The sequence below is a fragment of the Arachis ipaensis genome, chromosome B10 (assembly GCF_059453495.1).
Source record: "Arachis ipaensis isolate K30076 ecotype BB chromosome B10, ASM5945349v1, whole genome shotgun sequence".
NCBI classification, from domain to species: Eukaryota; Viridiplantae; Streptophyta; class Magnoliopsida; order Fabales; family Fabaceae; genus Arachis; species Arachis ipaensis.
In genome coordinates this window covers 14,744,530-14,816,618 of record NC_142435.1, presented here as the reverse complement: position 1 = coordinate 14,816,618, position 72,089 = coordinate 14,744,530, and the positions used below count along the sequence as shown (strand labels likewise).

Here is a 72,089-nt window from a genome sequence, read left to right as displayed (position 1 = left end):
ACAAAAGTTAAAAAGGCAAAGATAAAAAATAAAAATAGAAAACACTATGCAAGATAAAAGCACATTTCTTTTTCTTAACCAATATGGTAATGTACTTTGAGTGTTGCATGTCATTCTGAATATCACTACCTGTATGCAGACTTAGATTTCACCTCGGTTTGTTGCATTTCTAAATTTGACTGAAAAGAGACAAAGAATGATGGAAAAGAAACAAATATAATAATAATAAATAAGTACCAGAGTCAATTACAATCCACTTTCCTCCTGCTTGACCTTCCACACTAGGTAGCATCATTCGGTCTGCACCTTTTTGCTTCTGCTTAGCCTGCTTATAACAAAAACGAACAAAATGAATAAATAAATAAATAAACAAACTTTTAATTTCTTTCAAAAATAATACAAGGCAAAAAAATGCATCAGCAGTTTTATTCATAAATCATAACATAGCAAGAACTAAGCCTAGAAACTACAAAATAATAGACATGTTTGGTTCTTATTTGGCAGCATTATACCCATGAAAACGGCCAATTCAAGTATCAAAATTTTCAGGTTTCAATACCAAAAACCTTTTACTTTTCAACCTAGTGAAAAGTAAATAGGGATGAGAAAAAAGAACGAGCAGACCTACCTGGTAAATTAGAGCTTGAGCAATGTTCTTGACATGCCACGTGGACCTGCCGGTTGCTAGAACCATGAAATCAGCCCAATCACAGTGCTTGGGAGACGGTATAACCTTAACGTCGTCAGCTTTAACATCCATTAGAACCTTCTCAATCTCGTGAAGATCAAGGGTGCATTTTCCAACGGCATCAACGGCAGAAGAGGAAGATGAAAATGCTAGCTTCCATTGCCGTGAAGAAAGCCACCAGGACGAAACCGATGCTCGAGCTTGTAGGGCTGCCCACATTGTACAGTGCACACTGATAGGGTGTTTGGAATGTCTATATGTGGGCCTGTGATACCATTGAATTGAATTCCATACTTTAGTATGAACCTTTAATGATTTTTTTTTTTTTTGCTTCAACAATTTTACCCCTTATTAAAAATATATTATATTCTAAATTTCTAATTATAGGATTATATGCTCAATTATTCATCAAATTATATGTTATAATGGAAACCAAATCAAAGTGCTCTACAATATAAATCGCACTACAACATTATATTTCCCCAGAAAACACTAGAAATAAATTAAATTACGAAACTCCAATTTCATTTTCATGATAACAGATCTCTAAAAAATCACAGTTTCCTTTTAACTAGTTAAAAGTTTGCATGTCTTTTAGAACTAGACATGCCTTTTAAGTTCCTCTATGGCTCTAACTTCAAACTTCCCTGAAAGCTAACACAGCAAACTTGACTACTTTGACATATCAAAATCTATTATATATAAAATCTATTTCCCAATATTGACACTGCTCTACACACAGGATTTTAAATTATTCAAGTTTTAAAAAGTGCAAATTGATTTGAATTGGAGAAATCAGAGGGAAAAAATAAAAAGGAAGTGCTGGAATGTAATCGAGCTTGTGTATTCCTAATAGAACAAGTAATTGTGGATGGAAAGGGAAGCTTCTTCATCAATCATCATATACAACAAAGCTTTTCACTCAAAATCCATTCACAATAGACAATAATAACTGAACCAAAAGGTTTAGTGTGACTACTTAAGGGGAAAAAAATTATAAGTATGTAAGAAGAGAACAAAAAAAAATTCCCCAACCCAAACTCGTAGTTACTACAACATCATCCAAGTCTGTCACATCCTCAATCTAATTTCAGATACTATATAATGTCTCATATCAAATTTCAGAACCAGCTCACTAATCAAAAACCATTACCAAAAGTAAAATTTTTCATGGTCATTGAAGCGAAGTTTTGGGGATTACTGGGTTAAGCATAGTTGTCAGAACCCACCCATCGAATCGGTCAGGCTGCTGGTTAATGGGTCTCAGGTTCACTGGTTGATCAGGTTGACCCGATCTTATTTAAATAAAAATATAAAATAGTCAAAAACTTAAAATTAAAATTTAAAATTTAAATACATGTCTTGGTGTATTTGATTAAACCATCTTAAAAGCAAAAAAAAAAAAATCATCTAACCATAGTATCACATTAGTACATCACCTAATTGATTGACAGAGCCTATCATCTAACCATAGCATCAGCAGATTCAAATCATCTAAACAGCAAGCATCAATCAGAGAAAAACCAGCAATCACAAAAAAAACAGCAACAGTAAGCATCAATCAACCTATACAGCAAGCATCAACCAACGCTAAACAGCAACAATAACAAAAAACAGCAACAATCAGAAAAAAAACGAGCAACAATTAGAGGGAAAAAAACAGCAAAAAATCAACCACGGGAGCTACATTAAAACAGGATCAGCAGCAACAATCACCCAAAACATTAAACAATAATGATTGAATAACTAAAAAAAAATTTAAAAAACTCACCTTAGCCGCACGCAGAGGGAGAGAACCGAGCCAGAGAAGAGAAGAGGGAGGCAGAGGAGACAAGAGAATAGGGCAGAGGGCGAGTAGAGATGGAGGCAGCAGTGAGCAGTGAGGGCGAGCAACGAGACGGCGCGGTGACGCAGAGGGGCTGGCGAGCGGCGGCGACGAGATGGGCCGGCGAGACGCGCTGATAGAGAAGGTTGAGGAAAGCTCTGCCTCTGTGCTGTGAGTGTGAGAGAGTATGTTGGGGGGCTTCTTCGAAGATTAGGCTTAGGGCCTTTTTTTTTTTTCCTTAAATCCAAAACGACTTCCTTTGGCCGAGGGGTTAAAAAACTAAAAAAGAATAGTGTAATCTTAAACTAAAAAAGCATTCTCCTGTTCTATCATCATATGTGAATTATTTGCTGTTTGGAGGGGATTGATTTTAGTTTGAAATTGTGGTTTGAGGAATATTATATGTGAAATAGATTGCCTTGAGATTCTGCCCATCATGCATAAGCTTATAAGTGGGTATTCATCTGAAGTAACAGATTTGGTTTACAAGATTCAGGAAATTTTATCTCGTTCTTGGCTTGTTCACGTTGAGTGGGTGTCTCGAAAAGCAAATAGATTGGATGGCTAGATATGGTGCCAAGAGTAACTCTAATCATATTATTTGGTCTGAGCCTTGTGCTGATCTCCAGCAAATCATCTGCTCGGATATAGGATAGTGTTTGCTTTATTTCTTTACATGTTTAGACACAAAAAAAAATCTTTATCTTACAGCTTGTTTGAAAACCATTTAACATGAGAAAAAAATTCTATTTCCTTTAAGAAAAGAATTCATTTCTATTTGAAATTCAATTTTATGATTTGGAATAACTATAATATATTAATGGAATAGAATTCAAGTTTAAAGAGTGTGAGAGTTGATTTGGAAATCAGACCCTTTTTGGTCTGATTTACAAATGAAGAAAAAATGGAAATTGGAATTCTCAAAGGAATTCAAATCATTCATTTTTAGTTATTTCAAAGCAAGAATCATAATTCAACTCTTGAGTGAATTCTAATTCCTAGCATTCCAAACAAGCTTATAGTAATACAAATCTTTATCTTTGTCTTTATAGTAATACAAATGGGAAGCTCTTATGCTGATGTGGTGCTCATACATTGAGTGTATTAGTTTATTTGCTTAAGTGTTATCATTAGAAATTTTTAGAATTTTATTTATAAATTATAAATTATAAATTATTATTTGCTTAAGTTGTTACTTTTTAAATGTTAAATTAGGTTGTTTTACTTAGGTTGTTATTTTTTAAATTTTAGGTTGTTTTGCTTGGGTAGTTATTTTTTAAATTTTAAGTTATTTGTTTAGGTTGTTATTTTTAAAATTTTAAATTATTTGCTTAGATTGTTATTTTTATTTATAAATTATAAATTATTTTTTTCTTAAGTTGTTATTTTTTAAATTTAAGTTATTTTACTTATGGGGTTATTTTTTAAAATTAAGTTGTTTTACTTATGTGGATGCAATGTGGGTAACTTCAAGACTACACATCGTGAGTATGTGGTGAATTTAAACCAACGTACTGGTGTGCACAGACTTAAATTTTAAAAAATAACCACCTAAGTAAAACAACTTAAATTTAAAAAATAACAACTTAAAAAAATAATAATTTATAATTTATAAATAAAAGTAACCTAAGTAAATAACTTAAAATTTAAAAAATAACAACCTAAATAAATAACTTCAAATTTAAAAAATAACTACCCAAACAAAACAACCTAAAATTTAAAAAATAACAACCCAAGTCTGAGTCCGTACACATCAACCTCACCGATGCATATATCTCCTTTCAATTACAACCAAAAATTCTACTTCGTTTTAAGCTCTTCACTCTTCAGGTATGAGTTTCTTAACCCCCCCCCCACCCCCAAAAATTTTAGGGCTGGTGCCTGGTCCTAAACCCTCCAAAATAATTCTAGCCCACAGCCCTATAATTACAAAATCATGTTTTTGTAAGCCCTAGCCCTAATTAAGTCCTCTCAACAAAAATTAAAACAGGCTGGCCCTACAAGCCTCAAAGAATTACCTCTACAATTCACATTACAGATCTTAATGTCATTACTCCGTGCTATACTAATTACTTTCCTTCAGTTTTTTTTATTTCTTTTAATATTGCTAAATGATAATATTGGATGAAAACAGATCTTAATGTTAAATGTTTGTGCCTATATATTGGATTCAATGAAAAAATGAATCACCAATTTTTCTTTTGTGCAAACTGCTACAATGATCATTTCTGTGAATAGCAAGCAGCCAAGCAATTATTTCACTGGATTTATGCAAAACGATAAACTCTATGTCTATTAATGAAGATCGACTATTAGAGAAAAGCTACCTAATAATAATATAAAATTTTAGAGTATGGCTTCTTTTCCTTCTTGGCATTTGTTTCTTTTCCAACACGTGGAAATCGACTAATATTAAAAATATAATATAAAATGTGCTCTACATTATTGTTGTACAGTTCCCATTCTTTTAAATCATGGATCTATATCTTTAGAACGAGGATTATAAGTTTGATAAAAGTAATAAAAAAAAGATTTGTCAGCCATTATAGTTTATATTGTACAGTTTTTATTCTTTTAATATGATCAATGCATATTATTAACATTTATTTTTTAATTTTTTTATTTTCTACACATAAAAATGACAAAGAGATAGAACAGATTAAATAATTTTTAATAAATTTTATATGTGTTGTTGAAATAGAGGATGTAAAAAAAAAGAAAAAAGAATTAGATAGCTCATGGGTTAGTCCTAGGACTTTTGGCCCTAAGAACTTTTTAAATATTTGACCCTATTAATTATAGGGCTTTTTATTCTGCTGGCCCTATAAAATAGGGCCAAAACCCTATAAGGCCAACTATATTGACACTTCTATCTGCAACCTTTTTCCACATCTCTTATTAATTTGTGGTTTTATTAGAGTTTATTGTTCTCCCATATTGGATTCTGCTGTGCTTATGTAGTTCCTAATCGCATGCACTTATTTGCAGGCTGAACCCTTTCCTTTCAATTTTAGGGATTATAGTGTATCATCTTTTCTGATTCTATTTTGCTGATTGTTAGTTTCTTGCTCTCTTTTATCTGAGAGAACAAAATTGCCATTACTCTTGTGCTTGTTCATAAGATTTGCTTCCATGGCCTTCGCTTTTAACTCTGGGTTTTTGTATCTGTGAATTTAGTTATATTTGAACATACTGTCATCTAGACCAGATTGTTGTATGGATTCTGGGTATCAATCAATCATTTGGCTAATGCAAGTTTGATCTTGTTGAATTTAGAGTAAAAAATATGTGAGATTGGATTTTTGACTTTTAGGTACTATTATATGTTTAAACCATCTCAGATATGCAAAGGCTTGTTTGTGAAAAGGTGTGAAAATGTCATTCACTTGTTCAATAATAAAGAGAAGTGATATCTTGTATGGCAAATTATGATTGAAACAATGTAATGTCTATTAGGTGAATTAGGTTTGAAATCATATTGCATTTTAGCTATCTCATAAAAAATATGGCCTTTGTTCTCTTCGTTATGTCATTAATTTACATAGCTGCTGCTGCTGCTGTTTTTGTTGTTTTAATATTGCATTAGACTTACCTGATGCTGATCTCAAATCACTAGATTTTCTTTTTCTGTGCTTATGCAACAGGCACTGTGATAGAATAAAACCAAACTTTTGAATATCAGTATAGTTGATTTACACCTTCATCTTATCTATGACAGCTTTGTTAGAAATTAGAATTGGTTTTGATTTAGTATTTTCTTCTAATTTAATATCCATATAGCATTATGGTAATGAGATTTCTTGCTCAAGCCCTTTTTACGTGTAACATGAGGTGAGTTGGAGATGGCAGACTTACCAGGATATTTGCGTTCTTGCTTGAGCACGGAAAAACTTGCCTTTTTGGCAATCTTAGTCTCTGGGAGAATTGTCTTGCAAATTTTGGTCTGTGTTCTTCTCATTGTTAATAAATGCATCACATCTTATTGGTAACAAAGTAATTGTTGCTTATCTAGTTGCATCTGTGTTATGTGATAGGCATGTGCTTTGTATAATAATTGGTGACCGATGCTAAGTGGTGAGATAAAGCATCTCTCTATTTATTTCTTGAAGATTTAAGGGAATGAGATGTTAATGTGACCGAACATTCCTGGTTTGTTATTACATTTGGTGTTTTGTTTTCTTGCAGCTATAACATATGTGCTACTCCCAATGCCTCTGTTGTTCTTCGCGGGGTCTAATGGTTCTTCTGTATTTTCTGAATCTGATAGCAGGTAAATTATTATTATTCAAGCATTAATTGAAAAAAAATTTAAAAAGAAAAAAAGATAAGATTGTATACCGAACCAAGGTTATTAATCATTCAACTTTTTGTTTTGTGGTCTGATGAATGATGGAGCAGCTAGGTGAATTTAGCCAAGTTCTTGACTGGATTCTCAACTATTAGAAGCATTGCCATTCCAAGCATTTTAAAGCATTCTAAAGCATTCTGGTGTTATTGATTTTGCAACGGAGCTTTCATCTTTCTTCGTGTTTGTATTAGCCATATTGTGTTTTATGGGGATGAGTGATGAAGATGACTATTACAGTATGATATGAGATGAAAATCTATTAGGCATAATTTTATGTATAAAAATGGATTTATTCTTTGTGCGCCTATTGGTTCTCTTGCTTTTATAAGCTTTCACCTAGACATTTCCCCCATTTCAAACCATTGAAATTGAATGTCATTACCTGATTACCATGTTGCTGAAAATGATTTCCAAACCTCAGCAACTGTAGGGGAGCTTTCGGCCAAAACATACGGGAACTTGACGTACTTTGTATATGTATGTATGATTTACCGTCAGTTGGGGAATGAGGCAACAGTGTTATTATCATAATTGAGTTACACTTGTTTAGATAGTGGATTGTCACTTCAATACAATCGTGAATTAAACTCTTAGGAAAGGAATTTAATCAATTTATGGTAATTACAGTGCCTCAAGTTTTTTCTTACAAAATTGTTAAGGCTAATGATATTTTTGTTGAATTTGATTGAGAAATTGGATTGATATTCTATTAATTGTTAATGCGGGATGAAGTAAGGATAAAGATTTTTTTTGTTTGGTGTAAGTAAGAATAAAGATTAAGAATGTATTTAGAAAGCATAAAATTAAAATTTTCTTGCGAATTAAATTCTTTTTCTTGCTTTTAAAACATAAAAATTACATGAATTTAAACTCTTTTGAGAATTTTAATTCTCATCTTCAAACCCAAAATAAATCACAAATCCAACCTAATGAAATTTGAATTTAAAGTTAAAATATCTAAACTAACTCTAACATAATTTGATTTTTCAAATATTTTCATTTCTCTTTTATTTTCTCCCTTCCCTCAATATGAGAGTAACATAATAATATTACATATATTTTAACCATTCCTTTTCCATTTAATTCTTTGTATTTCAAATTTAAGAAATGGGGTGAGAATTGAATTGCAAATCAATTCTTTTTAGAATTTAATTCAATTCCATTTCATTAAAGTTTTCAAACACACTCTAAATACAAATTCTGAAACTAAACAGCATTGGCAATAGCCACCAAAGGGTTCAAGAGGGCCGATCATATGAATGTTAGTACAACTAAGGAATTCATTTGCCCATGGCAGCAAATCTCTCTTAAGTCTCTAGACTAAGAAAATCACTAGCAAAAATAGAATTTTTTTACCACAACAATCATCTTGGAAAGACATGAGCATGAGCAAACAACTCAGAACATATGCTTAATCCTGTAGTGCCATTTTCTCACTTTCTTCTCTAGTCCGCATTCTACAAAACATTTTCAAGTAGCATTCAGAAAATGCAGCATGAAAAGAGTAGGACCTCCACAACTCAAACCGCCACAAATTAGAGCCTCTGAATGGATGAACAATTCTAATTATTGACATAAAGATTCACATCAATTGTATTCCCCATTTAAAAAAGCACAATCATTTGTTCTTTGTACACAACCACACCACATAACCATTGCACTGCACATTAACTAGGAAAAGATTAACACATAGCACGCCCAAGTCAAATAAGAATCTAAGATATACTGTAAAAAGTCAAAAAATGTCTCAGAATCAGAATTTACAGTGATAGTGAATAATGCAAAGTATATAGTTCATTCACAGTCACAGTTAAAAAGAACAACAATTAGGAATACTGAAATTCAACATCGAAAGGAGCTAGATTTCGTTTGAAGCAGAACCTCTAACACCAAAAATCACATAAATTCTTAATCTTTTTTCGAGCTTACGGTGTCAGAAGACAATGCGAAACTGCAGTGCGTTGAATTCAACGGTGGAGAGGAACTCTATCCCTACAGTATTTTCACTACAGTATCATCAGCCAAGGCAAAATTCCTGGGTCAACAATCAGCTCAATCTCATCCTACCCAAAAGCTTCCTCTGCAGCATAACCATACATATTTTTAGCACTCCGGTTCCTGCAAAATCATTGCAAATCAAATCCAAGTGAGTGAATGAGCAGAAAAAACTCTAAATGTAGGTCCCTCACTCCCCACAATTTATGCAATCAACAAGACAAGGATAGAACATATCAAAACCAACATGCACATCCATTTTTAGCTAATACGGGTTGCGTTGCGTAGATGAGCAGACGAGAGAGACAACAGAGGGAGAGGAAGAGAAAAGGCATCCATGAATTGAAAAGGCATAATGATTAACTAACCTCCAAACGTTGAGGCAGCGTCTTGCACGGCAGCGGCGGCGGAAGCAGGTTGCGGCGTCGTCTAAGGCATGTTGCGGCAGTGAGGATTGGCGAACGAGAGATACAGCAGAGGAAGAGGACGAGAGAACGGCGGTGATTGAAATTGAATGAAAAACCCTAGCAAACATGCTTCTCTTCTCTGAATCTGAAATTAAAAGAAAAAGAAGAAAAAGTGTTAAAGACAAAAATTAGAGGGGTCAATATTTAATTATTAATTTTTAAAAAAAAAAAGAATATATTTTATAATTATTTTAAGAGGAGTGCTAGGGAGCCAGCAACTTTCATGTTTTGTAACCATCAATTGGCCATCAATAGTATTTTTAATGGTGGGAGATTACATCCAATGGTAAGAGATTACTCACTTTTCTTTTGATGGTTAAGTGCTGGCCACAAAATACAAAAGTTACTGCTCTCTAAATTTTTTTTTATTTTAATAATGGTTAATTATATTCCTACATAAAAGTAGGAGTAAGGAATACATGACCTATAACTTTATACACTGTATTCAATTCATTGACTACTTTATTACTATTCATTCTCTCGCTCTCAAATTAATTTCTCCAACTTGTATATTTACATTTAGGGAAATTATAAGGTACAGATGCAAGTGTTTAAAGATTTACAGATATTCCCATTAGAAGAAGACAGTGACAACACGTGTCCATGAGCCATGAGAGTGAGAGCAGCGTGGAATTGTGCAGAAAAAAGTTTGTACAGAACCTACCAGAGAGTCGAGCTTCCTATGCTAGAACGGTATATGGCTCCGTTTGGTTTTAATTTTTTTTGGACAATGCCCAAATGGATATTTGGACCACTGAATGCCTTTGCCTTTGCAATGAATGGGCCCGAGAATAAAAAAGTAATCAAATGAAGGCCTTGGGTGATGTATCCGGTTTTATGGGCAGGAAAAAAGATGCTCTATGAAGGATATATAGTTGAAGAGCTTATGACCAAATGGACCAAAATATGTATATATATGAGGCAAAAAAAATATTATTAATTTAATATGATAAATGTGATTTAACAAATATTTAATATGTGATTAGACACGGTTGTATTAATAATAGAGGTATGACCAGTCTATATTGTCAAAAAATTGCAATGAAAAACTCTTTTAAAGATAATATATTTTAGAGTTTAGAATTTAGAGTTTGAATTTTAAGATTTAAGGTCTAGAGAACAGAGGTTAAGGTTGGGGTTCAGGGTTTAGAAACATAAATTATTTTAATATTTTTATATACTACTTTTTGTTCCGCAATCTAAATTTTTTTATGCAAACCTCACTGATTGTCGCTATAATTACTGAATGCAAAATCCTTAGTCCAATATGTTGTGTTTCTGTTGGGAATAAGGAGTATGACCACAATCCAATCAATCATGTGTCAAATAATTTGTTATTATTATTATATTAAAATGTTAATATAATAAGGTCCTTGATTAAATTTAGAGATTTATCATTGTGATAGTGATCATAATATTGAGAGATAAATCTTTTATAATTTAATTTAAATTATTCTTGGTCATAAGATTATTAAAAAGGACATTAATAATTCGGAAAGATCAATATATATATAATAGTCTTCATTGGATGAAGATTAATAGATCTCATTTATTAAATTATATATATAGATGGTGCATATAGAGATATAACCATTGAACTGACTCACTTTGAGAATTCCTAATGGTTATAATTACCGTATATTTGTCAATAGGATATTCTCAAGATGAACATAGTAATAGAGTTTCCTTTGACCTGCGACTGTCATAGTAATTAACAATGTATTTATTATACTTTGATTCCGGACACCTAATACCCTAGGGTGCTAGTTGAATGGATATTGGGTATAATTTAAGTACTTGTAGAATTAATGATTAGTCAATAAGGAATCTGTCAACTCTCGATAAAGAGTTTGAGCTCTATGATTATAATGACTGAGATGAATAAAACCTTGGCCAAGGGGATTGAATGAATAAAGGAATGAGTTTCTTAAGTCATTCACAGTTCATTATAATAATGGTAACAAGTTAGAGTTTCACAATTAAACCATACTCTAAGGGTTAACCAAGAGCTGGAAAGATGGAAGAAATTATACTTTGTTCTTCTAAGGTTCTTAGTAAAAATATATTACTTCATACTATCGGGTTGTTGAGGAGTGTTGCTAGACGCCAACCTTGATTAGTAAATTTAGTATGACTAATTTACTACCCGCTTAGTATTGAACCTATGGGGTCACACACTAACGAGTGTTTTAATCTTTGCTGTAGAATTATTTAATTATTATTTTGATTTGATCAAACAAATAATTATATTAATTTAAATGGAATATTATTATATTCTTTGCTAGCACCAAAAATATAATAATAGTATGATAATTGAGAATATTATATGAGATTTGAGAATAATTAGTTATTCTATTTCTAAACTTGAATTCTAAATTTGGATGAGATCCTAACTAATTCTGTTTTAAATTGAATTATGATATGATTCATAAATTTGAAAGATTCAAGTTTAAAATAACAAGATATGATTTAAATTTGAATTGAGAATCAAATTTAAAATCAGTAACAAATCTCATACTATATATATGTATGCCAAGAGTAGAGGAAGGGAACAGAGAAGAGAATAAAAAACAAGGGTTTTTATTCATTTACCTCTACACACATAAACGTATGTGAGTCTGATTCTTGGAGAAGAATTTTATGGCGTGCAAAGAGTTGCAAGAGGTTTCTCAATTTAGATCAGATGTCCATTAATCAAGGAGTTGACAACAAAGGTTGGTCTCGGTGTGGATACGCATAGCGCCTTTGTACCATCGAAGGAGAAAGTGATTTTTACTAAAGTGTCTAAAGGTATTTAGATCTGATCTATATATTAAATTATTGGAATAAAATTTAAGCACAAAATAGATCTTTAGGATTACTTTCTTTTCTTCCGCTGTGTGTTATGAACACATGGTAATCCTTCAGTTTCGGTGTCTTATTTTTTTTCTAAATTTTACTGTTAATTAAAAGAAGGTAAAAGAAAAAGTTAACTTGGTTAGAGTGGATGTGGATATGCCTCAGATGTGAAAATAGAATTGTTGATGCGTAGAGTAAAATAAGAAAACAGTTGGTCTTCAGTGTATTCTGAGTGAAAGTTATGAAACAGTGGAAGAAATAAGGACGAGACAAAATGAAGATGAGATTTATGAATAATGCAAATGAGTTGTTAATTCGTTGTGTTGAAATTAAATCGTCACACTAAACCATAACATTATAACCGTAAACACGAAAGCGTAAACGCTGAACCCTGAACTTGAGCCAAGAAACATGAACCATGAGTCCTGAACCCCAAATCTGAAAGACCCAAGGAACGAACATCATAACCTTAATCCACAAAACACAATTCGTATACTGTGAGAGATTAAACGATATAGACAAATTTCTATAAGACAAATCCTGAATCGTAAAAAGTCAGTTGATTTGGTTATTCCTTTTTGGGATAGTACATGACAAGATTAATTCTGGAACCTGAACCCTGCAAGCCGAACCCGAAAACTCGCAACCGTAAAAATGATGAACCATGGTCCAGGAGCCGGAGAACCAAATTCCGTAAACACTATACCTGGAATTGTTAATCGCAGACTTCGCAGTTGATGTGTTTATCTCTTTTGGTGGAAGGACATCGTAACAATGTACGCTGAACTGTGAACCTTGAACCATGGAGGATGAGATGTGAATGTTGAATCCGAATTTGTAAATCGGAATTCGTATTCCAAATTTTCAGGGGCTATTTTGATTATAAATAATTTTTTTACATATCAACTGACACGTGGCATGCTAGGTGTCACTGACTTGACACGTCAACCAATCATCTTATGACACGTGGCATTAATCTACCACGTCATCATCTAACTAACGGAATGAGCAATTTGACTTACGTTTTATCTTTTAATGACTAATATGACTAAAAAAATCATTTGAAGACTAATTTAAAGAAGGTGGGTACTCCAATGAAGATTTTATAATTGTCTTCATGTGAAATTTTTTTTTTGACCCTTGAATGATGAATTGTAGGGTTAGATTTTGATATGATATAAAAGTGTTGCTTTTATTTAAAGTGTGGCCAAATAAATAAATTACATTTTTATACAAAGCATCTCCATAAAAAGATATTTTTAGTATCTTCATTTGAGTAGTTTCTTTAAAGAATGAGTGGTCTTTTAAAGACGAATTTGACTATTAATCTATTCTTTTTTCCTTCCAAATAAAAATATTCTTTTTTCATATAATAATAACATTTATTGTTATTTATCAATTCTTTTATTTTAATTTCTCACATTTATTAAAAATTCCTTTTTAATATTTTAGGTATTAATTATTGTTATTTAATTAACTTATTTTAGGTATTTAATTATTAAAATTTGAAGTATTAATTATATCCTGATTACAGTATTAAGACTTTGAACATGATCTCAATTCAAATTTTAGGTATTTAATTATTAAAATATTAAATATTAATTATATTTTGTTTACAGTGTTAAGACTTTAGACATAATTTTAATTTAATTTTGGACAATATTAAGAACAAATATATAATATGATATTAAATTAGGAGAGCATATTTTAATTTTACATAAAATAATATAATAGATATAGTGATATTAAGTTATTAAGGTTAATAATCAAAAGAAATACTAATGCAAAGACATAATTTATCCACAACATCTGAGGTTGCTGCATTAATAGTTAGAGATATTTGACGAGAACATATTTAATAGGGATATAATAATTGAGACAAAGTCAAGAATGTTACAGACAATATATTAAAAATATTAGACAAAAAACAAAAGGGTCACTTTAGGGTACAGATTGCAAATATACATATATGTATGGTTTACCGACACGTGTTGTGGATGTGTGGTGTCAGGGAGCAAGTTGACAGCAATATTACATCTGCAAAACTTGATAGAGGCTCGGCTTAGGCGGCTTTTCTTTCTGTGTAACAGAATTTTTTTGGGTCGTTTCTATCCAGCTATTTGTTGGGCTCTTTGAGCTTGCTTATAAGATTGTATGGTAAGGGTTAATTTGTGTTGGAGCAAGAGGAAGTGCTTGAAATAGCTGCTGTTAGAACATTGTTCATGCAGCCGAGGCTTGGTGCTAGTGGTAGGATCTGCTGCCTCGCAAGTAGCTGCACCCGGGTTCAAGTCCTATGAGAGAAAAAATGAACCCTTAAATGAACTCATGTAGTGTGTGTGAGTGTGGAATACATGAGTAATGCCTAGAATTAGAGGCTGTCTAATCCATCTGACCAAAAAAAAAAGAACATTATGCACACTAAGTTATTTTTTCATTTCAACTAGGCATTTTTCAAATGTAATCTTTTTCCAACTTATTTTTAAATAAATTAAAAAATAATTGCAACAAAACATACATAATTTAATGGTTCATGCATTATCTTTTCGATATTTATATTCAAAAAATCTAAAATCTTGTTTGTCTAAAACTAAATTCAATATTTAGAGTAACAACCCAAACAAATTTCGAATTACAAAAACATCATAATCAAATCTTAAATAAACTAAACTCTAAATTCAAACAAATACCAAATTACAAACACAACATTAAAATTGACCTTAAATAAACCTAAATTCTATATTTTAAACTTTAAATCATAAATTCTAAACCTTAAATTTAATAAACTCAAAATTCTAAACCTTAAATACTAAACATTAAATACTAAATCCTAAGTCATGTACTATAAATGCTAAATCTTAAAATCCTAAATAGAAACAACTTACTATAAAGTGTGATACAATTTATTCTCTAAAATAAATCTAAATAACTTGTGAGAGTAGATGTGCCATTTTTAATAGGTGTTTGCTACGGTACGATGATAAATTCATATGTACCGATACGTTTAAAATATGGACAAATAACAATAAAACAAGTGGAATTTATTTTTTACGTCATCATTTAATTTTTCTTTTTTAAATATATAATATATCACCACTTTTACTAAAATACTCTTTTAATTAAATAAAAATAAAAAATAAATTTTATTTAATTTTAATAAAAAGACTTAAACATCATTCCTTTATTTGATTAAATAAAAATATCCTTTTAAATTAATTAAATTTTAAAATTTAATTAATCTTAATTTTATAATTTTAAATAATTGAAACAACAAAATAAAAACATATTAAAAAAATAAAAAATTAAAATTATTCTTTATGTAGGTTAGAAACCTTCATCGTTCACGCCTCTAAAAGTTTCGATCTTCTTCATCTTTTTCTCTCCTCTTCCTATCCTCTCTCTCTGCTCCTGGATCTCTCTTATCTGTCTCTGCGTCACGCCATTGTTTTGCTGGGATGCCCTAGTCAATTACCCAACCCAGCAACCTTAGCTCCACACACCGGCTAAACGCGAACCAATCCCTCCCATCACCCTCGAGCTCCTTCTTCCTCTCTCCGTCATCGATCTCACTCTCTCACCTCCGTCCATCTTCCGCCGCCGTCGCCGAAACGAGCTTCGAAGCCACCGTTGGTATCGCGCAGCTCTGTTCCACCATCGTGCAGCTACTGTTTCAGCTTTGAAAGCACCGTCGCGCAGCTCGGTTCCATTCACCGTCTCCTGCACTCCCACCGGCACCGAACAACAACAGCTCGACTTCCAAGATCCCCCTCCTTCTTCCGCCGTAGATTGCGTCGGCACCGGCCAAGACATCGAGTGCGTTGCACCCTTTGCCAATGAAGAACAGGGACAAAACGGCGCCGTATCGTTATCTTCGGAGAACAATAAGGAACAAGGTATCAGTCTGTAATCAAAATGAACTAGTAACAATTTCCCTAACTAACTAATAACTAACTGTAAGTCTGTAACTGTCAGTAACGGACCACACTACTAACTAATAACTGTCAACAACAAAAGAAATCTGTTTAACTAAAGTTATCTTGTGTGTGGATTGAAGAAGGTGAATCATTGAAGTGCCTTGCGGAAGGGCTTTGGGAATTGATAGTGCTGGTATCACCGTTCTTCTTCTGGGGAACTGCAATGGTGGCTATGAAGGAGGTGATTCCAAGGACAGGCCCGTTCTTTGTGTCAGCCTTCCGGCTAATACCTGCCGGGTTCCTCCTCATCGGGTTCGCTGCTTCAAGGGGAAGACAGTTCCCTTCGGGACTCAATGCCTGGCTCTCAATCTCTCTCTTTGCATTAGTTGATGCAGCTTGCTTTCAGGTCTGTTCATATCTTATGCTCTCAAAAGTTATGAAATTTTCCATGGCAGTATATTTGTTACTTCGTTAGTTTGTTTGTTTAGAATGAAGGGGAATTGAAAGCAATGCTAATTGATTGGAATGCTTTAAGAATTGGCATATTGCATGCTTTGATTCCAAACTCATTCAGTATTGAAATTCAACTCATGATCATCCTTTTGTCTCTGTTCTAAGTCTTCTTCTCACCTTTGTGCCTATCTATATAAATACTGAAAACCTCATTAACTCATTCCAACTTGCCCAAAGCATTTAAAGCAATACACATTTTCTTCTTCTCTTTTTTGTTTCCTTTCATCCCACCCAATTTTGTTTCCTCATTCTTGGGTTCATAGTTAACCATGAAGTTCATAGGGTCAGTGTTAGCGATGACTTTTGCTCTGGTTTTAGCCTCAACCTCAGCATCAGATCCTGATGCTCTTCAAGACCTCTGTGTTGCAGACACTGCATCTGGTATATCTTATATTTCACTATCTATCTCTTCTCCTTTGATGTTTCTATTCTCTTGTGATATGTGTGTCTGGAACAACAACAACATAATAATCATTATATTTGATCCTTTGGTTTTCTTTCAATTAACTCCAACTAACTCACTATTAGGCCTACCAACTACTTTAATATTGCTTCCTTTTTCATAATATGGTGCACCCACTTGCATATGACTACTAATTAAGGTTTCTTTGTTAACACAACATAAAAAGTTCATTTTTTTTAAGTAGATTAAACATATCCCAGATCTCAAAAATCATTGGCTGGTTGACATGGGTAGTGTGTGATTGAAAAAACAGGTGTTAAGGTGAATGGATTCACGTGTAAAGACGCTGCAAAAGTGAATGCATCTGATTTCTCATCAAACATATTAGCAAAACCAGGTGTGGCAGCAAACACAACCTTCGGTTCCATTGTAACAGGAGCCAACGTTGAAAAGATCCCAGGATTGAACACACTTGGTGTGTCTCTGTCACGCATTGACTATGCCCCAGGTGGACTCAACCCACCCCACACACACCCACGTGCCACTGAGATTGTGTTTGTTCTTGAAGGTCAACTTGATGTTGGGTTCATAACAACATCCAATGTTCTCATATCAAAGACCATCTACAAGGGTGAGATCTTTGTCTTCCCAAAAGGGTTGGTTCATTTCCAGAAGAACAATGCCAATGAACCTGCTGCAGTTATTTCAGCCTTCAACAGCCAATTGCCTGGAACACAGTCTATTCCTCTGACTTTGTTTGCTGCCACCCCACCGGTCCCGGATAACGTGTTGACCAAGGCATTCCAGGTTGGTACCAAGGAGATTGAGAAAATCAAGTCTAGGCTTGCTCCCAAGAAGTAATTGTTATAGTAGGAATGATATATACTTGATTGGTATATGTATGCTTTAATAATGTCTCTGTTGTTTTTGTGTATTTGTCTCTCTCATTCAATCTCTCTTTGTTGCCTCACAATTCATCATGTATGTTTGGAAAACTCATAAAAGCAAATAATGGGACATATTCATTTCTTTTATAATTGGAATTTGAAAGGTGCTATCAGCATGCTTTGTTCTTTTTGTTAATCACAATGTGTGTGTGTGTGTGGTGTATTATTCAGTGTTGACTTACTAGTTCTCAACAGTGCTACTCCTTGTTGCTTATCTATCAGTGCCTTATAATAACAAGAATATTAAAGTTATTGCCTCCTATGCCTCATCTTACTCTCTTTCCCTTTCTTCTATAACCTTCCAATTAATCTCATTGAATTTGAACCATGGTGGTATTAAAATAATGTATAATAATATTAATAATTACACTTCCTATCATATTGGTGTGGATAGATGGAAACAAATAACCCAACCCCATCTTCCGTGTCTTATCTCCCAATATTTAGCAGCACAAAGAAATGTAGCTAGTATGGTCAAAATAGTAGAAAAAACCTGCCTTGATTATTAGAAATTATCATCGTGGCACCATGTAACCCGCTAAGGTCATAGATACTACAATACAAATAACTATTTTTTATTTATTCACACTAATCAAAACTAGTTATACAGATTGATTAATTATCATATCCTAATATATAATATAGTTTTATAAAGTTGCTGCAAATAAAAAGCCATACAGCCAAAGCGGAAGGTGGAATTTCTTTGTCAGTGTCCTAAAGATTGATTCGTAATAGCTTTGTTCCTCCAATTATATTTAAAAGCAAGGGAGTTGGTAACTAAAGTATGGGCCAATGTTAATTATATGCTACTCAATAGAGGCATAAACTGGCCGTACACATATTCTTCCGGCTATATGAAATGGTGAATTCACAAAATAAACTAACTAATGGTTAGTGATGTTGGGCCACTAACCCAAATTCATCTGTGTATATTCCCCTGGGGCAAAACATCTTAATTTGAGTAGATTTTCGTCTAAGCTAAGCATGTGAAGACGGGATAAGTGGATAACAGCAATTTCAGAGACTTGTTTAATGTTTGATTACTAAAAATGCTTCTTAAATAATCTAAAATTGCAGGAAGAGTAAGTAATATAAATATATAATAGTTTATGTGAATAGCTGAATAACGTGAAGATTCATACATATATACACCGTACCGTACAAGGAGTTACAGAAGCGTTAAGACTTGAGACTATGTTACTCTTACTCTTAAGCTATGATGTACGGACACTGACACGGATATGGGACACGACACGACACGGGACACGCCGACACGCAAATTTTAAAATCTTACATGACACGGGGACACGTATACATATAAAATATACAGTATTTTTTAGATAAACCGTAATGATATATTAATATTTTATTGATATTAAAATATAAATTAATTTTTTAAATTATTTTTAATGTCTTATTTTAATTATATCAAGTATTTAAAATATTTTTTGTTTTAATAAATAACAATATATATTATATCTAAATTTATTTTAAAAATATATATTAAGAATAAGATCGGACACGCTGACACGTGATGGTATTTAGGTGTGTCCAAGTGTGTCCGGAGAAAATTTTTTTATTTTTTATTGAGACACGGTTTGGACACAGCAGACACGCGTGTCGGACGAGTGTCCGTGAGTGTCGTGTCCGAAATGTGTCCGACACGCAGACACGGCAACTCAGCAAAGTGTCCGTGCTTCATAGCTCTTAAGGTATGTTGTACAAGAAAAGTGATTTCTTGCACACTTGCTTTTCTGATGCACAAAAACTGATAGTATTTCTTTATTTCCTATAACTTTAAGCAATCAATTTTTGGGAAGCAGCCAGTTCAACTGTTAAGATGAAAGATGATTAGCCAGCTTCTCTCAGATACCGCACGTCTCCATTCATGAGCTTCAGCAACTTTCTGCTGATGAGCAGACTAATACCCTCCTCGGATTCTTGTCCGTCTCGTCCGAACATTTGGTTCAGCAATGTTTCCGGAACACCAACACCATCATGTGTTATGCTGCAAAGATAGCAAAAACAATCAGTGAACCACTTAAGTAGTAGTTAGATGATCACATGTGGGAATGTCACAAGTTTCTTGTTCCCATAAAGTTGAGGTACAACAAAGGAATATATAGTATGCATGGAACAATTACCTTATCTCCAAGTAAGCCAAATGAACTGATTTGCCTAATTGATCTTTCGTTAAAGAGGCTGCAACAACAACTTGACCTCTGGTTGGCGTAAAATTGATGCAAATCAATAAGTCAGCCAAGACTTGCTGCAGCCTACGACTATCACCATATCAGCTAGTTTGGAGTTTAATATATGTAAATCTGTGTTGAATGTAATATACACAATTGTAACAATTCAAGCATATGTCCTCCTTAATCATCACCTAGTCCTATTCTGAGTACTATGTATGCTAACTTGTAATAAGGTTCAATGGTGTTCTGCAAAATTTGCTAGAAATCCAAAAGCTTCAAAATTATGTTAGTATAAGTAATCATAGTTGCCATCTTTACACGAAGATTATAAGTGAAAATCGATAGATTGATTTGATATATTTGACTAAATTGTTACGAAAAATAGTCACCCAAAATTTAATCACACAAGAAAGTAGTGAATTGCAAGTTGTACACGCAAAAAGTACTAACATTATAGAACCAAGAGAGATTCAGAAGAATTGAGAGGCAACACATTTCCAAAACTCATTGGCAAGCCACTTCATTGTAGAATTAACTAACAAGTAACAAGAATTATTCAACAATTATAGTTTAAAAAAATTAATACCTAGAACTAAATGCCAGAACAGAGCAGAGCAGATCAGTAGCAAGAAAGGAACAGGGCACGACCGAAGGGCTGACGCGCTGGAACAGAACTGGCACCGTCGAGACAGTGGCTGCGCGACAGAGGCAGAAGGCGAGGCCGGCGACGGTGGCTGGACGTTGAGGAACGGCTACGAGAGATGGATGCTTCGGTGCTTCCTCCAAGCTGCGTTTGAGTTCTCTTCTGTCTTCTCTGCGTTCTTCAGTGTGTTCATTCAGAGAACAGAAAAAGCAATAATCAGAAAAGCATATAGTTCCCTTATGTTCGCGAGAGAACAGAAAAGCAATAATCAGAACTACGTTGGTCTAACATTTCAATTATCACATTATGCCAAGTTAGAACCAAAGTAGATGGCATTGGAAAACATGCTAATAAGAAAGAATAGAAGAACTTTATATATAATAGCAAATCGTGTTCTTTACTTGCAATAGGCTATCGAGTGGTCCTGGGTGAGTGGGTGGTCCTGGCCTGCTGGGTGCGATTTGCGAGTTGCGAGGGACTGAGGGTGGTGGTGGGTGCGACTTGCAAGCGTGGTGCCGACCTGCTGGGCGCTGGGCGCTGTCTGTGTGCTGCAGTGCTGGGCTGCTCTGTCCGCGAGGAGGTCCTGGGTGGGAGCAGTGGAAGGGCTGCGCTGGGAGGAAGGTGGCGGTGGCTGCGAGGTGGTGGGAGGAGGTCTCTCACCGGCGATGGGAGTTGCAGAGAGCGAGGCTGTGAGACCTAGGGAGTAGGGAGAGAGGGGCTAGGGTTCGTTTGGGAGTGGGGCTTGGGGGAATGGCCGAATGGGGGTTACTCGGTTAGGTTTAGGTTTCGTTCATTTTGGGGGAGGGGGGGTTTGTTTTTTTTTTTGTTTTTTACCTGACCGGTTCGGTTCGGTTCGATTGGGGTTTTTATTATCAGAACCGGTTTTTGATTTTCGGTTTTTTCGGTTCAGTTGATCGATTTAGTTCGGTCCGAGTCGGTTTTGTACACTCCTACTGGTTAGGGTTCCTCTAACCAACGGCACCGTTTTGAGCAAATTTTAGAAAATCGGTAGGGTCTCGGTTCGGTTCGACCGACCGATTCTCGACCGGTTCGACAGTCCAATAACGGTTTCTGAATCTTTCGGTTTTGATATATGACCGATTCGTTTTTGTACCGGTTCACGGTTCGACCGACCGGTTTGAACGGGTTTTCAGAATCTTGGTCTGAACTGCTTTTCCCCTCATTCACGAATTGACCGGTTTGACCAGTCAATTCGAACCGTTTTCAGAACTTTGCGTTTTCCCTTATTCCAAAAATCTGGCCAGGTGACGGTTCGGTTTGACCGACCAGTTCTTGGCCGGTTCAACGGTTCAATTGTGGTTTTGGAAATTGGGGGTTTTTAACATTTGTCCGAGTTATTTTTTGTAGCGGTTCATGGTTCAACCGGCCGGTCCGAACCGATTTTCAAAAGATAGATTATAACCATTCTCTCATGTTGTTTTTATTTAAAATGCTTAATATATTTTAGTATCAAATTTTCAATTAAGCTTACAACACAGAAGTGGTTCAAGGAATCAAAATGCTAGAGTAAAAATTAAGCTTCACGTAAATTCAACTAAAATCGAACGAAAGACAGAAACATTAATTTTCAACAAGAGTCCATAAAAAATATAGTGCATAATAATTTTTTAAGTAAAAGAGATCAAACTAACAAGTCTTAGTAGTTAATATAATCTTAACATGACTACATGACAACAATAAATATAAACAAAAGGCCTATTCAAACATCAGCAAAAAGCAAAATTGCCGAAATGGGAAATCTAAATTCAAACTTTTGACTATAGCATAACCGAATATTTATATAAAGACAAAATAAATTATACAATAAAGGCATATAATTATATAAATACTATTTTTTTTATTCCAATAAATTACTATTGTCTAACATCTAACTCAATTTAAAACAAATGAAATTCATATATTAGAATAAAAATCACATAAAAATATCTAAATATACAAGAAATTAGGTGTCTAAATATTAGGTTTTTTAAAAAGTAAATAGAAAAGGTAACAACCCACTTTAAAAAAATAAATATACTATATAATAAATCCTTAAAAAGAGAACCAATTATATGCTAACGTGATTCTTGCATTCATGGTCATGATCATGATCACATTTTCATTTTTGTTAATCTAATGTGGTTAATAAGGGCATGAGGTAAGATAGAACCTGTTCTTGCTGAGATTGGCCGGTGTATAATTGGTCCGCCGGTGAATACTTGTAAGCTCGTCACTCCCCGACGCTCAAGTCAGTAAGTGTTTAAGAGGTATAAGAATAATTCTATGAATATAGAATGTAAGACATGATATGCAACTTATAGAATTTATCATGTTGCTCCCATGAGATTAGATATAGAAGGTTCTTTTTATAGGCATAGAATTGATGAATGATATTCATGTTATGACGGTTTGGTCATTAAGATTGAAATGATGGTCATTAAGTCGGCAATGAAGGTGTCGGTTACAAGCAAAGAATAAATGATAATTAACGCCGAGTTATAACTCGTAATGCACAATAAAGACCAAGTTATAAGGTGACGGATCACAGCCCCCAAGCTTTGTCTGCCGATCATATAATCCAGGCTAAGCTTAGAAAATAAAATGAGTTATAACGCCCAAACCTAGGAGACCAATTTAGTATTTTACCCTTAAATATATTAGGATATTCGTTACTAATGGTATGTGTTTTAAGAATGGCATAAAGATTTAATTCTCATTGGAATAAATAGTGGCTCACGATCCATTATTAGCCAAGTCAGGAAATTAAAAACTCAACCAATGAATGTCACAATTAAAGCTGATAAATGGGTCATTTCAGTTTTACTTCCAAGGATAAATTTGTGTTTAAGTTCTTCACTACAAGACAAATACATAATGAAAACCGGATAGTACAAAGAAACATGGTATTCTATGCTAGTACAATGGAACATGTGATAATTTTCCTATACTATAATCGGTATAATGATAATGGCTGTCCAGTTTGAGTAACTAACTTAATTAAGTTCCTTTTGATAAAATAACTTAAACAATAAATGACTCTGTTAAAAGTAACTTATTTTACTCTGTTAAAAGTAACTTATAAATAAGTTATTTTGTGTTTGGATTTTTAACTCTAAAAGTGCTTATTTTATAGAAATGTGATGAAAAGTAGAAGTATTATAAGAGAAGTAATTTTTTTTAACTTCTCTATAAGCTCCTAAATAGCTTCTTAGAAAGTTGCAATTTGGTTTTGAAAATTGCACCCGACATTAATACTACTTCTTTTTATAAGTCAAAAGTAAAAAAAAAGTTAATTTTAAAGTTTTCCAAACGGAAAGTAATAGCAGGACAGCTTTCATTTTCAGTCTGATCTTTTCTTTTTTCCGTGTCCTTTACTCCAAGCACTGCTCGTACTATGTATACTAAAGAGTTTTGCAATTTTTCTCCCTTTTTTTTGGGTTGAGGTTTTGTATTATTGACTATTGTTTCGGTGTAAAGGTTGCACTTTTGTCGTTTCCATTCTTTGTTTCGTTTAAGTTTTCTTCCATGTTTTAATTTTGTTTCTACCACTTTTAAATTTTATATAAGTCATGGTAAAAAAAAAAAGTAAAAAAGAAAGAAAATCTGTTAATAGATAGGATCAAGCTCACATGTGTTAGCATATTTGAATATATAGTATCTTTTAGAGATAATCTATGCATGCAAAAGTTGGAAATAAAAAACTTTCTTACACCTCTTTTTCTGGTCTATATCAACAATGTTCTTTTGCAAAACACTACATATCACACCTAATTTTACAGCAAACAACCATGATTAACCTTACACACTAATTGTATATTTAGCTTCCTCAAGAGCTATCTACACACCATTAGTATTTATTTAGTATTTTCTAGTTGATTGATGCTTACATGCATCCATATCATTATTTATGAGTAATGTTATATCATCAATAAATATTATTATTTTTTGTCAGTATTTAACTAGTAATAATTTAGATTCATATTTATAAAGGTTTTGCAAATAAAAAAATATATAATTTATATTTATATTTATCAAAATTTATATATATGAATTAATAAAATTTGTATTCATATTTTTTTAAATTTGTACACATAAATAAAATTTATTTTTGAAAACAATTTAATATTTGTATTGGTAAAATAATAACCAAAAATACTAAAAATTGTTGTCCCAAATTTTTTGTATACTACAAAAAAAATTTAGAACATGACAATTTTGTAAAAATATATAAACATATAATAGTTTATTGGATAGAATGACTTATTATCACGATCCATCTATTTATTCAACAATAATAATTAATAATGCATATGTTAATTAAAATTCAAGATATCTTGAAGCTTCAAACTAACCTGGTGGAAGAATAAAATTTCTCCGTATTCTAGAGTAATAATACTAATTCAAAGTTATTTTGTAATACATAAAGAAATGAAGAAGATGAATGAAATCGGCTATATACTTGTGTGCTATACATACTACACACATATCATATATTTAATATGGTTAATTGACTAAGATGGAAGGAATAGGATAAAAAGAAAGAGAAAAAAAAAAGAGTAGAAAGTGTAAAATTAAATTAAATGTGTGTAAGCATCAACAATTGTTCATTGTTTGTAGATGTCTAATTAAATTTTATATATAGTATATTTATTTTTTTAAAGTGGGTTGTTACCTTTTCTATTTTAGTATTTTTTAAAAAACCTAATATTTAGACACCTAATTTCTTGTATATTTAGATATTTTTATGTAATTTTTATTCTAATATATGAATTTTTTTTTTAATTGAGTTAGATGTTAGATAATAGTAATTTATTGGAATAAAAAAATAGTATTTATATAATTATATGCCTTTATTGTATAATTTATTTTGTCTTTATATAAATATTCGGTTATGCTATAGTCAAAAGTTTGAATTTAGATTTTCCATTTCGACAATTTTGCTTTTTGCTGATATTTGAGTAGGCCTATGTGACTTATTATTAGAGAAGTAGAAAATGACATTTACTTGAATTCCAGCTATAGGTTTTCTTTTCTTAGCTAACATGCAAGGACGCTAACATGCAAGGACAGTGAGATTTCTGAAAGCCTCAGGAAATGGAAATGTAGTAAGTAGTGCTTGCTTTATAGTTGTTCAAATTACCAAGAAGTCTGTTTCATTTATGAATTGGTAGCATAGTATTAATAGCTTTTCTATATATCTTGCTTGTGGTGTCCTCCACCCTTCACCCTATTAAACTCATAAGTCATAACAACAACCACACCATCGTCACCACCAAAATCACTCTCACTTCTCTTACTCACCACACTCTCTCCGCCGGTCGTCACTCGTCACTCTATCTCCTCGCCTCTGCTTCCTCCGTGCATGTGCCTCCTCCGTCTGTGTCGTCCCGGCCGCCTTGGCTCCGAGCCGCCGTGCCTCGCCTGAAAACTAAAGAAATCTAACATTAACCGCCTTTCTACAACAAACATTCAATAGCAACACGAATCACTCATAAATCTCTCACAAAACCTTAAATCGAAGCCCTTGTTGTTATGGAGATGACAAGAAAAGACAAGGCTGCAATGAGAACGGAAACCACACAGTCTTCGTGTTCGTCTTCCTCATCCCATCATCTTCCTCGTCAAAAGAGAACCAAACTCCACCATTACGGATCGCATCAACAGGTGATTGTATTCCATCCTCTCTTGCATGCAGCTCTATTTTTTATTAAATGCGTCTTTGGACTTTGGATACCACATACCTGTAACAGTCCAGACCACCCGCTAGCACGATATTGTCCGCTTTGGCACACAAGGCCTCACAGTTTTACTTTTGACGATAGGGATGCTAGCGGGTGGTCTGGGCTGTTACAGATGGTATCAGAGACAGAACCCGGATGATGTACCAGCGAGGGCGCTGGGCTCCCTTAGCGGGATGGATTGTAAGGCCCACATCAGTTGGGGAGGGGAACGAAGCATGCCTTATAAGGGTGTGGATACCTCTCCCTAGCATGACGCGTTTTGACGAGTGAGTGTGGGGAGCTTCGGCTAGCATCCCTATCGTCAAAAGTAAAACCGTGAGGCCTTGTGTGCCAAAGCGGACAATATCGTGCTAGCGGGTGGTCTGGACTGTTACAGATGGTATCAGAGCCAGAACCCGGATCGATGTGCCAGCGAAGGCGCTGGGCTCCCTTAGGGGGATGGATTGTAAAGCCCACATCGGTTGGGGAGGGGAACGAAGCATGCCTTATAAGGGTGTGGATACCTCTCCCTAGCATGACGCGTTTTGACGAGTGAGTGTGGGGGCTTCAGCTAGCATCCTATTGTCAAAGGCAAAACCCTGAGGCCTTGTGTGCCAAAGCGGACAATATCGTGCTAGCGGGTGGTCTGGGCTGTTACAGATGGTATCAGAGCCAGAACCCGGATCGATGTGCCAGCGAGGGCGCTGGGCTCCCTTAGGATCGTGATTTTTATAAGAATCGTGATTTTTAGAAGAAAATAAGAGTTGAAATAGTAAGAGTAATAAAAATCACGATTCTTATAATTTTGTGTGACCATCTATATACAGTAGACCAGACAACTATAATTATCTAACAAAATTAATTTGTATTTATTGCACTCAACTTGAATAAGTAAGAAATTATCTTAGTTTAATTTAGTCTTTAATTCACATGATTTGAATTTAGTTTAATTTATATGATTTGATTTGATTTAATTATTAGTTAAAAATATCTTAGTTACCTATTTTATTCATAGATTTATTATTTTAATGAGTAATAAATTAATCAAATTAATTAATTAGTACACACAATAAATTTGGTTTAATAAGCTAAAAAAAATAGATTAAAAAATACTCACAGAATATTAAAATAAATAAATTAGAAAATACTACCAAATTAAATTGATATAAATTATAATAAATTATATGATATTTAAATATATCAATTAGTTGATACAGTTAGTTTATCGTAATAACTTGTATTTAATGAGTTAAAAGAAATAAATCGAAAAATACCCTCAGAAGCATGTCACCTCAGCTCCATCATTAAATGCAGAAACTCGATTTTTATATAATAGAATAGATAGATTATTATGTACTTACCATCCTGATTAATCTAGAATTTATTATCATTATTATTATCATATTTAATTTATAAAAAAGTAAATTAATAAACACGTTAATGGGCTTGTTTGGGTGAGCTTCTAAAAAAAATCTTTTTTTGAGTTATCTTTTTTTAAAAGATTTTATGGAAAAGTAAAAGTAATTTTATGTTTGGATATCTCATGCAAAAAGATCTTTTTATTTATCAATTATGTTTGAGTATAACAATATAAAAGTAATTTTTTGTTTATTTATTACATGAAAAACATCTTTTTTTTAAGGAAAAAAGATCTTTTAAGAAAAGATGTAAATTTCAGCTTCTCAAAAAATATGTTTTTTTTTTTTTATTTTTTTAGTACTTTTATTTTTATTACTCAAAATTTGCCAAACACACTAAAAAATAAAAAAATATCTCTTTTCACTAAAAAAAATTTTAATAAAATAATAACGTCCAAACAAACACAATGTCTATTAATACATGAGTATATCATAATATATTAGGGTTTAATAATTTAGGGTCTTTATACTGTACAGATGAAAATTTGTACAGATTTACAGAGATTCTATTTTAACTATGGTTTTTTTGACATGTGTCCATCTTTTGTCTTGTAAATGAAAAGTTGGCTCATGGCTTGGCTTTGAAGCCTGGAAATAAAACAAGCCTATTTATTTTAAAATTTGTGTACAGTTCACCTACAATATAGTTCACCTACAAATACATTGATTTTTATACAAGTGTCTCAATAATTGATAGCATTGTTTATTTTATTTTGTTAATCTAAATAACCCAATAATTTTTTTCTTAGTATTTTATAATAATTTTGATCTCACATTTAAATATATATTTGACATTTTTTTTACAGACATATTAGTAAATTCAAAATTTATAATGTTAGAATAAATAAAATTATAATATAACATAATATTTATTATTATAAATACTGATTTGATAAAAATTATTTTAAATTATAATTTATATTATACAAAGTATTAGAATAACTTGAACTATAGATTTTATATTTATAAATCTAAACGAATATAATAAAAAAATTAAAAAATATTAGATGAATAAATTATTTTTATAATCAAATTCAAAAAGTTTTTTTTTTTTTTTATGTGCCTCCTCCTTATTGTTAATATTGTTATTATTATTATCACTCACAAGACTGCCCTTTTCTTATTCACTTTATTTCTTCCTGTTTATGACTTAACAGTCAAACTTTGACCAAACACCACAGGTTATGATTAAAGAAGCCATGCATGATCTGATCGTACCAACAAAAAATGAGATTATGGATAGACCATCCAACGGTTCATTTTTATTTATTATTAAAACATTATTTTCAGCCTAAAATGTAGCAATTAAGTTGAAAAATGATTTTCAACCACCAGGACGAAGATGAAAATGAAACTCCTCAAAGACCACACTAATCTCTCTCATTAAGTTTATTTTCTTTCATTTTTTTAAGTTTTTTTTTAAGTAATATCATATCAGATTATGGAATATTTTAGGGATATTAATGGTTTGATTAATTTAAAAATTAAACCAATTTTTTAGTTAACCAAAAATATAATTTTAGTTAAACAAAAATATAATTTTGGTTAATTAACCAAATTAATTTTACATGATAAAATCAATTATTAATCGATTTGTAAAATTTAAAACCAATTTTTATATAAAAAAAGGTTTTAAATTAAAAAAAAAACAGTTTTTATATTAAAAATCTGATTTTTACATTAAAAAAATCGATTTTTACACTAAAAAACTGATTTTATTTTAAAAATTGGTTTTTATACCCAAAAATCGGGTTTTACATAAAAATTAATTTTTTTACGTATAAAATCCAAATTTTTACCCTTTTTTTATTTTTATCGATTCAATTTAAAAAAAAATCCATAATTTTTAATTACCCTACATTTATTTCATCATACGTTCGTTGTTGAATTAATTAGTTTATATGAATAGTTAATATGGTTAAAATTCATTTTTCCAAAGCTTTATATATATAATTTATTTCCCGTACCACGTATAAATTGTACTAAGTGATAAAGGTTGGTTTTTAATTTTCTGGTCAACATATTCTCACAACCAAACCAACTGACCTAAGTACAAGTTCCTTGGCTTTTAATTAATGTGTACCGAAAGGCTGTTGCGTTTAGTTGGTTGCAGTAGTTGCAACAGCAGGTTTTACTAAACAGCAGGTTTTTGAACGATTAAATTTTTTTTTAAGATATATTTTGAATTTGAATTTGAATAAAATTTTCACAGCCAAAATCTTCCCCCTCTCCAACTCCCCAAGACACATGACATCTTCTGCATCTTTTTTTGTTTGGCATTTAGCAACGAGGTAGCAATTATTACCACCAACCCACATCTCACCTACTCCTCTTCTCTATCTTGGGTCCCGATACAAATTTACATCTGTGGGGTGAAAACTGAGAAGAAACTCAGACTTGAACTAATCAAAAATTTAGAGAGAAAGGTGAACTATCCTTTTTATCATTTTTTCTTTTCCTTTCTTAAAAAATTTTAAGAAACGTTGTGTTTTTCTTTATTTGTTTTATTTTATTTTTTCTAATTTAACATCAGTGTGTTCTAAACTTCTGATGTAAAGGACAATGTTTTGAGAAAAAATTTTCAATTTTATGATGCATGAGTTCTCATTAACGAAACCATAGACAACTCTTATACATTAATTGCTAAGGAGAGGACTTGACTAATTCCTCACAATATATGGAAATACATTCACTTCTGTTTCTTTATTTTTTATGATTTATTTTGACCTGATAAGCTAATAAGTAATGTTTCTGAGTTCTACATGGAACATTACTTATTAGCTTATCAGGTCAAAATAAATCATAAAAAATAAAGAAACGGAAGTGAATGCATTTCCATATATTGTGAGGAATTAGTCAAGTCCTCTCCTTAGCAATTAATGTATAAGAGTTGTCTATGGTTTCGTTAATGAGAACTCATGCATCATGAAATTGAAAATTTTTTCTCAAAACATTGTCCTTTACATCAGAAGTTTAGAACACACTGATGTTAAATTAGAAAAAATAAAATAAAACAAATAAAGAAAAACACAACGTTTCTTAAAATTTTTTAAGAAAGGAAAAGAAAAAATGATAAAAAGGATAGTTCACCTTTCTCTCTAAATTTTTGATTAGTTCAAGTCTGAGTTTCTTCTCAGTTTTCACCCCACAGATGTAAATTTGTATCGGGACCCAAGATAGAGAAGAGGAGTAGGTGAGATGTGGGTTGGTGGTAATAATTGCTACCTCATTGCTAAATGCCAAACAAAAAAAGATGCAGAAGATGTCATGTGTCTTGGGGAGTTGGAGAGGGGGAAGATTTTGGCTGTGAAAATTTTATTCAAATTCAAATTCAAAATATATCTTAAAAAAAAATTTAATCGTTCAAAAACCTGCTGTTTAGTAAAACCTGCTGTTGCAACTACTGCAACCAACTAAACGCAACAGCCTTTCGGTACACATTAATTAAAAGCCAAGGAACTTGTACTTAGGTCAGTTGGTTTGGTTGTGAGAATATGTTGACCAGAAAATTAAAAACCAACCTTTATCACTTAGTGCAATTTATACGTGGTACGGGAAATAAATTATATATATAAAGCTTTGGAAAAATGAATTTTAACCATATTAACTATTCATATAAACTAAGAGTTAATAGTCAATTTCGTCCCTGAAAGTGTCCTCGATCTCCATTTTCGTCCCCGAAAGTCAAAATTAATCAAAAACGTCCTCGAAAGATACCCGTGTTGATCACGTTCGTCCTTCCGTCTTCTGGGTTGATGAGATGGCAAACGGCCGCTTACGTGGCACGTTAACTGCCAAGCTGGCCAACGCCAGGGTGTAGGATGTTGTTGCTGACAAGATAAGTTATGGTTAAGCCATCAAATTAGTCCTTCGAGTTTATAAACCCTAATCCCAAAACGAACGATAAATACTTCGAGGTGATCACTTTCGGTGGCAGTAGAGGTAACTAGGAGACGTAATCCCTGGCTGGCTGCGTCGATGGAGAGAGGAGATGGTGGTTGTGGTGGCGGTTTGTCACATGCATCGCACGACAGTCATGGATCGAGTGTTTCGATGCGAAGGAGGAGGGTGAATGCTCATGATGGATCATGTTTCTGTGGGCTGAAGACTGTGATTAAGAAATCTGGGACAGCGGAGAACCCGAATAGATTGTTCCATGCAAGTCCAAGGTACCGGGTGAGTGATGGTAAAGGAAGTTAAAGCTTTTTCATGTTCTTATCCTCTGTTGGGTGTTCTCTGATTTTTTGGTTTACTCCCATATGAAATTGCAGAAGGGCAGTCACTGCAATTATTTTAAGTGGGTTGATGATGATGAATTTGAAGTAGTGGGTGTGTGTGGTACAAAGAAAGATGCAGGAGCTGATATGGAGGTTGAAGGTGAGTATGATGAATGGCGGGTGAAGGTGGCATGGAAGTTGGGCACTGTGGAAGCTGAAGTTAGAGCTTTGAAACTGCTAATGATTTTGCTGTTTGTAGTAGTTGTGATAATTTGTTGTTTCTTATGTAATTCTAAATGAATAGATTATGCTGTATGAACATGTAATGATGTATTGAAATTGTTGATTTGAATGAGAGTAGTTATTTGAAGTTGGAAGCAATTTCCTGTCAACTGTGGATAATTTTATAAACTGTGGAACTAATTCTGTGTTTACATGAATTATGTTGAGGCATAAACAAAATGAAGATAATAAGTAAGCTTAATAGTAACTTGTCATTGATGGCTAATTGTCACATTGTCTTAATACATAAATAGCATAACAAAGTCATAAGATTGTTAGCTGACAAAATACATTGTCTATAGACTAAATTACCACACACAAAACAAAAGCAACAAACAGAATGTTATTTCATACACAAAATGAGTTAACAAGTAGACATTCCTAACAACTCAAACTTTATCATCATTCTTCCTTGGAGCCTTGAAGACTGGAGTAGGCACAAAGGTCATGAATTTTTCCAGCCGCTTAGCAGTTCCGGAGCTTGTCCCTTTAATGGTCTCAACAGAAACAGCCACAGATCTAGTTGCAATATGCTTTGGGGAGGAAATTGACCTTGCTTTTCTTTTGATCACTTGCAACTTAGGTGGCCTACCAATCAATTGATCCTGTATGATTTAGTAGCAACTGAGATTCTTACATGATTAGGCTACATCCAAATTTTTTTAGGAGTGATGATATATGATACTACCTTAAGGGGCTCCTGGGTTGGTGGGATGCACTCCGAGTCACTGCTGTCACTCTCTGAGTCAGCCTGAGTGGGTGATGGAAGTGAAGGCATAGGTGCCTCAGCTTGTGTACCAATGTCAGTATCAGTAGGAGAAGGGTTTACTTGGGGTTCAGAACCTTGTGGAGCAGGGGTAACAACTGCCAATTGTAGCTGCATCTGCTTTGCATGTTCCTCAGCATCCACAGCCTTTTTCTTTGCGCACCCTCTCTTGTTGTGTCCAACCTCACCGCAGTACATGCACCGGATTGGGTTGTATTTTCTTTTCATTTTTGTCTTTGACCCACTAGGTTGTTCTTCTTTGTCCCTTCTTCGCTTCTTTGTTGGCCTCCCAGGTTTAGGCTTCACTGGGGGTGGGACTGGGGATGGATGTGGCGTTTTCTCCCATAGATCCTGCCCCTTAACCGAATTGACATTAAAACAGTAGGTACGCTTATATGCTTCCATCTTTAACCACTCATGGCAATATTCCTCAGGTCTCTTGTCATTCTTATCTTGTATTGCCGATATTGCATGCATACACGGCATTCCTATGAAGCCAAACAAATTCATACAGTAACTATAATATCATGAATGAAGACATTGTTAATTAAGTAAGGGAAGAAAGTTGTTACCTGTAAGCTGCCAAAACCTGCAGGTGCATGTGTGCTTGCCCAAGTCAACCACCATATTCGTCGGCCAGCCATGTACCTCATACAACTCCTCTTTTTCATCACCAGACCACTGAGGAGCCCAATGACGGGACAGCACCGTCATAGCTTCCAACCTACTTTGCTGAACAGGAGGGAGAATTCCTTGGTAGTTCTGCAACTTCTTTCTGTTATCAACCATACTCTTCATGATGACTCTCCTTACTTCCTCAGCCAGGGTCAGGATAGGCTTACTCCTTTCGTGTTTGATCTTTGCATTGAATGACTCACAGGAATTGTTGCATATGTTATCCACTTTTGGAACCTCACTGAAATGCGCCTTCGTCCATGCCTCTTTTGGCCATTTATCAAGATACTGCCAAGCTTTCTCGTTGATCAATTTAACTCTCTTCATGTTTCTATCAAATTCAGTTGTTGTCCTTGACCTTGCACATTCCCACACAAGGTCTTTCAACTCAGAACTACCCCACTGCTTTGAGAAATTCCGCCACAAATGCCAGACGCAGAAGCGGTGGTGAACTCGTGGGAAAACTTCCTGAACAGCAGGGATTAAACCCTGCACCAAAAGACCAAACACGAAAAGATATTAAATCATCTCAGTCCTCAACTTTGAATTCATTAAATCAAACTAGTCCTTCAAAGAATAATAAGTAAATCAAATTAGTCCTTACAGAAATTATTACCTTCTGCATATCTGAGATGAAGCACCATTTGTGCTCTCTATAGTCACCTAGATCACTGTGAAGCAGTTCAAGAAACCATTGCCAATTATCCTTATTTTCCACACTGACAATTGCATATGCAATCACAAAGATGTGATTGTTAGCATCTTGTCCGCAAGCTGTCAGAATTTGTCCTCCGTGTAGTGTCTTCAGAAAGGCGCCATCTAATCCAATTAGAGGTCTACAACCTGCCTTAAACCCCCTTTTGCAAGCATCAAGACACACATAGAACCGATCAAATAGTGGAGGACTCTCAGGCATTGGGATCACACCAACTTGCACTCTGGATCCTGGATTGCTAGTAAGTAACTCGTTTGCATAATCCCACACCAAACCATACTGGGCTATCTCATCACCCTCTACAATTTTCCTAGCAGCTTTTAGTGCCCTGGTGATGCATGTGCTATTGAGGTACACGTTACACTTTCGGACAAACCAATCATACACCTCTCGATGCTTCATAGTTGGGTGCTTTCTAAGCTTGGGTACTAGCTTGCTAAGTGTCCAGGTTTGGGTTGCAGCCCTATTTTTCCTCTTTCTAGGACAGGTGTGATTATCAACAAGCGTTTTAATTTGCCAAGACAAATCTTTACTGTTACAAGCACAATAAACCACCCAGGGACAATCATCTAACTTACAAACAGCTCTAACCCTAACTCTATCATTCTTGGTAAATAATATATTTCTGCCCCACTGGATAGTGTAATCCCTAGTGGCTTGTATAAATTCAGCTTTTGATTTGAAAGTCATACTAACCTCAAACTTCAGGTTTCCAAATTTGGTTTTTGCATTGTACTGGGGATAAACAGGAGGGGTCTCCTCATCAGAGTCTAACTCCTTCCCTGAATCCTCTGAATGCCATGAGTCAGGATCTGAGAAACTTCCAAGATCATCATCATCTTCGTCTGCATCTACCAAATCATAACATAAAAGACATTAAAATTTGGCCAAATGAAATATTAAAACAATAGCAATCCAGATTAAGAGCTTACCAGATTCAGAGCTTTCTTCATCTTCGAAACCCTCATAACTTGAGTCATCAGTGTCAATTTCTTTATCTGCTAGTCTAGACTTAGGAGGCCTATGCTTCTCCTTTGCTTCAGCTTGCTTTTGCTTTCTTTGTGAGCCTTTTCCACTATCACTATCACTTTCACTGCTGTATAAACTGTCTCCTACAACCTTTGGAGGCTTGTACAACTCATCTTCAGTACTCTCATACGAGTCATGAGAGTCAGAATCTTCATCCTGGATGGGACCTTCTCTTACAGTTCTTCCGGATCTTGTTACTCTGCATGCACTGGTATTTCCTTTCTTCTTATTACTTTCTGGCGTTTTGGCTGGTTGAGAGGATGTTTTGGAATGATGTGGGACTTTCTTCCTCTGACTGTTGCTTTTGGTTTGTTGAGGGTGGAGTTTTGTTGACTGCAAGGGAGTCTTTATGGGCTGACAGGTGGTCTTTGAGGCTTGATGTGTTGGTTTGGTGGGCTGAGAAAAAGGCTGATTGGGCTTACTGGGCTGTGAGGATGGCTTCCTGGGCTGAGGATTGGGCTTACTGGGCTGAGCTTTGGGCCTACTGGGCTGTGAGGCTGCCTTAGTGGGCTCATAGCTTGGTTTCTTTGGCTGAGGGTGGTTCATTGTGGGAGTTTTCACAAGTTGGGAGTGCTGCATCTTGGCCTGGGAACTGAACTTCTTCTTCTTACTAGTTCCTGCTTCCAGGAGAGGTAGACCTTCCCCTCTGTTGTCCACTACACAGGGCTGTGAGATGCAGTCCTCAAAGTATAGGTTGATCAAGTGGTGGTTCCTCCTACAATCCTTGCACATTGCAATCAAGTCAGCATCTGTCTCCAACTTCTTTAACCCAGATGGAATTGGAACTCCAGGAACTTTCCACCAACAATTGCCAGCCTCAATGTATCCCAACTCCTTATAGTAACCCCTCACGAAAAACACATCAAGTGTGTCTCCCTCAACACCCATCAATACCTCTGTGTTATCAGGTTCGTAAACCATGTCACCATCCTCACCCGTCCGAAACAACCCACCATGGTGAAAAACAAACGTCATGGGAGGACCCTCCATCTACAATAACAAACAAACACGAAAACAACATAAACAAATATGACCAGCAACAATTGCTCTGTATCAATCACCACCTACTACACTCAGTTGGTACCAATCAACCTTTCACCCAAAAAAAATAACATGCAACAGAACCATCACTAAATTCAAACATCACTGACTACTGTCACAGAGCCATACAAAGTAACACAATCTCATATACGAAAATGCTAAAACAACACTAATAAACCCTAAACCAGACGAACAGTAACACCACCATATTAACAAGACACCACATCACAGAATAAGTAAGAAATGATATTATGAGTACAATCCTTACCTCTCAATGTCTCAATGCCTTCTTTTACTAGCAATGCTGCTCCAGTATAACACCCACTCCGCATTCAACGGCCAAAGCCTTTCCACTGTATTCGTCTAGCAGCACTAACGATCCTTGTCAGGGTGGTACAGAGATTCGGTTCCACACTTAGGGCATGCCTTGTGGGAGACGACAAGTTTTGGAGCGAAAGACAGAGCGATGGTTGATATGAGACAGGGGTAAGCCATCGCAACGTTTCAAAACCTGTTCAAAACACAATACGGCGACGTTTCAATGCCACTGCCTCCATCAACCAAAACGACGTCGTCCTGCTACACTGCCAGCTTGGCAGTTAACGTGCCACGTAAGCGGCCGTTTGCCATCTCATCAACCCAGAAGACGGAAGGACGAACGTGATCAACACGGGTATCTTTCGAGGATGTTTTTGATTAATTTTGACATTCGGGGACGAAAATGGAGATCGAGGACACTTTCAGGGACGAAATTGACTATTAACCCTATAAACTAATTAATTCAACAACGAACGTATGATGAAATAAACGTAGGGTAATTAAAAATTATGGATTTTTTTTTAAATTGAATCGATAAAAATAAAAAAAGGGTAAAAATTTGGATTTTATACGTAAAAAAAATTAATTTTTATGTAAAACCCGATTTTTGGGTATAAAAACCAATTTTTAAAATAAAATCAGTTTTTTAGTGTAAAAATCGATTTTTTTAATGTAAAAATCAGATTTTTAATATAAAAACTGTTTTTTTTAATTTAAAACCTTTTTTTATATAAAAATTGGTTTTAAATTTTACAAATCGATTAATAATTGATTTTATCATGTAAAATTAATTTGGTTAATTAACCAAAATTATATTTTTGTTTAACTAAAATTATATTTTTGGTTAACTAAAAAATTGGTTTAATTTTTAAATTAATCAAACCATCAATATCCCTAAAATATTCCATAATCTGATATGATATTACTTAAAAAAAAAACTTAAAAAAATGAAAGAAAATAAACTTAATGAGAGAGATTAGTGTGGTCTTTGAGGAGTTTCATTTTCATCTTCGCCCTGGTGGTTGAAAATCATTTTTCAACTTAATTGCTACATTTTAGGCTGAAAATAATGTTTTAATAATAAATAAAAATAAACCGTTGGATGGTCTATCCATAATCTCATTTTTTGTTGGTACGATCAGATCATGCATGGCTTCTTTAATCATAACCTGTGGTGTTTGGTCAAAGTTTGACTGTTGAGTCATAAACAGGAAGAAATAAAGTGAATAAGAAAAGGGCAGTCTTGTGAGTGATAATAATAATAACAATATTAACAATAAGGAGGAGGCACATAAGAAAAAAAAAAAAAACTTTTTGAATTTGATTATAAAAATAATTTATTCATCTAATATTTTTTAATTTTTTTATTATATTCGTTTAGATTTATAAATATAAAATCTATAGTTCAAGTTATTCCAATACTTTGTATAATATAAATTATAATTTAAAATAATTTTTATCAAATCAGTATTTATAATAATAAATATTATGTTATATTATAATTTTATTTATTCTAACATTATAAATTTTGAATTTACTAATATGTCTGTAAAAAAAATGTCAAATATATATTTAAATGTGAGATCAAAATTATTATAAAATACTAAGAAAAAAATTATTGGGTTATTTAGATTAACAAAATAAAATAAACAATGCTATCAATTATTGAGACACTTGTATAAAAATCAATGTATTTGTAGGTGAACTATATTGTAGGTGAACTGTACACAAATTTTGAAATAAATAGGCTTGTTTTATTTCCAGGCTTCAAAGCCAAGCCATGAGCCAACTTTTCATTTACAAGACAAAAGATGGACACATGTCAAAAAAACCATAGTTAAAATAGAATCTCTGTAAATCTGTACAAATTTTCATCTGTACAGTATAAAGACCCTAAATTATTAAACCCTAATATATTATGATATACTCATGTATTAATAGACATTGTGTTTGTTTGGACGTTATTATTTTATTAAAATTTTTTTTAGTGAAAAGAGATATTTTTTTATTTTTTAGTGTGTTTGGCAAATTTTGAGTAATAAAAATAAAAGTACTAAAAAAATAAAAAAAAAAAAACATATTTTTTGAGAAGCTGAAATTTACATCTTTTCTTAAAAAGATCTTTTTTCCTTAAAAAAAAGATGTTTTTCATGTAATAAATAAACAAAAAATTACTTTTATATTGTTATACTCAAACATAATTGATAAATAAAAAGATCTTTTTGCATGAGATATCCAAACATAAAATTACTTTTACTTTTCCATAAAATCTTTTAAAAAAAGATAACTCAAAAAAAGATTTTTTTTAGAAGCTCACCCAAACAAGCCCATTAACGTGTTTATTAATTTACTTTTTTATAAATTAAATATGATAATAATAATGATAATAAATTCTAGATTAATCAGGATGGTAAGTACATAATAATCTATCTATTCTATTATATAAAAATCGAGTTTCTGCATTTAATGATGGAGCTGAGGTGACATGCTTCTGAGGGTATTTTTCGATTTATTTCTTTTAACTCATTAAATACAAGTTATTACGATAAACTAACTGTATCAACTAATTGATATATTTAAATATCATATAATTTATTATAATTTATATCAATTTAATTTGGTAGTATTTTCTAATTTATTTATTTTAATATTCTGTGAGTATTTTTTAATCTATTTTTTTTAGCTTATTAAACCAAATTTATTGTGTGTACTAATTAATTAATTTGATTAATTTATTACTCATTAAAATAATAAATCTATGAATAAAATAGGTAACTAAGATATTTTTAACTAATAATTAAATCAAATCAAATCATATAAATTAAACTAAATTCAAATCATGTGAATTAAAGACTAAATTAAACTAAGATAATTTCTTACTTATTCAAGTTGAGTGCAATAAATACAAATTAATTTTGTTAGATAATTATAGTTGTCTGGTCTACTGTATATAGATGGTCACACAAAATTATAAGAATCGTGATTTTTATTACTCTTACTATTTCAACTCTTATTTTCTTCTAAAAATCACGATTCTTATAAAAATCACGATCCTAAGGGAGCCCAGCGCCCTCGCTGGCACATCGATCCGGGTTCTGGCTCTGATACCATCTGTAACAGCCCAGACCACCCGCTAGCACGATATTGTCCGCTTTGGCACACAAGGCCTCAGGGTTTTGCCTTTGACAATAGGATGCTAGCTGAAGCCCCCACACTCACTCGTCAAAACGCGTCATGCTAGGGAGAGGTATCCACACCCTTATAAGGCATGCTTCGTTCCCCTCCCCAACCGATGTGGGCTTTACAATCCATCCCCCTAAGGGAGCCCAGCGCCTTCGCTGGCACATCGATCCGGGTTCTGGCTCTGATACCATCTGTAACAGTCCAGACCACCCGCTAGCACGATATTGTCCGCTTTGGCACACAAGGCCTCACGGTTTTACTTTTGACGATAGGGATGCTAGCCGAAGCTCCCCACACTCACTCGTCAAAACGCGTCATGCTAGGGAGAGGTATCCACACCCTTATAAGGCATGCTTCGTTCCCCTCCCCAACTGATGTGGGCCTTACAATCCATCCCGCTAAGGGAGCCCAGCGCCCTCGCTGGTACATCATCCGGGTTCTGTCTCTGATACCATCTGTAACAGCCCAGACCACCCGCTAGCATCCCTATCGTCAAAAATAAAACCGTGAGGCCTTGTGTGCCAAAGCGGACAATATCGTGCTAGCGGGTGGTCTGGGCTGTTACAGGTATATGGTATCCAAAGTCCAAAGACGCATTTAATAAAAAATAGAGCTGCATGCAAGAGAGGATGGAATACAATCACCTGTTGATGCGATCCGTAATGGTGGAGTTTGGTTCTCTTTTGACGAGGAAGATGATGGGATGAGGAAGACGAACACGAAGACTGTGTGGTTTCCGTTCTCATTGCAGCCTTGTCTTTTCTTGTCATCTCCATAACAACAATGGCTTCGATTTAAGGTTTTGTGAGAGATTTATGAGTGATTCGTGTTGCTATTGAATGTTTGTTGTAGAAAGGCGGTTAATGTTAGATTTCTTTAGTTTTCAGGCGAGGCACGGCGGCTCGGAGCCAAGGCGGCCGGGACGACACAGACGGAGGAGGCACATGCACGGAGGAAGCAGAGGCGAGGAGATAGAGTGACGAGTGACGACCGGCGGAGAGAGTGTGGTGACTAGTGAGTAAGAGAAGTGAGAGTGATTTTGGTGGTGACGATGGTGTGGTTGTTGTTATGACTTATGAGTTTAATAGGGTGAAGGGTGGAGGACACCACAAGCAAGATATATAGAAAAGCTACTAATACTATGCTACCAATTCATAAATGAAACAGACTTCTTGGTAATTTGAACAACTATAAGGCAAGCACTACTTACTACATTTCCATTTCCTGAGGCTTTCAGAAATCTCACCGTCCTTGCATGTTAGCGTCCTTGCATGTTAGCTAAAAAAAGAAAACCTATAGCTGGAATTCAAGTAAATGTCATTTTTTACTTCTCTAATAATAAGTCACATAGGCCTACTCAAATATCAGCAAAAAGCAAAATTGTCGAAATGGAAAATCTAAATTCAAACTTTTGACTATAGCATAACCGAATATTTATATAAAGACAAAATAAATTATACAATAAAGGCATATAATTATATAAATACTATTTTTTTTATTCCAATAAATTACTGTTATCTAACATCTAACTCAATTAAAAAAAAAAAAATTCATATATTAGAATAAAAATCACATAAAAATATCTAAATATACAAGAAATTAGGTGTCTAAATATTAGGTTTTTTAAAAAATACTAAAATAGAAAAGGTAACAACCCACTTTAAAAAAATAAATATACTATATATAAAATTTAATTAGACATCTACAAACAATGAACAATTGTTGATGCTTACACACATTTAATTTAATTTTACACTTTCTACTCTTTTTTTTTTTTTCTCTTTCTTTTTATCCTATTCCTTCCATCTTAGTCAATTAACCATATTAAATATATGATATGTGTGTAGTATGTATAGCACACAAGTATATAGCCGATTTCATTCATCTTCTTCATTTCTTTATGTATTACAAAATAACTTTGAATTAGTATTATTACTCTAGAATACGGAGAAATTTTATTCTTCCACCAGGTTAGTTTGAAGCTTCAAGATATCTTGAATTTTAATTAACATATGCATTATTAATTATTATTGTTGAATAAATAGATGGATCGTGATAATAAGTCATTCTATCCAATAAACTATTATATGTTTATATATTTTTACAAAATTGTCATGTTCTAAATTTTTTTTGTAGTATACAAAAAAATTTGGGACAACAATTTTTAGTATTTTTGGTTATTATTTTACCAATACAAATATTAAATTGTTTTCAAAAATAAATTTTATTTATGTGTACAAATTTAAAAAAATATGAATACAAATTTTATTAATTCATATATATAAATTTTGATAAATATAAATATAAATTATATATTTTTTTATTTGCAAAACCTTTATAAATATGAATCTAAATTATTACTAGTTAAATACTGACAAAAAATAATAATATTTATTGATGATATAACATTACTCATAAATAATGATATGGATGCATGTAAGCATCAATCAACTAGAAAATACTAAATAAATACTAATGGTGTGTAGATAGCTCTTGAGGAAGCTAAATATACAATTAGTGTGTAAGGTTAATCATGGTTGTTTGCTGTAAAATTAGGTGTGATATGTAGTGTTTTGCAAAAGAACATTGTTGATATAGACCAGAAAAAGAGGTGTAAGAAAGTTTTTTATTTCCAACTTTTGCATGCATAGATTATCTCTAAAAGATACTATATATTCAAATATGCTAACACATGTGAGCTTGATCCTATCTATTAACAGATTTTCTTTCTTTTTTACTTTTTTTTTTTACCATGACTTATATAAAATTTAAAAGTGGTAGAAACAAAATTAAAACATGGAAGAAAACTTAAACGAAACAAAGAATGGAAACGACAAAAGTGCAACCTTTACACCGAAACAATAGTCAATAATACAAAACCTCAACCCAAAAAAAAGGGGGAAAAATTGCAAAACTCTTTAGTATACATAGTACGAGCAGTGCTTGGAGTAAAGGACACGGAAAAAAGAAAAGATCAGACTGAAAATGAAAGCTGTCCTGCTATTACTTTCCGTTTGGAAAACTTTAAAATTAACTTTTTTTTACTTTTGACTTATAAAAAGAAGTAGTATTAATGTCGGGTGCAATTTTCAAAACCAAATTGCAACTTTCTAAGAAGCTATTTAGGAGCTTATAGAGAAGTTAAAAAAAATTACTTCTCTCATAATACTTCTACTTTTCATCACATTTCTATAAAATAAGCACTTTTAGAGTTAAAAATCCAAACACAAAATAACTTATTTATAAGTTACTTTTAACAGAGTAAAATAAGTTACTTTTAACAGAGTCATTTATTGTTTAAGTTATTTTATCAAAAGGAACTTAATTAAGTTAGTTACCCAAACTGGGCAGCCATTATCATTATACCGATTATAGTATAGGAAAATTATCACATGTTCCATTGTACTAGCATAGAATACCATGTTTCTTTGTACTATCCGGTTTTCATTATGTATTTGTCTTGTAGTGAAGAACTTAAACACAAATTTATCCTTGGAAGTAAAACTGAAATGACCCATTTATCAGCTTTAATTGTGACATTCATTGGTTGAGTTTTTAATTTCCTGACTTGGCTAATAATGGATCGTGAGCCACTATTTATTCCAATGAGAATTAAATCTTTATGCCATTCTTAAAACACATACCATTAGTAACGAATATCCTAATATATTTAAGGGTAAAATACTAAATTGGTCTCCTAGGTTTGGGCGTTATAACTCATTTTATTTTCTAAGCTTAGCCTGGATCATATGATCGGCAGACAAAGCTTGGGGGCTGTGATCCGTCACCTTATAACTTGGTCTTTATTGTGCATTATGAGTTATAACTCGGCGTTAATTATCATTTATTCTTTGCTTGTAACCGACACCTTCATTACCGACTTAATGACCATCATTTCAATCTTAATGACCAAACCGTCATAACATGAATATCATTCATCAATTCTATGCCTATAAAAAGAACCTTCTATATCTAATCTCATGGGAGCAACATGATAAATTCTATAAGTTGCATATCATGTCTTACATTCTATATTCATAGAATTATTCTTATACCTCTTAAACACTTACTGACTTGAGCGTCGGGGAGTGACGAGCTTACAAGTATTCACCGGCGGACCAGTTATACACCGGCCAATCTCAGCAAGAATAGCAAAAACAGGTTCTATCTTACCTCATGCCCTTATTAACCACATTAGATTAACAAAAATGAAAATGTGATCATGATCATGACCATGAATGCAAGAATCACGTTAGCATATAATTGGTTCCCTTTTTAAGGATTTATTATATAGTATATTTATTTTTTTAAAGTGGGTTGTTACCTTTTCTATTTATTTTTTAAAAAACCTAATATTTAGATACCTAATTTCTTGTATATTTAGATATTTTTATGTGATTTTTATTCTAATATATGAATTTCATTTGTTTTAAATTGAGTTAGATGTTAGACAATAGTAATTTATTGGAATAAAAAAATAGTATTTATATAATTATATGCCTTTATTGTATAATTTATTTTGTCTTTATATAAATATTCGGTTATGCTATAGTCAAAAGTTTGAATTTAGATTTCCCATTTCGGCAATTTTGCTTTTTGCTGATGTTTGAATAGGCCTTTTGTTTATACTTATTGTTGTCATGTAGTCATGTTAAGATTATATTAACTACTAAGACTTGTTAGTTTGATCTCTTTTACTTAAAAAATTATTATGCACTATATTTTTTATGGACTCTTGTTGAAAATTAATGTTTCTGTCTTTCGTTCGATTTTAGTTGAATTTACGTGAAGCTTAATTTTTATTCTAGCATTTTGATTCCTTGAACCACTTCTGTGTTGTAAGCTTAATTGAAAATTTGATACTAAAATATATTAAGCATTTTAAATAAAAACAACATGAGAGAATGGTTATAATCTATCTTTTGAAAATCGGTTCGGACGGCCGGTTGAACCATGAACCGCTACAAAAAACAACTCGGACAAATGTTAAAACCCCCAATTTCAAAAACCACAATTGAACTGTTGAACCGGCCAAGAACTGGTCGGTCAAATCGAACCGTCACCTGGCCAGATTTTTGGAATAAGGGAAAACGCAAAGTTCTGAAAACGGTTCGAATTGACTGGTCAAACCGGTCAATTCGTGAATGAGGGGAAAAGCAGTTCAGACCAAGATTCTGAAAACCCGTTCGAACCGGTCGGTCGAACCGTGAACCGGTACAAAAACGAATCGGTCATATATCAAAACCGAAAGATTCAAAAACCGTTGTTGGACTGTCGAACCGGTCGAGAATCGGTCGGTCGAACCGAACCGAGACCCTACCGGTTTTCTAAAATTTGCTCAAAACGGTGCCGTTGGTTAGAGGAACCCTAACCAGTAGGAGTGTACAAAACCGACTCGGACCGAACTAAATCGATCAACTGAACCGAAAAAACCGAAAATCAAAAACCGGTTCTGATAATAAAAACCCCAATCGAACCGAACCGAACCGGTCAGGTAAAAAACAAAAAAAAAACCAAACCCCCCTCCCCCAAAATGAACGAAACCTAAACCTAACCGAGTAACCCCCATTCGGCCATTCCCCCAAGCCCCACTCCCAAATGAACCCTAGCCCCTCTCTCCCTACTCCCTAGGTCTCACAGCCTCGCTCTCTGCAACTCCCATCGCCGGTGAGAGACCTCCTCCCACCACCTCGCAGCCACCGCCACCTTCCTCCCAGCGCAGCCCTTCCACTGCTCCCACCCAGGACCTCCTCGCGGACAGAGCAGCCCAGCACTGCAGCACACAGACAGCGCCCAGCGCCCAGCAGGTCGGCACCACGCTTGCAAGTCGCACCCACCACCACCCTCAGTCCCTCGCAACTCGCAAATCGCACCCAGCAGGCCAGGACCACCCACTCACCCAGGACCACTCGATAGCCTATTGCAAGTAAAGAACACGATTTGCTATTATATATAAAGTTCTTCTATTCTTTCTTATTAGCATGTTTTCCAATGCCATCTACTTTGGTTCTAACTTGGCATAATGTGATAATTGAAATGTTAGACCAACGTAGTTCTGATTATTGCTTTTCTGTTCTCTCGCGAACATAAGGGAACTATATGCTTTTCTGATTATTGCTTTTTCTGTTCTCTGAATGAACACACTGAAGAACGCAGAGAAGACAGAAGAGAACTCGAACGCAGCTTGGAGGAAGCACCGAAGCATCCATCTCTCGTAGCCGTTCCTCAACGTCCAGCCACCGTTGCCGGCCTCGCCTTCTGCCTCCGTCGCGCAGCCACTGTCTCGACGGTGCCAGTTCTGTTCCAGCGCGTCAGCCCTTCGGTCGTGCCCTGTTCCTTTCTTGCTACTGATCTGCTCTGCTCTGTTCTGGCATTTAGTTCTAGGTATTAATTTTTTTAAACTATAATTGTTGAATAATTCTTGTTACTTGTTAGTTAATTCTACAATGAAGTGGCTTGCCAATGAGTTTTGGAAATGTGTTGCCTCTCAATTCTTCTGAATCTCTCTTGGTTCTATAATGTTAGTACTTTTTGCGTGTACAACTTGCAATTCACTACTTTCTTGTGTGATTAAATTTTGGGTGACTATTTTTCGTAACAATTTAGTCAAATATATCAAATCAATCTATCGATTTTCACTTATAATCTTCGTGTAAAGATGGCAACTATGATTACTTATACTAACATAATTTTGAAGCTTTTGGATTTCTAGCAAATTTTGCAGAACACCATTGAACCTTATTACAAGTTAGCATACATAGTACTCAGAATAGGACTAGGTGATGATTAAGGAGGACATATGCCAGTTCTGTTCCATCGCGTCAGCCCTTCGGTCGTGCCCTGTTCCTTTCTTGCTACTGATCTGCTCTGCTCTGTTCTGGCATTTAGTTCTAGGTATTAATTTTTTTAAACTATAATTGTTGAATAATTCTTGTTACTTGTTAGTTAATCTGTGAACCTTGCTGTTGTTACTGGTTGAATAATTGCTGAATAATTGTTGTTAGTTAATCTGTGGACTTGTTACTGAATTGAATAATTGTTGAATAATTTTGACTGTTGGAGACTTGAGATTACTGGGTTGGAGTGAGTTGCTGTGGTTTACTGTGATTTTGTAATTGGATTGTATTGTTGTGATATTGTATTGTTGTTGGATTTTTTTTCAACTAAGAAACACCTAAGGCTATTGGATTGTTAAAATTGTGCTTAAATTTTGCTAAAATTGTGATTAGCTGAAAATCTTATTAATCTTTATTGAAATTATGCTGAAAATTTTGCTAAAAGTTTGTTAGAACTTCTATTTGTTCATTATGAGTAGAAGGAGGGGTTTAGAATAGTTCTTCTGCAAGGAGAAAGGGATCATTATCTTTTTCTATTGATAACTTCAAATACACATTCCAGTAATTGACTTATTGGGAGAGAAGAGAGCCATGAGAATGGATCTTACACAACAAGGATTAAAGGTAGAGAATGCAACGGTTGGGCCTTTAGGGTCTGCACTTTTTGACTCTGCTGTTTCCATTTTTTCTGCTCACAATAAGTATGCTTTGTTCAAATAGCAGGATACTAGAATTCATTGATTTGGGAGGTGAAATGTGGAGAGATGTTTGGCATGCTTTAATAAGTGAAATTATAGCGTTACACAAGTTCTCACAAGAATATGGACCTTGATTATGACCAATCTTTTGTTTTAGAAAAAATAATTTTTTCATCTTTGTTTTTAACAAAAAAATAGATGAATTGAATTAACTAGATAAGTAGATGATTGAATATTTATTATTGGTATGCTTGATAAATTGTGCCAATTATGCGTTTCTTCTTCTTAGGGTGATTTTTTTCCTTCTGCTTGTTCTTTCTTGTATTAATTATTTGATGCCACTGTCGCAACGTCGTTCTCCTCCATCGTGCAGCCACGCTTGAGCTTCGAATATTTAAATGATTCTTTAAATGATTAAGGCTCAAATATTTATTTATCATCACATGACTTGTACTGGTTTAGGCTTATAAACAATGCTTGCCTGTTTCCTTGCATAAGAAGGTGGTTGTGAATTTTCTGTCTGTATGCTGTTTATGTATCTTAATATGTTTTGGATTGGTTTTGACTTTAGAAAAGTCAAATAATGCGATTAATGTGACTGTGATGCTATTGATATGTTTCTTTTCATGGAGTTTTGCTTTGATGCATTACTTTAGTGTTTGTGAAATTCAGGGCATGGATTGGATCTATGTGTAGTTCGAACTAGCCCTACTTGAGCATTTCCTTTGGATGTTAAATGACTGGTTTTGTTTATCAGTTTATAAGAGTTTATCAATTAAAAATATTATCAGTTGGCATCACTTTTGGCGGTCTGGCAATACTCCGCTATAAGGATCGATTTAAAGAAGCTGTCTTCTTGGCTTTTGACTCACCATCCTGGAAGGTTTTATTCTCTCTCAAGCTTGTTGATAATGGTCTACTAGTACATATCTGACCTTGGTTATTCTTATTATCAATGACAGGTTAATGGGGCTGCTGATCATCTTCTACGATCCCTTCTTGGAAGTTAGGTTCATTATTATCCAATAGATCAGTACAGGTATGTAGATAGCTGGTTGTGTGAGTTTTATTGTGTTTTATTAGGGTGTGTTTGCGAATTCTAGGGGAAAGAAAGTGCATGTTTGGTTGGCATTTCTGTTTCTATTTTCAGTTTTTATTTTCAATCTTCTTTATTTTTAAGATTTGTGAAGGAAAAAGTGAAATCAGAAAACAGGATTTTAGGGCCTGTTTGGTTGCAATTTCAATTCTATTTTCATTTTCTGATAAATTTGGACTACGGTGATGATCAAGCATTTTCCTTAAATTGTCTTTCTGGGTGGTTATTAGTTTCATGTCTCTTATATGCTTTATTTGATTCCAGGATCTGAAGTCATTCTCTTCATTTAACATGGCTATTCTCTCAAGGTATTTCCATTTTCATTGTTTCCCATTGTAGTTAGAAATTGTTGTGCTATGGGTAATTTGAGAGACTAATACGTTGCTGGTTTCTCCTTGAAGTTCTCATCATAAATCCTTGAAAGCTCAGCAAGCAATTAATGCGGTAGACTTATCTACTTGTAGTGTAGTTTTATTGTCTTGATATAATTTAACAGTTCCTGATTTTCAACAGCTTTTTGAGCCTTTTATATATATAATTTAATGCGGTAGACTTATCAACTTGATTGTTTCTGTATTCTGTTGTACCTGATGTCAAATTTATTTGTTTTGGAGCTTGATTTATGGTTTCTGATTTTCTTTCTTCTAGCTTTTGGAGACAATGGTGAAGAATTGTGGTGATCAGGTCCACTTTCAAATTGCTGAGAGGAACATATTGGATGAGATGATCAAAATTGTAAAGAAGAAGGTAAGGTGGTGTCAGATAGAAACTTGAGAATCATTCTTATTTAAGTTGCATATGTGATTTCACTTGTGCATTATTGACCCTTGGTGAGTGTGTATTTATTGCTATGAACTAGTGGTCTATTAGTAAAATTGATCCATCAATATGATGTAGTTTGATTCAGTTGCCAAATAATTTGACATCAACTTAATTCACTTCTCTTTCTTGTCTTATTGGCTCAAATATTAATATTTCTGGTCGTATTTCATAGCAAAGTAAAAAGCTCCTATTGTTCAGGTTTTGCTCTTTGGATTAATTGATCGACCAAAACATAGATGATGTACACCTATCCAAACAATCTTAGTATTGATGCTATTTGGATGTAGGATGATATATCCAATCAATCAACATCTTGGAGGCAACTTGAATTAATGCTGTTTAACTGTGGTTAATCTTGTCTAATTTGAAATTCATTTGATGATAATTTAGGCACATATGCAAGTGAGGGATAAAATTTTAGTATTGCTGGACTCATGGCAAGAGGCATTTGGCGGGCCTGGTGGAAAGTATCCTCAGTACTATTGGGCATATGAGGAATTGAAGGTAACTATATCAACAGAGTTTCTTGAAAAAGTCTTATCATGCCTCGTTATAGTTGTACATGCAGAGCTGAATGCTAGACTGAAAATTGATATTAACTTGACATTTTGGGGGTATTTCCTCTCTTCTATTTCATGGTTGGGTTATATAACTTTTACAAAGCTTAGCATGAATTGTTCCCCTTGCTAAACCTATTATTATTCCCTTCGATGCAATCAATTTACATTTCAAATGTAGATGGCATTGATATATGTAAGGCCAACTGCCAAAGGTACATTTAATTAATAATTGAATGACCTTTATATCATATCCAGCACACTCTCTTGGACTTTATAAATGGCAGCGAACGGGAGTAGTGTTTCCAAAGCGTTCTTTAGATGCGTCTCCAATATTTACTCCACCTCCTACCCATCAAGCTTCAGGAAGTATGCATGCTGGATATGGGATGCCAAGCGGTTCTTCAAAAACACTTGACGAAACAATGGCAACAGAGATAGAAACTTTGAGGTGAAATTTCAATTTTTTCACTATGTTGCCAACCGCTGGTGCTGACCTCTGTCGCCAGACTTGTGTAAACTAAAATATCTCTCCTTTTTCCTTGTCTTCTTTTATTTTTTTTATAATTCATAGTTTGTCAAGTTTGGAATCCATGCGCCATGTTATGGACCTGTTGAGTAACATGCTTCAAGCTGTGAATCCTAGTCGGCGGCGTCAATGAGTGTGACGTCACATGTGGCAGATTCCTCAACTACTGTTCCATCCAATGCATTAGCTCTTCCCGATCCACCTGCACCAGTTAGTACTGGAAAGGATCAGGACATTATTGACTTGCTGAGCCTCACTTTGTCCCTCACACCATCGACTCCACAGGAAAATTATACGTCATCAGCGACCTCTGTCGAAGGAATGCATCAAACAGCCAATCCATCCACAACAGGGGTATTCTAATGCTCCCCAAACATATCCTGGGAATAAGCAATACAACAGTTATGTCGCGCCATGGGCTAGGCCTCAATCGCCGTCGGAACCTCAAGTCCAGTCACAGCAACAGATGTATCAACCCCAGTCTCAGTCCCGCTCCCAGTCTGCGACCCCACCCTCGTATGAATCCGAACAATCACTGCATAATCAACCACCTCAGTTTCAGCAATCACAACCGTTCCAACAACAAAATCAGCCACCTTTGCAGACCCCACCCTCGTATGAATCCGAACAATCACTTAATCGACAAACTGAGTTCCAGCAATCACAACCATTCCAACAACAAACTCAGCCACCGTTGCAGTCCCAGCATCCTCAATATAGCGCTTCACCACAGTATCAACCCTCACACGCACATTTGCAACCCCAACCCCAACATTTCCAGGCCCAACCTCAACCCCAACATTTCCAGGGTCAGGTCCGATCCCCACCCCAACCACAGTTACAATCTCCACCACAGCACTTTCAAGCTCCACCACAGCAGCAACGATTTCAAAATCAGCAGATTCAGTACCTGGGAAGTTACCCTCCACCACCATGGGCCTCAACACCGGGTTATCCCAACTATCAAAACCATTTATCTCCTACCAATTTGTTCTCCAATCCTCAAGCCAACACAACAGGGCCTTTTACATTTCCTTCCAATGGTGCTGAATCTGCTGTGGGGGCAAATTTCGGCCAAAGGAGCCCAGGCAGTACCGGCAGCGGACAACGGCCCTTTATTCCATCTTACAGACTATTTGAAGATTTGAATGTTTTTGGAAACACAGATGGAAGGGTGAAGATGACTGGTAGTGGAACGTCATCCGGCATGTCAGGTACAATGGGACCTGGCATGGTTGGAGGGCGCAAGTGAAGTTCTATTATTGTAAAAAGCATGCAATGTTGATATGGTTTATACCTTTTTTTTTTCCTATTTATTTTAAGGTTATGTAAGTTATTTAGATTGATTCAGCTGCAGTTTCCTACTTATGAGTAGATCATAAAGTCATTAGTTTTGAGTGTTCCCTCAGACGATAGACTTCGGAGCATTCTTTGATAAAAGATTTCTTTCTGGTAGTGGTTTCATTTTTAAGATTTATTGATCTTTGACCACTATAATTGGCACGGAAATTTTTAACATTTGTGCATATTGAGAGCATTCACCTTAATTTCAATCTCAAATGTGTTGAATTCTTTTTGGGTGTTTTGAACAGATGCTAATTACGTGCGTATAACATTCTTTCTATACACAGCTAATTGTTGTACGTGTTTATTTTTCTAACTTTCGTTAGAATTGCTACGCAACATTTTGAATAAGCAACAAATCATTCAACGGTGCCATCCTGATACACTGCGCGAGTGCTTGAAGCTCACCATTGCTATGTCAAACTCACCACTTCAGCTAAGGTTACTTCTTTAGAGGCAAAGGCAGAGGCTACCCTTGACAAGTTGCGACTTGCCATTGTGCAATTCCATGTCATGTATCTGTCTGTCAGCTGACATGGACCCAGGTAGCTCCAATAACTGGCTACACAACTAAAGCCACCACAACGGTCAATGGTAGGTAACCATGAACTAATTAACAACAACCAAGTGAAGGCTAACTGTACTATTGTATCAATTCAAACTCGATCATTAACACCTCAGTAAGTTGATCTTTAAAAGCTTAAACTGAAATGAAATTTGACACATTTGACTCGTTGGTTGGTAAGCTGATTTGGTTACAAAACAATAAACAAAAATCTATAATCTATTGTGTAATGACATGCTATTAGATTACTTATAGTCATACCGTAATGTTACTAGATGAAAATTAAATTAGACTATCGATTCTCTATGCAGTGTAAACAGTGAGATTTTGGGTACTAGAAGATGCCAACACGGCAGCTAAAAATTCTGAAATTTTAGTCTCGTACTAAAACAGCACACTGGCTCAAACTTGAATGAAATTACACCATGGCAAGGTTTCCCCCAATTCGAAGATTATATTTGAGTGAATATGCCTCAGTTCTCAGCAGTCACACCACCCACAGCAAACTAAATTACATATTCTGCTAACAAATTTACAAATTAAAGGCGGATTGGGATATAACACAACATTGGAATGGAAAATAATAATAAACAAAATTATTTACACACATTTACGAAGATCATATTATTTGACAAAGCCTCCAATAAATACGCATGATTACTCCCAGTCAGGTGCATCCCTTCTAACATGGAGGCTAATGAATGAGTTGCATACACTACCAGCAATTCAGCAGAAATTCACCTTACCAGTATGCATAGATACAGACACATGCATCTGCAGCACCAGCAGCAAGCAAGACTTGGTATGGGTGGAAATTAAGGCAGCTGACAGACCCAATTTTCTGAGCCATAAAGGTAGGATAGTATCGAATAGTGCCTAGTTGATCTCCTTCAAGGCTGAAAACTTTAATAAGTTGCTTGGCTGAGCCACTGGCAATGATTGGAGCGTGTCTACGTACAGCTAAAGCTGTGAGTGGGCCCCGGTGAGCTTCAATGGTAAGATAGGCGCTACTATGATTTCTTATATCAAGGAATTGAATATCTCCAGCCTGAGAAGCACTAACAATCTAAAGAGGAACACAAATACAACATAATTTCATCATCCTTTTCATATCAAATCCATAGATTGTTATTGAATTCCTACCAAGACGGACACCATTATATGAAAAAGAAAGCAAAAATTAGTAAAGATCATCTTACCTTTCCTGGGTCTAGTCCAGGTTGAAAGCCAATCCCCACCACCTTTTCTACTCTCTCTGTATGTGGCCGTAATCCACAGATAAGCCTAAGAAGCAACATTGTCAGTAGCCATAGTTAGAAAAACAGTAACTATAGTCAGATTTATACAAGATTGCAGTGATTATATAGCTGATAAATGACTATAATTCTGAGTAATGTTCTCAGTGCTAACAACAACAGCATAAGTGTTCCTATGAACTTGAAGCATGTCCTTAGCAAGATCAATGGCTATAACTCCTGCACTACAACCCATACCACCCAAATTGAAGCTTCTAATGTTACCCCTAAGCTTGTACTTGTTCACAATCATTGCAGAAAGTGAAGGAGTTGGGTTAAACAAACTGCAATTCACAACAAGAACACCAATATCCTTAGGCTTAATCTTTGTATTAGCAGAGAGATTATCTAAAGCACCAAACATAACATTCTCAGCTTCTTCTCTTGCAGCAGCCATGGAAGGAGTTGGAGGGATATGATGCATGGCTTCGGGTACATACTGACCGTCGAAGTCTAAGGTTTTTTTCTTGGTTGAGCTTCTGCTCTCTGAACTCGAAGGAAGGAAACTGGAATGGAGATGGGTTTTTCTACTGAGCAGTCTGAGAAGAGGGGGCAGAATCGTGACGGAGACAGAGGCCAGGCGACGAACACAACTCAGAAGACGGTGGTGGGTTGGAAGAATCTGCGACGACCAGACGAAGACGATGGTGACTGAGCGCCCGACGGACGGCGGCAAGAGCGCGATGGAGCAGATGAATACCAGGAACTGACGCGCCGAGGTCGAGGAAGAAGAAGCTGCGATTCTTGAAGGAGGAAGAAGCACGGACGACCAGACGACGATGGTAGTGCCTGAGAGCGACGGACGGCGGCAGTCCTTGCGGCGGTGGTGGAGAAGCTAGGGTTTAGGGGAGAAGCTGTTAAGATAGAGGTATTCAAAGGGTATTTTTGTCTAATCAAATAAAGGAAGGATGTTTAAGTCTTTTCATTAAAATTAAATAAAATTTATTTTTTATTTTTATTTAATTAAAAGGGTGTTTTAATAAAAGTGGTGATATATTATATATTTAAAAAAGAAAAAATTAAATGCTGACGTGGAAAATAAATTCCACTTGTTTAACTGTTATTTGTCCATATTTTAAATGTATCGGTACGTATTAATTTATCATCGTACCGTAGCAAACACCTTTTTAATAAACCATTAAATTTATTAAATAAAAATCAAAGAATGCTATTAAAAAAATATTAATGAACTTCAATAAATATAGAACATATCAGTATATAAATAAATAAAATATTTTTTACTATACAATATTTTACAAAGACGAGTGTAACTTTTTTTTAAATAAATAAATATAAATCATATTACTACATAAGAATATAATTTTTTTTTTCTTTATTGAGATCAATTATAATATAAAATTTTTTATAATGTTAGAAATTTCATATTAAAAAATAATTTTTAGTTACACATATAAATTATAAAATATAAAATTAATTTATTTTATAATACTTTTGACAAATAATTAGATTGTTTCGTTTTTATATTGAAAAAAGTAAAGAGAGTTAATCACACAAAAATTATTTTAATCTATTGTTTGAGTTGGTAAAGAGAGTTAATAATTTGCTCTTCAAATTGAGTCAAATATAAATCTAAAAATCTGCATCTATATTAGTTCGACTTAGGCGAATAAAACCACAAGTTTTTAAGTATTTTGTTTTGGGTTGTTCTATGGTACAGAAGCAGATTTACAGATATTCTTTTTCTGACGTCCTCGTGATACATGTGGGTGGGTTGTCGCCTGTCGGTGAATTGGGGCACAGCTTCAAAGGCGCAACACTATAAATTGGCTTGGCTTAACGTTCAGTGGAATGCTTAAACTCAAACGGGATTATGAAGTATTGGGCTTCATTTTTTGACAGTGAATCCAATCATTATTTCGGTTTCTGTAGGCCAATTGCATATGGGTTTAAGGTGAATTTGGTTTATTGTTTTGTTTTGTTATACAGTATAGTGAAAATTAAAAAAATTCAAATCATGTTGTATTAGATGCAAAGACCCTAAATAAGTGAGTTGTGAAAAAGTTACCATCATGTCAATGGCATTGTGAGCAAAAAGAAAAAAAATACTTGAATGGCAAATAGTTTGAAAATCAGAAGAAAGTTGTCTTTTAAATTAGTGGTTCAAAAGACATTATACAATTTATCATGCTATTTTTATTAATAAAAAAATATGTATTATTATTATTATTATTGATTTGAATAGTAAGAAACGGTGATGTATTATTGAAAAATAATAATTTAGATAAATTTAATAGAGAGGAACAAAAAATATATATTCATATTAATTTATTATTTTAAGACTGCATAATTTAATAATTTTTGAAATATTATTGAATAATTATTTAAAAAAATAAATAAAAGTTCATTTTTTGTTGAGTATAATAATATAATTTTTTATTTCCTACAATGAATTGGAATAATAAAATATCCAAATATCTAAAATTTAGGTATTAACTATACAATTCAATTTATTAAAAATTTAGACTACTACACCACATAAATTCCCTTTTGATATCACCATTTTTTTTTTAAATTATTCATATAAGCAATAATCAACAACATGCACAACGAAGAATAAAAATAGATAAGTTTTAATCATGCATAATACTATAGTATCTAAAATTTAACTCTAAACATAATTTACAAAAAAAAAAAAAAGAAAATTTATATATAATAGAGTAAAAAATAAATATTTTATAAATTATATGCAAAATATTAAGGATAATGAAAATATAAAAAGAATAAAAGAATGTGAAATATAAAAAAATATTATTATTACTTTTTTATGAAAAGAATGAAAGATTTACAAAAATCTGCAAAATAAAAATAGTAAATATAGTTTATTATAATAAATAAAAAATTAAAATTAGTATAAAAAATTGAATAAAACACCTCAAACAATTTTATATAAATTAGCATTCATTTTTTTTTATAGAAAAAGAGGTTGATCTTTTTTTCAGGAGCAAAATATCAAAATTTGAACAAAATAAGAACACAGCAAAATCATATCAAGGTTGCAAGAAAAATGTCAGAAAATAAAGAAATTATAAAATATATTAAAATTTATTAAAATATTTAGGTACAAGTAAATATTTGATAAATATACGTAGATCAACAAATATAATTAGAGATAGAACTTGATGAATGTGATACACGGTATGGAAAAAAGACAGATAAGTCACTGACTTTTTAAATTTTTGACAAATACATCTCTAAAAAAATTTAAATACAAAAAAGTTTTTGACTTTAATAAACGGAGGACAATTTAGTCTTTCCGTCTATTTGCCTCTCATACACCAAACGAAATTGGCTGACGTGGCTGAAATAGTGTCCAGGTGTCCGTTACGGTGCCACGCTGGAAGGAGAATAAAGTTCGAAGGACAAATAGGTCATTGAGAATTTAGTTCATTATGCTTCTATATGTATCATATATTACTATCTAATTTAATAATCAAATGTGTCACATGACACTCTTATTAAAATTGAGAGAAAATATTTTTTTTTCAAAATTAATAAACTCCTTTCCTAAATTCTCTCATCTACCTCTCTCCATTTTTCTATTTCTCTCTACTATTTTTACTCTATATATATGTTGAGTTAAGAAATTAACTAAATTAATTAATGATGACAAACATTATTTTTGAGCAAAATAAATAATTAGTGTTGATTAATTATATCTACTTATTAACTAATTATTTATTATATGTTGCAGGCCAAAATGTGAATTACAGCCCAAATGGAATGAGAAACAAAACAAGGTTGATGGGCTGGTAAATCAAGCAAAGCCCAAAAGGAAGCAAGCTTAAGAAATTAAAATGAGCCAAGCATATCTCTACCCGATCCAAGCCCAATTTTGTTTCAGCAAACAATTCCCTCCATTTTGCTTAACCAAGGCAACGTTCCTCTCCTCTCTAATCAAGTCACATCAAGACTTCAGAAAAGTAAGAAAGAGAAAGAGAAGAAAAGCTTCCTCCATAAGCCAATAACCAAAGAAGCAAGAGAGAGAGAGTTGAAGCTTGAAGCACAGAAGCTAAAACAGAAATCCCAAGCTAAATCAAGCTTAAGAAAGGTAATCCATCTCATCTTGCATGCATCAAATCTTCATCCTTTCTTCCCTACTCTCTGCTCTATCCGAAAATGGCTTTGAAGGGAAAGTTGTTCTCTGCCCTATTCTGCTGTGTATCTACGGTCTTAATCAAAACTTGGGGACCAAGCTGGTGTTCAAGGGTTCAGATTTGGTTGACCATTGGAAGACAATTTCGGTTACCTCTTCATGGCTTTCGGTCAAGTTGGAAAAGTCAGAAGCAAAGGTTACTCTTTGATGTTAAAGAAGAAAAAGTAAGCTTGTGGGTTGGTGAAGCTCAAGGCTCAAGGTGTTGACCTTGGATGAAGAACCAAAGAACATGCATGAAGATAAAAAGGAGCTTGCTGTTCATTCAGAGGCAAGGAGAGAAAACCAGTGAACCTGAGGTGTTTGTTCTGAGAGAGCTCTTTGAAGAAGTTCAACTAACTGGACAGTGTAACCTAATCAAAGGTGCATTCCGCCAGTATGAAGAACTGAATCAGAGGCTTGCTAATCTGGTTTTTCGCATAGCACAGAGGCTGTTAATGAAGTCAATCTCCTTCATGTTTTACTGATTGTAATGTACTTTTCTAAGCTTATCTTTCTGTAATTTCTTGAGAGAAAAGGCATTGTGAGAAAGCTTGAGAAAAAGCCATGAGTGGAAAAAGGCTGAGAGATACACTTGAGAGAAAAGCCTAGAGTTATTTTCTGATTTCTTTAGGTTGATTAAGTGTCTTGTATCTAGTATCTGAATGGTATCCCTTTCTTAGTTGGGTTAGCACTAAGAGGTATAGTTAGGTATTAGCATAGCCAATGTCAAGTTAGGTTAGAACTTGAGTGTGAAAGGATTGGGTCAATCCTGTGTTATTGGTGTATGTAATACTGTTTACTATAGTAAAATTCTTCCACAGTTGTGGAGGAGACTGGATGTAGGTTGCATAGCACAAGGCAACCGAACCAGGATACATGCTGGTGTTAGCTTTTCTCTTCTCTGCTGTGTTCTGTTTTCTGATATTCATGAGACAAAAATAAATTGTCTCATAAATTTCCGCTGCTAAGTTACAACAGAATCAGAATTGCAAATCTGTTTTAAAAAGGGTAACAACAGTAATTAAAAGGAAGGCATAGATTCAACCCCCCTTCTCTAAGCCTACCACAACCTTCAATTGGTATCAGGAGCTAAGGTCTCAAGAATCAAGCTTAACCGCTTGGAGCAAAGATCCAATGGCGAACAATCTGGGCACAACCACAATTGCCTACACCCTCACTGAAGGCCAGTCAAACAACCGGCCACCTTTCTTTAACGGAAAGAACTATTCCTACTGGAAAGAAAGGATAAGGATCTTCATCCAATCCATTGACTACAACTTATGGAAGATCGTTGTGAGTGGTCCCAAGATCCCAACAAAAACAAGTGCTGATGGAGTGGTGACTCCGAAAGAAGAAGCTGAATGGAATGAAGATGACAAGAAGAAGATAGAGCTGAACGCTAAAGCAATCAACCTTCTTCACTGTGCTATCAGCTTTGAAGAGTACCGGAAGGTGTCTAGATGCAAGACAGCCAAAGAAATCTGGGAAAAACTCCAGGTTACACACGAAGGCACTAAACAAGTCAAAGAAACGAGGATTGATATGCTGCGAAAAGAGTATGAGATGTTTAGCATGATGGATGGAGAAAGCATTGATGAAGCATTTGAGAGATTCTCAATCATAATCAACAACCTTGATGCTATGGGTACAAACTATGCAGAACAAACCTTGGTGAGAAAACTCCTCAGAAGCCTCACAAAAGAGTGGGAAAACACTGCCACTGTCCTAACCGAGAGTAACAACATAAGTCCCATAACCTATGATGAGCTGAGAGGAAAACTCCTTGCCTATGAAGCCACACACACAAACACAGACTCAAAGAAAAAGGGAATAGCCCTCAAGTCACAAATAGAACCAAAAGAGAGTGAGTCTAGTGATGGTATTTCAGATGACGAACTTTTGTTTTTTGCTAGGAAATTTAGAAGGATGATGAAAAGCAAGAGCAAATACAAGGGTTCAAGTTCAAAGGAGCAAAAGATGGACTTGAGCAAGGTGACATGCCATCATTGCAAGGAGGCTGGACACTTCAAGTCAAACTGTCCAAAGCTCAAAAAGGAGGACAAAGACAAGAGGGAAAGGAAGAGAGTACTCATGGCAGCTTGGGAGGATCTTGAGAATGACTCAAATGAAGAAGAAGAATCTGAAGGAGATGACAAAGACTGCTTCATGGCTGGAAACAACAATCTTGATGAGGTAAACTATTATGATTTGACCATTGAGGACTTGCATGTTATTATTGATGATCTCACTTTAAACACATCAAAACTGCTTGATAAATACAATGAATGCAGATCTGAAAGAAATGTGTTAAGAGCTGAAAATGAATTTTTAAAAGAAAAAGTGAAGGAAACTGAATATGCTTTGGACATCATTGAAGAAAACAGATTTCTAAAATCTGAACTTGAAAAATTAAAAGGAAAGCATATTGTGGATCCTTCACATGAGTTAATTGCTGAAAATAAAAGATTAAATGATATGGTTAAAAGGCTGAATAGTGACTTAGCAAAATTTGCTCAAGGTTCTAGTAACTTGGACAAATTACTTGCAAGTCAAAGACCATTGTTTGAAAAATCTGGTTTAGGCTACATAGCCAAGGAAGATGCATCTTCTAATATTTCCTCTATAAAGTTTGTGGCTTCTTCATCAAATACCAAAACCATACCAAACAAATCTGGTATTGAAAATGCTCCAACATTTGAAGAAAAATTTGATGAAGTATACACAAGTGAAACTGACCCTTCACCAAAAACTGAACCGAGTTCAAACCGGCCAGGTTTGGGTTATATTTCGAAAAATGAGGCTGCTTTCAAGAAACCAACTTTTTACAACAAAACCTCATTTTCGAAAGGCAAAAATATTCAAAAAAATTCTGGTGAAAATGTCTTTGCAAAGAGGAATAACTTTACTAAAAATCAGTTTGTCAAAAGAAATGCATCTCCTCCAAGAACCAGAAAATTTCAAAGCTTTAATCATTTCAAGCAATATAACTCACATCAGTTTCAGCAACACACACCAGAAAATCATTGTGTTAATTGCAAGAAATTTGGTCACTCATATGCACAATGCTTCATTGAAAAGAGAGTTGTAGGAAACAAAGTCTACAATATTGTTTGTGATTTCAATGCACTTGGGCAACCAAGATGGATTAACTTCAAAGGATCCAAATTAATTTGGATACCTAAGGCTACTTGAATCTCATCATGCAGATTTGCCTAGCATCCAAGAACAAAAAGGACATGTGGTACATGGATAGTGGATGTTCAAGGCACATGACTGGAAGGTCAACCTACTTCATCAAACTAAATAAGTATGATGGAGGTTTTGTGACCTTTGGAGATGATGGTAAAGGTAAAATCATTGCTGTTGGAAAAGTAGGTAACGAGCAATCTACTTTCATTGATGATGTACTTTTAGTTTGTGGTTTAAAGCACAATCTTTTAAGTATAAGTCAGCTGTGTGATTTGGGATATTTAGTTGTTTTCAAAAGGCTTGAATGCTGTGTTGTTAATGAAAAGACAAATGAAGTGATGTTTATTGCCAAGCGTTTCAATAATATGTATGGACTTACTCTTGATGAACTAAAGAATCAAAATGTAGCTTGTCTTCACTCTAAAGAATCTGAAAAGTGGTTATGGCACAAGAGATTGGGCCATGCAAGTATGTTTCAAATAAACAAACTTGTAAAGAAAGAATTAGTAAGAGGTCTTCCTTTGATAAAGTTTGACAAAGACATCACTTGTGATGCTTGCCAAATGGGAAAACAAACAAAAAGTTCTTTTAAACCAAAGGAAGACATCTCTACTAAAAGACCACTTGAGTTGCTACACATTGATTTATTTGGTCCAACAAGAACTCAAAGCCTAGGTGGTAAACATTATGGTTTAGTAATTGTGGATGACTACACTAGGTTTGGTTGGGTTTTATTTCTTGCACACAAAAATGAAGCCTTTTCGGCCTTTGAACCTTTTTGCAAGAAAATTCAAAATGAAAAGGATTTGAAAATCTCTTCTATAAGAAGTGATCATGGAACTGAATTTGAAAATAATTTGTTTGAATCCTTTTGTGAGGAATTTGGAATATCTCACAACTTCTCTTGTCCAAGAACACCACAACAAAATGGTGTTGTGGAAAGAAGAAATAGAAGCATACAAGAAATGACAAGAGCCATGCTTTGTGAGAGCAATGTTCCAAAATTCCTTTGGGCTGAAGCGGTTAACACAGCTTGCCACATTTTAAATAGAACAATCATAAGGAATTTTTTGAAGAAAACCCCTTATGAACTTTGGAAAGGCTACCCACCAAACTTAGATTACTTGCACATCTTTGGATGCAAATGTTTTGTTTTAAATAACAAAGAAAATTTGGGAAAATTTGATCCAAAGGCTTATGAGTGTTTGTTTGTTGGATATTCCACAACTAGTAAAGCATATAGGGTTTATCATCAAGATGCTAGAATTATTGAAGAGTCCATACATGTTACATTCTGTGATACTAACTTGGTGCAAAGCATTTTGGAAGATGTTGATGCAGGAAATCAAGCTCAAAAGGAGGATGAGAATGCTCAGAATCATGGAAAAGAGAATTCTGGACAAGCTGAACCAGAAACAGCAAATGATGATAATTCAAGAGACAATTCCATTTTGTCTCATGAATCTGAAGGAAATTCTGCAGACAGCAGCACACAGAATCCCTTGGTGACTGAATCTGCCTCCAAGTCCACCAGACCTCGTGAATGGAGATTCTTGAAGAATTATCCTGAGAAATTTGTCATTGGGGACGTCTCTCATGGGGTGCAAACAAGGTCCTCCACTAGAAAGGCAAATGAAGGTTCAAACATTGCCCTTCTTTCACAAATAGAGCCTCAAAACGTCAAGGAAGCACTTAGTGACCCTTCTTGGGTTAAAGCTATGGAGGATGAGCTTCTTGAGTTTGAAAAGAACCAAGTGTGGACGTTGGTTCCAAGGCCAAGTGGAAAAAAAGTGACCGGCACCAAGTGGATATTCCGGAACAAATTGGGAGAAGATGGTAGCATTGCAAGGAACAAGGCAAGGCTGGTGGCACAAGGATATGACCAAGAAGAAGGAATCGACTTTGATGAATCCTTTGCCCCTGTTGCCCGAATGGAAGCCATAAGACTTCTCTTAGCCTATGCTGCATTTTGTGGTTTTAAATTATACCAAATGGATGTGAAATGTGCATTTTTGAATGGAGTGATAGATAGAGAAGTGTATGTGGAGCAGCCTCCTGGTTTTGAAAATAAAGAGCATTTTGATCATGTTTTCAAACTATCTAAAGCTCTCTATGGTTTAAGACAAGCTCCTAGAGCTTGGTATGAGAGACTTAGCTCTTTTCTTTTGAAAAATGGTTTTCAAAGAGGCACCACTGATACAACTCTATTTATCAAGAATTCTAATGATTCTTTTATCCTAGTCCAAATATATGTTGATGACATTATTTTTGGATCAGCTAATGAATCCCTTTGTTCTGAATTTGGAAAACTCATGACAAGTGAATTTGACATGAGTATGATGGGTGAACTTAATTTCTTCCTTGGGCTGCAAATTAAACAAACTGAAAAAGGTATTTTCATTCATCAAGAGAAGTATGCCAAGGAATTAGTTAAGAAATTTGGTATGGAAAATGCCAAACCCATGGGAACTCCCATGCATCCTAATTCTAAATTAGATAAGGGAGAAACTGAGAAAGATGTTGATGAGACTAGGTATAGAGGAATGATTGGCTCTCTTATGTACTTAACTTCCTCTAGACCCGATATTGTGCAAAGCGTTGGATTGTGTTCTAGGTTCCAATCCAAACCAAAAGAGTCACATCTTTCTGCAGTTAAAAGGATCATTAGATATGTTCATGGCACATCCAATTTTGGTCTTTGGTATCCTAAGATTGATGATTTTTCTGCAGTTGGTTATTGTGATGCAGATTTTGCTGGTGATAGAGTTGATAGAAGGAGCACTTCCGGTTTATGTTGCTTCCTTGGGAAGTCCTTAAATGTATGGTCAAGTAAGAAGCAACCAACAGTGGCTCTTTCCACTGCAGAGGCTGAGTATATAGCTGCTTCTTCTTGTTGTTCTCAGCTTTTATGGTTAAAAACACAGCTTGCTGATTACAAATTAAAGGCTGAAAATATTCCCCTGCTGTGTGATAATATGAGTGCCATTAATATTTCCAAAAATCCAGTTTTGCACTCTAGGACTAAACATATTGAAGTGAAATTTCACTCAATAAGAGAACATGTCCAAAAGGGGGATATTAGTATTCAATTTGTTAAATAAGAGGAGCAATTAGCAGATATTTTTACAAAACCATTAGCTGAGGATAGATTCTGCATGCTTAGGACTTGTTTAGGAATTTTGAGTTATGATTCCTTGTTTGAAAAATGCTAATGTATTTGCTGGAGCTTTTTGTCTCATAAACAGATATGAGACAATTCTGGGCAGGTGATGAACGTTTCCCTCATGTCAACGTGTTCTGGGCTTGCTTCAAGTGAAAAATTGATCTGGACCAACCTCAATTCGGATCTGGGTTGTCCTATATGTTTCATTAAATCTAAATCACCTCAAGGCCCAAATATGAATGTTACAATCTTGTGTGTTAGTTTTTTGATGACTTATGTGTTTCATGAAAAGTTTTCAATAAAGGTTTTGTGGCCCAAAAGTTTTTCAAGAGGATCTAATTTTGGCCCAAAAGGGTGTTTCAGGTTAATATTGTTGTTTTAAAAATTTTAAAATTATTTTTTTTAAAATCAAATAAAATCTTTTTGAATGAGGTCATGTCTTTTCAAGTCTTTTCAAATGGTGATGCAGTTGCATGGTTTTGGAAAATTGCTTTTTGGGTACGGTTACCAACACTCCCTCTCTTCCCTCCATAACTTCTCCACACACTCTTCGGTTTCTTCCCACTCACTTTACTGCTTCTCTTCCCTCAAAAGACTGACACTAACCAAATGAGGAAGAAAACCATTCCTAAAAGGCCTCCTCGTGAAAAGATCTTCAAGCTACCCACAAAGCCTTCCACTCGCTCTCAAGACCGCACCTTTACCCCTTCTCCTTCTCCTCCTACCTCTCCTCCTCGCACAGCATCCATGGCACGAACCAAGACTACACCAAGGTACCCTGCCTCTGCCAAGCCGACGCCACCACCAAAGGCCACACCTTCCAAGCCTGGCTCCTCAAAACCAAGTTCAGCAAAGCCTGGCTCCTCCAAAGGCAAACGTCAGGCGACAGAGGAACCCATAACCGAACCAACACAACCAAAATCCAGGTCGGTTCCAATGCGATCTCAACGAGGTAACACTCGAGTCCCTCTCCAGAATGTTAAAGAACCAGACATTGGACCTTTTGATCACAAAGCTCACTTTTTGACTTCTCATTCGAACTATAACCCTTATAGATTCAAATCTGCCATGAACAATGATTTTTATGAGAAGGTTATCCAGTATCGTACCCTATGTCCCTCTTTTCTCGCTGATTTGCCATCTTTGAAAAGAAAAGGTTTTCCTTTTGTTGATAACTTGATTTTTCTGGACTGGAATCACCTTTTTTATATCAAAAAACCTGTTTATCCCTTGTTGGTCAAAGAGTTTTATGCAAACATGACTTATCATGAGGGCACTGCTCATTCGTATGTCAAGGGTCGAGATATCGTTTTAAACAATGAGACCATCAGTGATGCTTTGAAGTATACTGATGTTGGGCCCTGTGCCTACACGTCAGTTAAGTGGGATGAAGGAGTTGGTGTTTCTTACAATGATGCCCTGGCTAGTATTTGTGAACATATCTCTTTAATAGATGGCATTACACCCACTCACAAAGCCCTAGGATATGAGCGTGCTCAACTGCACCGAATAGTCAATCATATTCTTCTGCCTCAAAGCGGCTCATATCAAAGGGTTTCCTACACTGATACTCTTGTTTTATATGCCCTTCTCACCAAAACTGAAATTTCATTTGCATATTTGATGGTTAGATACATGTTTGACTCTGTTAGAAGTGAAAAGGACAAAGCTCTTCCTTATGGCATGTTTCTAACTTGTATTTTTGAGTATTTTGGTGTTGACTTGACAAATGAGAAATATGAAAATAGACATTCATATCTAAAGGGAGGTGGTTCAGTGAAACAGAACAAAGGACCCACTAGATCTGAAAGAGTTGTCCTAGATGATGAAAATGATGACTATGTCCCTGAGGATTCTTCTGCTCCTTCCACTGAGGGTACTTCCATTTCCACTGGGAAGAAATCCACTCTGCTGAATGTGGTCAAGGATGTTGCTCAAGAGTTTGTTTCCCAGTCAAACCACTTGATTGCCATGAGTAAGGAACAAAGGAAACTAGCTAGCAAGCATGAGAACTTTCTGAAGAAATCTAGGGATAGGGTGGCTGTGCTCATGACCTTCATTGATAATCTTCAAAATGATGAAGACATTGCCACTGATGTTGAGGATGAAGCTGCTTCGGAGGGGAATGGTTCTGATGCCTAGGATTTGTCTCACAAAATCTGTTGATGCTCCTCAATTTTTTGTCTCATGATTTCTGCTTCTTTTGCTACTTTTGAACTATTTCTTTTTGGATGACTGTAATAACTCTTACTATTGATACTCTTTAGACAGCTTAATTAGTACTTTGATCTGTGCTCTAACTCTTTTCTGCAGGATACAAAAATTATTTTAATCTATTGTTTGAGTTGGTAAAGAGAGTTAATAACTTGCTCTTCAAATTGAGTCAAATATAAATCTAAAAATCTGCATCTATATTAGTTCGACTTAGGCGAATAAAACCACAAGTTTTTAAGTATTTTGTTTTGGGTTGTTCTATGGTACAGAAGCAGATTTACAGATATTCTTTTTCTGACGTCCTCGTGATACATGTGGGTGGGTTGTCGCCTGTCGGTGAATTGGGGCACAGCTTCAAAGGCGCAACACTATAAATTGGCTTGGCTTAACGTTCAGTGGAATGCTTAAACTCAAACGGGATTATGAAGTATTGGGCTTCATTTTTTGACAGTGAATCCAATCATTATTTCGGTTTCTGTAGGCCAATTGCATATGGGTTTAAGGTGAATTTGGTTTATTGTTTTGTTTTGTTATACAGTATAGTGAAAATTAAAAAAATTCAAATCATGTTGTATTAGATGCAAAGACCTTAAATAAGTGAGTTGTGAAAAAGTTACCATCATGTCAATGGCATTGTGAGCAAAAAGAAAAAAAATACTTGAATGGCAAATAGTTTGAAAATCAGAAGAAAGTTGTCTTTTAAATTAGTGGTTCAAAAGACATTATACAATTTATCATGCTATTTTTATTAATAAAAAAATATGTATTATTATTATTATTATTGATTTGAATAGTAAGAAACGGTGATGTATTATTGAAAAATAATAATTTAGATAAATTTAATAGAGAGGAACAAAAAATATATATTCATATTAATTTATTATTTTAAGACTGCATAATTTAATAATTTTTGAAATATTATTGAATAATTATTTAAAAAAATAAATAAAAGTTCATTTTTTGTTGAGTATAATAATATAATTTTTTATTTCCTACAATGAATTGGAATAATAAAATATCCAAATATCTAAAATTTAGGTATTAACTATACAATTCAATTTATTAAAAATTTAGACTACTACACCACATAAATTCCCTTTTGATATCACCATTTTTTTTTTAAATTATTCATATAAGCAATAATCAACAACATGCACAACGAAGAATAAAAATAGATAAGTTTTAATCATGCATAATACTATAGTATCTAAAATTTAACTCTAAACTTAATTTACAAAAAAAAAAAAGAAAATTTATATATAATAGAGTAAAAAATAAATATTTTATAAATTATATGCAAAATATTAAGGATAATGAAAATATAAAAAGAATAAAAGAATGTGAAATATAAAAAAATATTATTATTACTTTTTTATGAAAAGAATGAAAGATTTACAAAAATCTGCAAAATAAAAATAGTAAATATAGTTTATTATAATAAATAAAAAATTAAAATTAGTATAAAAAATTGAATAAAACACCTCAAACAATTTTATATAAATTAGCATTCATTTTTTTTTATAGAAAAAGAGGTTGATCTTTTTTTCAGGAGCAAAATATCAAAATTTGAACAAAATAAGAACACAGCAAAATCATATCAAGGTTGCAAGAAAAATGTCAGAAAATAAAGAAATTATAAAATATATTAAAATTCATTAAAATATTTAGGTACAAGTAAATATTTGATAAATATACGTAGATCAACAAATATAATTAGAGATAGAACTTGATGAATGTGATATACGGTATGGAAAAAAGACAGATAAGTCACTGACTTTTTAAATTTTTGACAAATACATCTCTAAAAAAATTTAAATACAAAAAAGTTTTTGACTTTAATAAACGGAGGACAATTTAGTCTTTCCGTCTATTTGCCTCTCATACACCAAACGAAATTGGCTGACGTGGCTGAAATAGTGTCCAGGTGTCCGTTACGGTGCCACGCTGGAAGGAGAATAAAGTTCGAAGGACAAATAGGTCATTGAGAATTTAGTTCATTATGCTTCTATATGTATCATATATTACTATCTAATTTAATAATCAAATGTGTCACATGACACTCTTATTAAAATTGAGAGAAAATATTTTTTTTTCAAAATTAATAAACTCCTTTCCTAAATTCTCTCATCTACCTCTCTCCATTTTTCTATTTCTCTCTACTATTTTTACTCTATATATATGTTGAGTTAAGAAATTAACTAAATTAATTAATGATGACAAACATTATTTTTGAGCAAAATAAATAATTAGTGTTGATTAATTATATCTACTTATTAACTAATTATTTATTATATGTTGCAGGCCAAAATGTGAATTACAGCCCAAATGGAATGAGAAACAAAACAAGGTTGATGGGCTGGTAAATCAAGCAAAGCCCAAAAGGAAGCAAGCTTAAGAAATTAAAATGAGCCAAGCATATCTCTACCCGATCCAAGCCCAATTTTGTTTCAGCAAACAATTCCCTCCATTTTGCTTAACCAAGGCAACGTTCCTCTCCTCTCTAATCAAGTCACATCAAGACTTCAGAAAAGTAAGAAAGAGAAAGAGAAGAAAAGCTTCCTCCATAAGCCAATAACCAAAGAAGCAAGAGAGAGAGAGTTGAAGCTTGAAGCACAGAAGCTAAAACAGAAATCCCAAGCTAAATCAAGCTTAAGAAAGGTAATCCATCTCATCTTGCATGCATCAAATCTTCATCCTTTCTTCCCTACTCTCTGCTCTATCCGAAAATGGCTTTGAAGGGAAAGTTGTTCTCTGCCCTATTATGCTGTGTATCTACGGTCTTAATCAAAACTTGGGGACCAAGCTGGTGTTCAAGGGTTCAGATTTGGTTGACCATTGGAAGACAATTTCGGTTACCTCTTCATGGCTTTCGGTCAAGTTGGAAAAGTCAGAAGCAAAGGTTACTCTTTGATGTTAAAGAAGAAAAAGTAAGCTTGTGGGTTGGTAAAGCTCAAGGCTCAAGGTGTTGACCTTGGATGAAGAACCAAAGAACATGCATGAAGATAAAAAGGAGCTTGCTGTTCATTCAGAGGCAAGGAGAGAAAACCAGTGAACCTGAGGTGTTTGTTCTGAGAGAGCTCTTTGAAGAAGTTCAACTAACTGGACAGTGTAACCTAATCAAAGGTGCATTCCGCCAGTATGAAGAACTGAATCAGAGGCTTGCTAATCTGGTTTTTCGCATAGCACAGAGGCTGTTAATGAAGTCAATCTCCTTCATGTTTTACTGATTGTAATGTACTTTTCTAAGCTTATCTTTCTGTAATTTCTTGAGAGAAAAGGCATTGTGAGAAAGCTTGAGAAAAAGCCATGAGTGGAAAAAGGCTGAGAGATACACTTGAGAGAAAAGCCTAGAGTTATTTTCTGATTTCTTTAGGTTGATTAAGTGTCTTGTATCTAGTATCTGAATGGTATCCCTTTCTTAGTTGGGTTAGCACTAAGAGGTATAGTTAGGTATTAGCATAGCCAATGTCAAGTTAGGTTAGAACTTGAGTGTGAAAGGATTGGGTCAATCCTGTGTTATTGGTGTATGTAATACTGTTTACTATAGTGAAATTCTTCCACAGTTGTGGAGGAGACTGGATGTAGGTTGCATAGCACAAGGCAACCGAACCAGGATACATGCTGGTGTTAGCTTTTCTCTTCTCTGCTGTGTTCTGTTTTCTGATATTCATGAGACAAAAATAAATTGTCTCATAAATTTCCGCTGCTAAGTTACAACAGAATCAGAATTGCAAATCTGTTTTAAAAAGGGTAACAACAGTAATTAAAAGGAAGGCATAGATTCAACCCCCCCTTCTCTAAGCCTACCACAACCTTCAATATAATTATAATTTATATTAGTAATTTGACAAATCAAAATATGTCATCCGATATTTTTTTACAATTAAAATATATTAAATGTAAAAGTATACACATTAAATTATTTTAAATTTAGATAACGAATATTAAAATTAATTATTAATAAAAAATTAGACTTTTTCATATAAAAATAATAACTAAAAATCTTATTATTTAATTTTTTATCTGCAGATATCTTGGTCTTCTTAGCCAGAGACTTTTGTCAACTTACGACTTTTTTGTAAAAGTAGTTTGATTTTATAAATCTTTTGTGCCATTCATAGTATATTTATACTGTTAGAACAAAGTGAAATATAATTTTAAAAAAAAATTATTCTCGTAATGTTATTATGGATAAAAATACTAGTTCTAATATAATACACAAATACATTAATGCTAACTTAATACATGAATGATGAACAAATAAACTAATGCTAACTTGATGCATAAATGAACTCATGCTAACTAATGCCACTGGTATGATGAAAACTGAACTAATGTAATTTAACAAATTCTAATATAATACACAAATGCACTAAAAATGAACTAATGCAATTTAAGAAAAAAAAAAGTAGAAACAGAACAAGCCCAATTTCTGCAATTTTAATACAAATAATTTAAATTACAGAATACAACAAGTTAACTAGATTTCAAAATACAAGCATAATTTTATAAACTAAATTCTCATAATAGAAGCATAATAGAAGTATAGTGAACTAAATTCTCAAGAACCTATTTGTCCTTCGAACTTTATTTGCAAAATAACGTCAATGACTTATTTGTCCTTCGAACTTTATTCCCCTTCCAGCGTGGCACCGTAACGAATACCTGGACACCGTTTCAGCCACGTCAGCCAGTTCTGTTTGGTGTATGAGAGACAAATAGACGAAAGGACTAAATTATCCTCCGTTTGTTAAAGTCAGGGACCTTTTTGTATTTAAATTTTGTGAGGAATGTATTTGTCAAAAAATTAAAAAGTCAGGGACTTATCTATCTTTTTTCTAAAAAAAAAAGCCAATTATTCTATAAAGTTAAACGAAAAAAAATCAAATTTAAGTAAGAAGAACAATTAAGGGTAAAAAACTAAAAATAGGTCAGGCGAGTTCTTAGTCTATCATAGGCCTATAATCTAATCTGTACTTGGACTAGTCTAACCTGATCTGTTGTAAAACAGGCCTAGACACACGCTATTATAAAAACTTAATATATTAATAGGCCGAATTCAGACTCACTGATAAATCTTATTGGCTTGTCTGTGCTTGTTAAAATATAAATAAATATTTTAAATTTATTATATTTTATTATAAATATTTTTTTATATTTTAAATGGGTTATGCTACGTGTACACCAAAATCAGCCACCAGTATAAAATATATATTGTAATACAAATATATATTAAAAATAAATTAAACCATATATGTATTTATATACAAATACATTGGTGGTTGATTTTAATGACTGATTTTAGTATACAAATAACATTTTCCATTTTAAATACTTGTAAACATTAAATAAATTTGGCATATTACATATAAGTAACTTTTAAAAAAAGTCATGTTTTTTAACAAATTTCAGGTGAAGTCAGAGTCAATAACAACCTAAAATATATAATATTAACAGTTTGGATATTATTGTTATATTTTTTTTCTTTGAG

General features: G+C 34.0%; 5 protein-coding genes, 1 long non-coding RNA gene and 1 pseudogene across 9 annotated transcripts in view; 4 read left to right on the top strand and 3 right to left on the bottom strand.

Annotated features, from left to right (window-relative positions):
• LOC107623974 (protein Iojap-related, mitochondrial) overlaps positions 1–2,737 on the bottom strand; it is a 4,082-nt gene extending 1,345 nt beyond the window's left edge. The window contains exons 1-3 of the mRNA XM_016326394.3: positions 2,460–2,737; positions 629–953; positions 238–325 (exon numbers count right to left, since the gene is read on the bottom strand). Coding sequence (XP_016181880.1) covers positions 238–325; positions 629–907 — 367 coding nt within the window. The 5' untranslated portion in view covers positions 908–953; positions 2,460–2,737. The remainder of the gene's footprint in view (positions 1–237; positions 326–628; positions 954–2,459) is intronic.
• A 3,615-nt stretch (positions 2,738–6,352) lies between these two features.
• LOC107622502 (vacuolar protein sorting-associated protein 55 homolog) lies at positions 6,353–7,108 on the top strand (annotated as a pseudogene).
• Positions 7,109–15,135: 8,027 nt separating this feature from the next.
• Positions 15,136–18,025, top strand: LOC107620190 (uncharacterized). Its single transcript, XM_088489202.1, has 4 exons — positions 15,136–15,150; positions 15,649–16,051; positions 16,213–16,478; positions 17,302–18,025. The coding sequence occupies exons 1-4, from the start codon at positions 15,136–15,138 to the stop codon at positions 17,311–17,313; spliced, it is 696 nt and encodes a 231-aa protein (XP_088345328.1). The 3' UTR covers positions 17,314–18,025.
• LOC148579218 (rhicadhesin receptor-like) lies at positions 17,314–17,849 on the top strand. Its single transcript, XM_088489201.1, has 2 exons — positions 17,314–17,323; positions 17,377–17,849. Exons 1-2 carry the CDS (start codon positions 17,314–17,316, stop codon positions 17,847–17,849), a joined length of 483 nt encoding a protein of 160 aa, XP_088345327.1.
• Positions 18,026–19,032: 1,007 nt separating the features above from the next.
• On the bottom strand, positions 19,033–21,565 carry LOC148579217 (uncharacterized). 2 transcript variants are annotated; one of them, XR_015905658.1, is made up of 4 exons: positions 21,175–21,565; positions 20,717–20,951; positions 20,080–20,211; positions 19,033–19,943 (listed from the first exon to the last, which is right to left on the bottom strand). It is a non-coding gene; the product is annotated as an uncharacterized LOC148579217 (long non-coding RNA). The 2 variants fall into 2 exon arrangements; XR_015905652.1 differs by having other exon boundaries at positions 20,080–20,217; positions 21,175–21,539.
• Positions 21,566–45,697: 24,132 nt separating this feature from the next.
• LOC107631957 (TOM1-like protein 6) lies at positions 45,698–52,191 on the top strand. 3 transcript variants are annotated; one of them, XM_088506452.1, is made up of 11 exons: positions 45,767–46,063; positions 46,287–46,521; positions 46,835–47,031; positions 48,463–48,554; positions 48,634–48,710; positions 49,032–49,075; positions 49,169–49,211; positions 49,416–49,514; positions 49,980–50,093; positions 50,434–50,597; positions 50,721–52,191. In XM_088506452.1, the coding sequence occupies exons 6-11, from the start codon at positions 49,059–49,061 to the stop codon at positions 50,806–50,808; spliced, it is 525 nt and encodes a 174-aa protein (XP_088362578.1). In that variant the 5' UTR covers positions 45,767–46,063; positions 46,287–46,521; positions 46,835–47,031; positions 48,463–48,554; positions 48,634–48,710; positions 49,032–49,058; the 3' UTR covers positions 50,809–52,191. The 3 variants fall into 3 exon arrangements, with proteins under 3 accessions (XP_088362579.1, XP_088362577.1, XP_088362578.1); XM_088506451.1 differs by having other exon boundaries at positions 45,701–46,063; positions 46,287–47,031; XM_088506453.1 differs by lacking the exon at positions 49,169–49,211 and having other exon boundaries at positions 45,698–46,063; positions 46,287–47,031.
• A 777-nt stretch (positions 52,192–52,968) lies between these two features.
• Positions 52,969–65,133, bottom strand: LOC107620188 (3-ketoacyl-CoA synthase 9). The gene is made up of 3 exons (XM_088489200.1): positions 65,083–65,133; positions 53,784–54,714; positions 52,969–53,650 (listed from the first exon to the last, which is right to left on the bottom strand). The coding sequence occupies exons 1-2, from the start codon at positions 65,131–65,133 to the stop codon at positions 53,944–53,946; spliced, it is 822 nt and encodes a 273-aa protein (XP_088345326.1). The 3' UTR covers positions 52,969–53,650; positions 53,784–53,943.
• Between the last annotated feature and the right edge of the window lie 6,956 nt (positions 65,134–72,089).

Bases quoted from the DNA above. Each gene is read 5' to 3' on its own strand.
- LOC107620190 (XM_088489202.1), top strand. The intron at 16,052-16,212 runs GTATCAGTCTGT...TGTGGATTGAAG, and splicing joins GGAGAACAATAAGGAACAAG to AAGGTGAATCATTGAAGTGC.
- LOC107620188 (XM_088489200.1), bottom strand. From the start codon at position 65,133: ATGGATGCTGTGCGAGGAGGAGAGGTAGGAGGAGAAGGAGAAGGGGTA. The intron at 54,715-65,082 runs GTGCGGTCTTGA...CCTAAACCCTAG, and splicing joins GAGAAGGAGAAGGGGTAAAG to CTTCTCCACCACCGCCGCAA.
- LOC107631957 (XM_088506451.1), top strand. The intron at 49,212-49,415 runs GTAGACTTATCT...TCTTTCTTCTAG, and splicing joins CTCAGCAAGCAATTAATGCG to CTTTTGGAGACAATGGTGAA. The intron at 50,598-50,720 runs GTGAAATTTCAA...TATAATTCATAG, and splicing joins ACAGAGATAGAAACTTTGAG to TTTGTCAAGTTTGGAATCCA.